This window comes from Arachis hypogaea, chromosome 19, assembly GCF_003086295.3.
Source record: "Arachis hypogaea cultivar Tifrunner chromosome 19, arahy.Tifrunner.gnm2.J5K5, whole genome shotgun sequence".
NCBI classification, from domain to species: Eukaryota; Viridiplantae; Streptophyta; class Magnoliopsida; order Fabales; family Fabaceae; genus Arachis; species Arachis hypogaea.
Window position 1 is genome coordinate 92,137,294 of NC_092054.1, and position 72,089 is coordinate 92,209,382.

At 39.1% G+C, this 72,089-nt stretch overlaps 3 non-coding genes across 3 annotated transcripts; all 3 read right to left on the minus strand.

The window, feature by feature from the left end:
- Positions 1 to 13,288: 13,288 nt before the first annotated feature.
- On the minus strand, positions 13,289 to 13,392 carry LOC112781973 (small nucleolar RNA R71). Its single transcript, XR_003192719.1, has one exon. It is a non-coding gene; the product is annotated as a small nucleolar RNA R71 (small nucleolar RNA).
- Positions 13,393 to 31,397: 18,005 nt separating this feature from the next.
- Positions 31,398 to 31,505, minus strand: LOC112781428 (small nucleolar RNA R71). Its single transcript, XR_003192205.1, has one exon. It is a non-coding gene; the product is annotated as a small nucleolar RNA R71 (small nucleolar RNA).
- Positions 31,506 to 52,524: 21,019 nt separating this feature from the next.
- Positions 52,525 to 52,632, minus strand: LOC112781057 (small nucleolar RNA R71). The gene has a single exon (XR_003191854.1). It is a non-coding gene; the product is annotated as a small nucleolar RNA R71 (small nucleolar RNA).
- Between the last annotated feature and the right edge of the window lie 19,457 nt (positions 52,633 to 72,089).

Consider the following 72,089-nt stretch of genomic DNA (forward strand, 5'->3'; position numbering starts at 1 on the left):
GCTCCAAAAACGTGGTGCCAATACCATGGTTCACAACTCCGTGTAACTAACCAGCAAGTGCACTGGGTCGTCCAAGTAATACCTTACGTGAGTAAAGGTCGAATCCCACGGAGATTGTCGGTATGAAGCAAGCTATGGTCACCTTATAAATCTCAGTCAGGCGGATATCAAACAGTAATGCATTTTCGAAAATAAATAATAGAATAGGGATAGAGGTACTTATGTAAATCATTGGTAGGAATTTCAGATAAGCGAATGGAGATGCTTTTCGTCCCTCTGAACCTCTGCTTTCCTGCTATCTTCATCCAGTCAGTCTTACTCCTTTCCATGGCTGGCTTTATGTGATACATCACCATTGTCAACGGCTACTTTCGGTCATCTCTCGGGAAAATGATCCAATGCCCTGTCACGGCACGGCTAATCGTCTGGAGGCATCACCCTTGTCAATGGCTTCATCTTATCCTCTCAGTGTAAATGATCAACGCACCCTGTCGGTCCTCAATTTCAGCCAGAAAATACCTGAAATCACAGAAAAACACACAAACTCATAGTAAAGTCCAAAAATGTGAATTTAACATAAAAACTAATGAAAACATCCCTAAAAGTAACTAGATCCTACTAAAAACATACTAAAAACAATGCCAAAAAGCGTATAAATTATCCGCTCATCACCAACCCAAGCATGTCACTATGGCGTGCCACTTGAAGTCTGAGGCGTGGCACGCCAAATACTGGAACCAAGACAAGATCATGGGCATGGCACGCCAACATTTAGGCGTGGCACGCTGGTATAAGTTTCCAGAGAGGATGAAGGAGGTCAATTACATGGGGCGTGCCTCTTGGTATCGAACGCGTGGCTCGCGACTCACTATTCTTCACTTAGGCGTGCCACTTGAATCACAGGCGTGGCACGCCAGTGTCATTCAGAGAGCAAGGAAGCATTGGGGCGTGACACCTGAGTTCGTGGCATGGCACGCCAAACAGAGGAACCACTCACTAACAAAGGGACGTAGCACGCCAGACCCTGGGCGTGCCACGCTAGTGCAACTTTCTAGAGAAGCTTAGCCAAGCATAGAGCAAGGGCGTGGCACGCCAGACCCTAGGCGTGGCATGCTAGTTCAAGTTTCCAGAGGCAAAGATAAGTGAGAAAGACAAAGGGCGTGCCACTTGAGTTCGGAGGCGTGGCACGCCAACACAAGAACTCCACTATGGCGTGCCACTTGAGCTCGAAGGCGTGGCACGCCAAGGTTGCTAAAGAGACGAGCGTGCCACTTGAAGGGCTGGGTGTGGCACGCCAAGCTAAAATTGAAGGGCATGTGACACGCCACTAGAGCGCCAATCACACGCTGGGAGATCACACTTATTGAGCTTCTTTTCCCTCCAAAAATGTAATTTTCCTTTTTCACTTTTGTAATTCTTTTATTTTACTAGGAGTAGTATAAATACCCCCAAGGAGTACTGAAGAAAGGGGGTTAAGCAGTCAGTTTTAGATCCACTTTTACACTTCACTTTTGAGTACTTTTTGAGCTATGAGTAGCTAACTTCCCTCTCATTGAGAGAGGGAGCTCTGTTGTACTTGATGGATTGATAATTGTGAAATTCTTCTTCTCTTCATCTTCTATTTGATTTTCTAGAAGGAATTTTGTTCTTAATGCTTAAGCATTCAATTATCTTGGGAAAGAGATTGAATGCAATTGGGTTTTATGGGAACCTTGGGAAAGGAAACATGAAACCATGCTTAAAATCCCTTCTCACACTTGAGTAGAATCTGTCTTTTGGTGTTTGGATATGTGACATATAATCCTCCCTCTACTTGGACCTATAATGATGTGTGGTATAATCAGGGACCAAGCATATCTCTCTTCATGAGCAATTAGACCAAGGAATTGGCTATTGATCAAGATCTGAGAGATTGAGTCACCAAGGGATTGGGGCTCAATCAATCATGATTGCCAAAAGGTTAATGAGTTGCATGATTGAAGAGGATCTAAGCTAGATTTGATCCAAAGAGACAACATCTCCCAATCTCAATGAATTTCCCCATTCTTATCCATCTATTTCTTTATAGCTTGATTTTACATTCAGCAATTCTCCATTCCCATTTACATTCAAGTCATTTATGATTCTGCACTTTACATTCTGCCATTTCTATTTCTATACTTTATTGCTTTTCTTTATATTCTAGTCATTTACATTTATGTCATTTACAATTCTGCACTTCACAATCTTATTGATCCGCTTGACTAATTCATCAATCAATTAAAACTGCTCGAATTTGCCAATTTCTATGGATATGATCCCACTCCACTGTGGGTTATTATTTGAAGATAATTTTGGTGCGCTTGCCAAAAGAACTAATTCACCAATTTTTGAATAGGGGTGTGAATTGGACTCATCAATCCAGAATACTATGAGAAACTTAGGCAATTTCATAGGATTTGTAGTAATAGGGAGGATGAGAAGAACTATGAACTGGTGTCGCCTGACCCTGAGGAGAGGGTTAGCTTTCCTCCCTTAGGTCAGGAAGAACGTCCCTTTTTCTATGCCTATGATTACTTCTTTTCCTTACTGAATATTACCATTCCTTTTACTGTTTTTGAGACCGAATTGTCGTGGAACTGTAATGTGGCCCCTTCTCAGCTTCATCCTAAGTCCTGGGTCTTTATAAAGATCTTTTAGTTATTGTGCCAAGAATTGGGTGTCCGACCTTTCATTCAACTTTTTCTTTATCTCTTTGTTCTGACAAAACCCGGGGTGGCCAAGAAGCAGGCTTCTTGGATTTCTTTTCGGGCTACCCTGGGGAAGAAAGTGTTTTCAATGTTTGATGAGTCTTTATGGGATTTTAAGAACTACTATTTTAAGGTCCGAGCTATTCAGGACGCTCGACCTTTCTTTTTAGATGAAAATAATGAGCCAACCATTCCTTTATGGTGGCAAAAAGATCCTATAGTTCTCAAATATCCTTGGGAGAGTTTGGATGAGATGGAACAAGCTTTTGTGAATGTTTTAGAGGAGCACTGGGGGGAGCCTCCTCATCTGGACACCAAGAGATTTCTAGGAGATCCTTCCCTCCTCAGTTCCGAGCTAGGTAGTGCCTAAGCTCTTCTTTTGTGCAAAGTGTACTTTTGTATTGGTTTGGGATTTCGCCTCCATCTGTGATTGTGACTGTTTTCTTGAATTCCTTTTTAGAAATAGTGAAATCTACAGACTCCATGAAGGCCTTCTGTAGGGCTAAGAAGGCGACGACTGCACAAAACTTGACAGCGAAGACCCCAGGAGAAGGGTCTTCTTAGGTGCCCCCAAAGAAGCCGACTTCTGACACTTCAGGCCCGAGGTAGATCATTCCGACACCATGATTTCGGACGATTCTATCTGACCCTGTTCAACCAACCTCTGGTGTTGCCTCCTCTCCTACTGCTGTTGGTCCTCCTCCAAAGTGGAAAAAAACTACTGGTACTTATGATCTGAATAGCAAAGATTTTGACGGTGTGGGTTTTGCTACCGAGGTGATATCTCCTCATGGTAAAGTTCCGTTGGATGATGTGTCCATCCTTCATAATCTAGATTTTATTACTAGCAATAGTATTCGAATGGCCAACTTGGGTGCGGCCTTATTTTGTGTTGTCCTCTTGTTCATGCGACTAAGGCCTTTATGGAAGACGCCAAGTCGGAGTTTGATAGAATTAAAGGTTTGAATGATGATCTTGATGCTAAAGTGGCTAAATTGGAGTTGGATGTGGAGAAGGAGAAATTTCGAGCTACTACTACTGAGGCAACTGCGAACCTGGCTGAAGAAACAGCGAAGAAGTACAAGGAGAGCTATACCCGTACATATGGAGAGCTGCTGGAAATTAGGGAGAGACTTCAGTCTACCCAAGCTAATTACACTGAGTTCCAAGGTCACATGGTGGAGAGTGTGACCGATGCATATGAAAATTTGTAGGCCCAGGTCCGGGTTCTTGCCCCTGAGCTTGACCTCACTTTATTTAGTCTGGATAATCTCGTGGAGGACAGCAAGATCGTACCTGCCCCTAATGATGATGATGAGGGTGCTCCTCTTGTGCCACCAGGGAAAACCTCAGCAGCCTCAGCTTCTTCCGTCCCTTCAGACGTCGTCCATGCAGAGTCCGAGCCTGATGTGCAGTTCTTGAACCAGCCAGATGGAACTGTTGATGTTGTCCTGATCTCGACCATTCCTCCTCCTCCAGCCAAGGATGCTACTACTAGGAAGAATTTGGATCCTCTATAACTTTCTGTGTTTGTATTATAGTCCGAGTTGTGGACTTTTGAACTTGCTTATGTTTTTACTAGTCCTGTTTATGTTTGACTTTTTCTGACATTTGGTTGCTTCTTTGCAACCTTTATTTTGAAAAACAAACATTTAAACTCCTGGGCTACCTTTTAGGCTGCCTTTGAGTTTTTAATGCTTTGAGGGATGCATTTTGCGGATATGTTAGTTAAACCTTTGATACTTGAGCTCTTGAGCCTCTGCAATTGTCTTTCTCATGTGTATAGATCCACCAGCTGAGTGGTTTAGAGACATTTGAGCTTTTTTTGTAAGCCAATAGTAGAAGATGTCTAACTGTACCCATTCTGAAAACATTTCAGAGGGGCATTTCCTTAGCATCCCTCTGTACCTCTCCCAGGCATTATAAAGGGATTCATGGTCCTCTTGTTTAAAGCCTTGGATGTCCAGCCTTAGCTGTGTCATCCTTTTTTTGGGGAAATATTGATTCAGAAATTTGTCTGATAATTGTTTCCATGTTCTTATACTTGCTGTGGGTTGGTTATTTAACCACCTCTTAGCTTGATCTTTTACCGCAAATGGAAACAGTAATAATCTATAGACATCCTGATCCATTTCCTTATCACATACTGTGTCAGCAATTTGTAAAAACTGTGCCAGAAACTCAGTAGGTTCTTCCTGTGGAAGACCAGAATACTGGCAATTTTGCTGCACCATGATAATGAGCTGAGGATTTAGCTCAAAACTGCTTGCTTTGATGGGAGGTATACAGATGCTACTCCCATATGCATCCGTAATGGGGTTAGCATATGACCCCAGAGTCCTTCTGGACTATTCATTTCCACTTAGGTCCATGATGGAGAAAAGTAAATTGATGTGAATTGTAAATAAAATATATTTTTATTTTTATTTTATTTAATTAAAAACAAACTGAATAAAAAAAGAAATAAGATAAAATAAAATAATTAGAAATTAGAATATAAATTTCAAAAACTAGAATAATTACTTAATTAAGAAGATTTGAAAAACTTTGGATATGATTTTTGAAAGGGATTTTGAATATAATGAGGAAAGAGAAAAACAACAAAATGACACCAAACATAGAATTTTTAGATCAAAACAAAGAAAACAAACAGAAAAACTTTGAATATCACGATGAACACCAAAAGCAGCTTTTGTAAAATTTTTAAGAAAACTAAAACAATCAAAGGACACCAAACTTAAAAATTTTTATACTCTGAGCACTAATAATTCAGAAAAAATGAAAGAGAAACAAACTCATGCAATTGACACCAAACTTAAAATATGAAACTAAACTCAAACAGAAAACTAAATTATGAAGTTATTAGTTTTGAAAATTTTTTAAAATAATTTAGAAAAATAAAACAAGGATTGTAAAATTTTAACCAAAAACAATAATAGAAGACTCTAAACCAAAAAGAAAAATTTTTCCAAATCTATACAACAAAATAAACTGTCAGTTGTCCAAACTCGAACAATCCCCAGCAACGGCGCCAAAAACTTGGTACACGAAATCGTGATCGCACATTTTTCACACAACTCCGTGCAGCTGACCAGCAAGTGTACTGGGTCGTCCAAGTAATAACTTACGTGAGTAAGGGTCGATCCCACGGAGATTGTCAGCTTGAAGCAAAGAGGACTCTGATCTCACAGATTTGAATGCTCTGCTGTCAGGAGAGGCAATCAAACCCGTGAATGAGGAATCAAAGAGATACACACTCAATCTAAGGTATAACGGAAGTGGTTGTCAGGCACGCGTTCATAGGTTGAGAATGGTGATGAATGTCACAGATCATCACATTCATCATGTTGAAGTGCGAATGCATATCTTAGAATAGAAACAAGCATGATTGAACGGAAAACAATAGTAATTGCATTAATCCATCGGAACACAGCAGAGCTCCTCACCCCCAACCATGGAGTTTAGAAACTCATGCCGTAGAAAATACAAGTTCTAATGTAAAATGTTATGAGGTACAAAATGAATCTCTAAAAGTGGTTTTTATAATGAACCAGTGACCTAGGTTTACAGAAATTGAGTAAGTTAAGATAGATAGTGCAGAAATCCACTTCCGAGGCCCACTTGGTTTGTGTTTGGGCTGAGCACTGAAGCTTCCACGTGCATAGGCTCTTTCTGGCATTGAACTCCAGCTTTTGTGCCAGTTTGGGCGTTTAACTCAAACTTTTATGCCAGTTCTGGCGTTTAACGCTAGAAAAGGGTAAGGAGCTGGCGTTTAAACGCCAATTTGTGCTACCAAATCCCAGGCAAAGTATGAATTATTATATATTGCTGGAAAGCCTAGGATGTCTACTTTCTAACGCAATTGAGAGCGCTCCAATTGGGCTTCTGTAGCTCCAGAAAATCCATTTCTAGTGCAGAGAGGTCAGAATCCAATAGCATCTGCAGTCTTTTTTCAGCCTCTGAATCAGATTTTTGCTCAGGTCCCTCAATTTCAGCCAGAAAATACCTGAAATCACAGAAAAATAGACAAAATCCAAAAGTCCAGAAATGTGAATTTTGCTTAAAAACTAATAAAAATATACTAAAAAGTAGCTAGATCCTACTAAAAACTACCTAAAAACAATGCCAAAAAACGTATAAATTATCCGCTCATCACAACACCAAACTTAAATTGTTGCTTGTCCCCAAGCAACTGAAAATCAAATAGGATGAAAAGAAGAGAATATACTATAAATTCCAAAATATCAATGATTTTTGTTTTCCAGTATTACCACCGGATACTTAAATGCCATAGACACATAACTGGGTGAACCTTTTTAGATTGTGACTCAGCTTTGCTAGAGTCCCCAGTTAGAGGTGTTCAGAGCTCTTAAGCACACTCTTTTTGCTTTGGACCACGACTTTAACCGCTCAGTCTCAAGCTTTCACTTGACACCTTCACGCCACAAGCACATGGTTAGGGACAGCTTAGTTTAGCCACTTAGGCCAGGATTTTATTCCTTTGGGCCCTCCTATCCATTAATGCTCAAAGCCTTGGATCCTTTTTACCCTTGCCTTTTGGTTTAAAGGGCCATTGGCTTTTCCTGCTTGCTTTTTCTTTCTTTTTTTTTTTGCCATTTTGTTCTGCAAGCTTTTCACTGCTTTTTCTTGCTTCAAGAATTAATTTTATGATTTTTTCAGATTATCAACAATATTTCTCCTTTTTCATTATTCTTTCAAGAGCCAACAATTTTAACACTCATAAACAACAAATTCAAAAATATGCACTGTTCAAAAATTCATTCAAAAAACAAAAGGTATTGTCACCACATCAAAATAATTAAACTAATTTCAAGACATAATTCGAAATCCTGTACTTCTTGTTCTTTTGTAATTAAAACCATTTTTTCAATTAAGAAAGGTGAAGGATTCATAGGGCATTCATAGCTTTAAGCCATAGACTCTAAATTTTATTAATCATAAAAATAAGACTTAAATTAACCATAAAACCAGACCAATAATAATAGAAGACAGAAAATTAAAAACATAAAAATAAATGTCTTTTAAAATAGATCTCTAATAATAAAAGTTATCACAGAGTTAGGACTCAACAACCTGCATTGGAGGTGCAAGTATCTCTTCCAGTTGTGGGATGCCTGGCTCTTCAAGGGAGAGTTTCTGGTGCTTCAGCTCCTGTAGCTCACGCCCTTGCTTTTCCTGTTCCTTAAGCAGCTTGCAGAGCATGCTATTTTGATTCTGCTATTCTTCCTTAATTTGATCCATAGCCTCTTGCAGCTTGGTGACAGATGCTTCTATGCGGGTCCAGTAGTCAATTTAAGGGATTTCTAGGAGGAACTCTTGTGCCCTCCTTTTGATAGAATTATCTTGCACTTGTTGTCCTTCCATTGACTTCTTGATGATTGGGTGCTCGACTGGGAAGAACTCATCCACTCCCATCTTTACCCCAACATCTTTACATAGCAGAGAGATTAAGCTTGGGTAAGCCAATTTGGCTTCAGTGGAGTTCTTATTTGCAATTGTGTAGATCTCACAAGAAATCAGATGATGAATCTCTACTTCGTTTCCCAGCATAATGCAATGAATCATCACTGCTCTTTTGACAGTGACCTTAGAGCGGTTACTAGTGGGCAGTATAGAACGCCCAATGAAGTCCAACCAGCCCCTAGCGACTGGTTTGAAATCTTCTCTCTTGAGTTAGTTTGGGACACCTTTTGTGTTGGTTATCCATTTAGTTCTAGGGAGGCATATGTCCTCTAGAACTTGGTCCAACCCCTTATCTACTCTCACCATTCTCCTATTAAAGGATTCTGGATCATCTTGTAGTTGAGGTAGTTTGAAGACCTCTCTTATTTTGTCCAGGTAGAAGTAAATAATCCTTTCTCTGACCATAGTTCGAAAGGTATGGAAGGTAGTTCCAGTCATTCTCTGCTTATCTGTCAGCCACAGATTTGAATAGAATTCCTGAACCATGTTTTTTCCAACCTTTGTCTCAGGATTGGCTAGGATTTCCCAACCTCTGTTTCGAATCTGTTCTTGGATCTCTGATGAATGTAAATATTCTCATGCCGGTTAGAAACTAGTGATAAATCCGATTGTGAGTATAGTCTAACCAACATATGAATACCGCATCAAACAATTCTAAAATCTATGACCGAGAGTATTGATCCCGGGTCGTTCTCCCTAGGAATTGCTTTAGAATGTGCATAGATTTTGAAAGCTTTTATGGTTTTGAGAATTGGTGCAAGAATTCAAACTAGCAAGGCAATCAACAATTAATTGAAATAAAAGCCTTGGCTAAGGGTAAGCATTGGAAGTTCCATCATTATAGTCTCCTAACAATGGAGGAAAGTCAAATGAGAGTAACTAACTTGAGTCACAAGTCCTAGTCTCACCCTAGGGAAGTATAGCTTTAGTGCACTCCAAGTCAATTAGCAATTCTCAATTCATAATCTACAATTGATATCAACTATTCAAGTGTCTCCAATAACTCAACCCCTAAGCCAAGTGAGAGAAATCTACTCCATAGCTAAGGTTGTCATTATCACAAATAATTGGTAGGCAATTATAGAAAACATGATGCTATTGAGAGAAGAGAATTGAATCAAAGCTATCTAATCTAAACAATCATCAATAATCAAACAATTGAATGAAACCTCAATTCATTAATCCAAATTCAAAGTAACAAAATGAACCAAATCTAGATCTAAGGAATTGAATCAAAAGAACATCAATTAAGAGTAGAAGAAGAGTAGATCTACACTTGTAGCAAAACAAAGAGTCAATTATCAATAGATCTCACCAAGAATTCCAAGGAAACATGCAATGGAGGATGAAAACCTAGAGAGAAGTTAGAGCTTCTCTCTCTAGAAAATAAAATGTAACTAACTTCCTAAAGAATCTAGAATTATGACTAATTATCCTAACACTCCTAATCCTTGGTCTTCTTAAGCTTTTCCCTCCAAAATCTTCTCCAAAACAGGGCCTGGGAACCCCCTGAAATCGCTGGGCATGTGTTTCATTTAAAAAATCATGTGCGCACATTGACGCATACGCGCACTGCACGCGTACGCGTCCTTGGGCTCTTTTGCGATCTGCACGCAGGCGTACGGTGCGCGCGAGCATCATAAGGGATATGGCCCAGCCATATAGGCGCGCCAGCTCCTCGCTCGGCTCCACTGCGCTGGCTTTGGATGAACGCATCCACGCGTATATGCACGGTGCGCGTGCGCGTGTGAAGAGAGAACTTTTGCGTGGTCTAGAAATTCACAGATAAATCCTCGTTGCAGGTATATGATGCCAAGGCATCTTAGGCTAGTTTCACTAGCATTTTTTTGATAGTTTTAGTTGTTTTATGCATTTTCTTGAGCTTAAAGTAACCAAGAATGGTTAAAATAAGAACAAAGCAATGAACCATCCAAACAGTATGATTTTGATGCAAATTCTATGAGTTTTTAGTGATATTACTTGAATGCTATGAATGGAAGATTTCTCATGTAATTTTGCAAGACTTTGATGCAATTGTTTGAATGATTTCAGGGAAGAAGAGGCTAGGCAAGGAAGCAACAAAGTCAATAAAGGAAGCTTGAATATCACATGTGGAGTTTAAGTTCCAGTTTAAGCCTAAACTGGAGCTTAAACGCCAGAATCATGAAGGCTAAGAAATGCTGAAACTGAAGTTTAACCTCCAGTTTAACCTTAAACTGGAGGTTAAACGCCAGAATGAAAGTCTCACCAAAAGAAGCATTTCCACGTTTAACCTCCAGTTTAACCTTAAACTGGAGGTTAAACGCCAGAATGAGAATGCCAATCAGGAAGCATTTCCATGTTTAACCTCCAGTTTAACCTTAAACTGGAGGTTAAACGCCAGAAATGGGAAGTGCACCAGGGAGCCATTTCCACGTTTAAGCTCCAGTTTAACCTTAAACTGGAGCTTAAACGTGTTCGACCAAGTTTTCTCCTCCAGGGTTGCTTTCTCCATTTCCACGTTTAAGCTCCAGTTTAACCTTAAACTGGAGCTTAAACGTGTTCGACACCTCCAGGGCTACCTTTCTCAGCTTCCACGTTTAAGCTCCAGTTTAACCTTAAACTGGAGCTTAAACGTGTTCGACCTCCAGGATGCCTTCTTCCATTTCCACGTTTAAGCTCCAGTTTAACCTTAAACTGGAGCTTAAACGTGTTCGACCTCCAGGGCTGCCTTTTCTATCTCCACGTTTAAGCTTCAGTTTAACCTTAAACTGAAGCTTAAACGTGTTCGACTAAGTTACCCTCCAGGGCTGCCTTCTTCCATTTCCACGTTTAAGCTTCAGTTTAACCTTAAACTGAGCTTAAACGTGCTTCCACAAAAGGCATCACTGGAAGTGTCTGGCGTTTAAGCTACAGTTTAAGCTTAAACTGCAACTTAAATGCCACTCTTGGAAAAGGTTTCTGGGCCAACAATATTGCGGTTTAAGTTAGTATTTGAGCACAAACATTAACTTAAACTTACTTCGGTATGAAACCCAATTGAATATCATGGTTTATGGGATTGGGCCTGAAGGATTGATGAGTCTGAAATTTCAATTTATTGAGTCATGTGTCATTATTTGATTATCACTAAGTTGGCTCAATGAATGTTACAGAATTTGGATCAACAGCCTCATCAAGATTATGGATCATAAACCCAAGGCAAAAGGAAAGCAGGGAGAGGCCTCAAAGCCCAAGAAACACAACAGAAGCTCAATATAGAAAGTGTATAAATAGGATAGAATTTAAGTTAGAGAGGACTTTTACCTTTTCATTGAGCTAGTTTTCATATCTTTGTAATTGAATTCAGAGCTATGACTCACTAAACCCCCTTTCACTGGGTTAGGGAGCTCTATTGTAATTCAATGAATCAATAATAGTTTATCTTCTTCTTCAATCTTTTCTCTTGAATTTTGTTAGAAAGCTTCTCGATCTAATTCCATTGGGTGGTTGTCTTGGGAAAGAAACTACCCATAATTGGAATCCTTCGGAACCTTGGGAAAGGAATGGAGGATTCATGCTAGAGAAGCTTTCTCACAGTGAATTGGATTGGGGTTTGGATGGATATTGTGACATGTAATCCTACCAAATTGTGGTTCATGAAACTTTGTGGTATAATCAGTGATCGAGCATCATCTCTTCTTATGAACATTTAAACCAAGGGATTGGGAATTTGTTTGTTTTTAGAGAGAATTGGTGAGCCAAGGGATTGGGATCCAATCATATAAGATTGCCAAGCAAAATTCAATGAACGCATTGGTTGAGGAAGAGATAAACATGTTTTGATTCGGAGATCTCAATATCTCCTATAACCCAATGAATTCCCCATTTCTGATTTCCACTTTCTCTTTACATTCTGCAATTAAATTCATGCAATCACCCCCATTCCCTTTTAATTTCAGCAATTTAGCTTCTGCTCTTTACTTCATGCAATTTAAGATTCCGCAATTTCAATTTCTTGTCATTTACGTTTCCCGCCAATTTTACATTCCGTAATTCTCATCTAAATCTTGATTCCGCTCAACTAGAACATACTTCTAATCCGAATTGCTCATTCAACCAATCCTTGTGGGATTCGACCTCACTCTATTGTGAGTTTTTACTTGACGATAACCGGTGCACTTGCCGGAAGGAATTTTGCTGATCGTGCAATTTCCTAAATCGTAGCATAACTAGTTTATGCGCATCAAGTTTATGGCGCCGTTGCCGGGGATTGGTTTTCGATTGACAATTCTCAAATTGGAAGTTAACTAGATTGAGCATTTTTTTTTGTTTGATTAATTCAGTACAAGTTACTTGTTGAATTTCAATTTCTGCACTCTGTTACATGCTTTCTTTCTTTATGCCTTTAAATTCAAGCAACTAACTCACTGACTCACTAACTGTTTGAATTAATTCCTCAACTGCTCTAACCATACTCTTCCATTAACCAAGAGTATTTCACTTGTTTGTTGCCTGTGCTGTGTTCTTGTATGACAGGTAGGAGAGGAGAGACATCAACTCCTCCATATACCGAACCAGAGAGGACCCTTCATAGACTGAGAAGGGAAGCAAGAGGGAAGAGAGTACTGGGAGAAGAGGAATCTGAAGGAGAATCTGAGGACAATTTTGAGGAAGCTTTGGATCTCAACATGGATAGAGAAGTTCACAACCATGAGAGAGCTGATGGAAACAATGCCATTCCTGAGAGGAGGGTTCTTAGTTCATACATAAACCCAACCTCTGGGAATTGTGGTAGCAGCATCCAGAAACCACCCATTCAGGGCAACAATTTTGAGCTCAAACCACAGCTAATATCACTTGTGGAGAATCATTGTTCATTTGGTGGAAGTGCTAATGAAGACCCAAACCAACATCTCACAAAATTCCTGAGAATTTGCGACACTGTGAAGTCTAATGGAGTCCAGGAAGATGCATATAAACTGCTTTTGTTCCCATTTTCACTTAGGGACAAGGCAGCTAAGTGGCTGGAATCATTCCCAAGGGGGAGCCTAACAACCTGGGATGAGGTGGAAAGCAAGTTTCTGGCACGTTTCTACCCCCCACAAAAGGTCAATAGGCTTCGATCTGAGGTTCAGACGTTTAGACAACAAGATGGTGAAACTCTCTACGAGGCATGGGAGAGATTCAAGGATTTGACAAGGAAATGCCCACCAGACATGTTCCATGACTGGGTGCAATTGCATATTTTCTATGATGGACTGTCTTATGAATCAAGGAAGGCTGTAGACCATTCATCAGGAGGTTCGTTGAACAGGAAAAAGACTGTGGAAGAAGCCATTGAAGTGATTGAGACAGTGGCTGAGAATGAGTACTACTATGCATCAGAGAGACACAACACTAAGGGAGTCATGGAGCTGAACCATGTTGATACAATTCTAGCCCAAAACAAGGTGTTTGCCAAGCAACTAGCAGAGCTTACCAGGCAATTAGAAACAAAGCAAGTGGCTGCAATACACACACAAGATCAAGAGGAAGTAAGCATTGAAGGAGGTGATTGGGAAGAGGCCAACTATGTGGGAAACCAACAAAGGCAATCATATGATCCACATTCCAACACTTACAATCCAGGATGGAAAAATCACCCAAACTTTGGGTGGGGAAACCAGCAAAACCAACATAACAAGTCCACATACCAAAACTCCAACCAAAGATCATACCAAGCCACACAAAACACTTACTCTCAACCACCATATCATAGCCAAAATAATCAACCTACCCAACCTAACCCGAACCAACAATTTCAAGATCAATTAAACAGGATAGAAGGAGTGCTGGCACACATGGGTCAGGACATAATTGAATTGAAAAGCTTCAGGGATGATGTGAGAACTACCTTAAGAAACCATGGTGAAAAACTCAAGAGGATGGAGTCTCAAGTAGGAGAGCTATCTCAATAGGCCCCCAAATCAACTGCAGTGTTCCCTAGTGACACAGAAAAGAATCCTAAAGGGGAGCAAAAGGGAGTGAGATGGGAAGAATGCAAAGCCATCACCATATTGAAAGAAGTCTCAGAAGAAGAAGGAATCAGATCCTCAGAACAGGAGCCAGAAATCTTGAAGGAAGGTGTGGAGGAAGCTAAGCAGGAAAGTAAAACTGAGCAAGCCAAGGAACTGCAAAAAGGCACGATGGAAACATACCAACCAAAAGCACCATTTCCTCAGAGGTTAGGAGGAGGTGAAAAAGGGAAAACCTATTCAAGGTTTTTAGAGACATTTAAGTCTCTCCATATCAATATTCCCTTTCTTGAGATTCTCCATCAAATGCCTACACACATCAAGTATTTAAAGGAATTGTTGAGCAAGAAAAGAGTTTTGAAGGGAGGACAAACGGTGACAATGAACAAAGAATGCAGTGCCCTCATCAAGAAGGACACAGTCTCTAAGAAAACAGACCCAGGAAGTTTTCATATTCCTTGCATTATAGGAGAAACAAAAATTGACAGAGGATTCTGTGATCTAGGAGCTAGCATAAATGTGATGCCTCTAACTCTTATGAAGAAGCTACAACTGAATGAGGTGAGATCCACTGATGTAATCATACAACTGGCTGACAAAACTCAGAAGCAAGCTGAAGGGGTAGTTGAGAATGTGCTGGTGAAAGTGGGAGATTATTACTTCCCCACAGACTTTGTCATTTTGGACATGGAGGAAAGCTACCTACACCCTATCATTCTGGGAAGACCATTTCTAGCCACTACCAGAGCGCTCATAGATGTAGAACAAGGAGAGCTAATTCTGAGAATACATGATGAACAGCTCATTTTCAAAGTTTTCAAACCTGCATCTGAGCCTGAACCAGAACCTGAAAAGCCTAAGGATGATAGTAGCCATCTGTGTTTGGAGGAAAGTAATCCAGCAGCTGAAATTCTAAAACAGTCTTTGGAAGGCAAACAGGAGTTGCAAGAGTTAAAGCCACAAGAATCAATGGAAACAGATCAGAAGGATCCTCCTAGCATAAGGGTCAATGAAGAAATCCTCAAGAGAAAGGGAAGAATGATAGGGAAAGTGCCAAGAGGGTGGAGAAACAAGAAAATTCCCACTGAAGTTTTTTCTCCGGGAGATAAAGTGATATCAAGTCATTATCTGCCAATCCCACCTGGCATCAAAACCATTCCTTCCCAGCTCCCTCAAGTGTTCACAATCAGGAAAGTTCTTTCTATGGAACATTTAGAGGTCATGAAGGAATCAAGTGGGGACGTTTGCATAGTGAGAGGAGAAGACGTCAAGCACTACAATCCACCCTAACAAGGGACAACCGTCAAGCTAGTGACGTTAAAGAAGCGCTTCATGGGAGGCAACCCATGTTTTTAATATCCTTACTCTTTTTTGGTTTGTTTTGCATCTAATAAAGCATGGTTTCTTATGCATGAACTTGAATCCTCAGGACAACTGCTGAAAGAGTGCACTAAACATTGCATATAAAATACAATTTGTCTCTAAGTTTGGTGTGCCTGAGGGCACTCCAAACTTTATTCAAAATGCATTCAATTTTTCATGCAAAGAGCACAACCAAACATTAAGTTGGTGTTCCTCTTTGAGCACGGTTCATGAAAAGCAAGAAGTTCCTCTGGATTTCGAAATTCATGACAAGTAGACCATTCGCATGTTTTAATACTTTGGTTTCAATTACTTAGGGTAGTAAATTTGTTTAGAATCAAAGAGCCAAAGTGACTATGATTTATTAGAATTATGCACATTCATTAAGGACAACCAATATGGATTTCATGTCATCAGGAGACTTTACCAAACACTAAGTTTGGTGTCCAATAATAAGTGTGCATACATACAAAAGTCACGGCTATAAGCTCATGAAGTCAATCATTGATTTACATGTGCAAGTACTATTCATCATTCACATGGACCGAAAAATGATAGCAAACTTGTTTGTTTGTGCAGGTACAAAAGAAAAGACAAAAATGGAGGAAAAAGACAAAGGGAGGTACGGTACTTGGTCAAAAAGAAAAGTTCACAAGTCTTTGAAGCTAACACATGGGAAAAGGGAGTTCTGCAAGAAAAGATTGCTACATGTACAACCTAATGCACCCAGAATACTTCCAAGAAAATGAAAAGCAATTCGTCCTTCTCCCTAATTCATATATTTACCATCAAGCCACCCTTCACAAACCACCCTAGCCGTCCATTTTTCACTTACGGGCCCTATAAAGAACCACTTGGGGAACGAGTTCAACACCACCAAATCTCCTTCATGCACATTTTCTTCATCATAGCATAAACTATCTCTTGCCGAAAACAACCTCCCCACATTTCCAACAACACTTCTTGCTTCACCTTGTCAACTTTAGCTTGTCACTTACCCCAAGACTAAAGAACCAATGGCAACTTCATCTAGCCACAAAAGAAGAAAAGACAAGCAACCAATGGAGGAGAACAGGGAATTCGATGCAAGGAGATACAAATCAGTTTTCCATGAGATTCAAGCCGAATGGATGAGACCTAAAAGGGTACTAGCTGAGGTTCCCTTTGACCTTGAAAAGGATGAGTTCCCAGGTGTTTGGGAGAAGATCAAAAAGAGGAAGTGGGAGCTCCTGACTAAGCCAATCACTAAAATCAACATCAACTTGGTGAAGGAGTTCTATGCAAATGCAGTAAGGGAAGACTCAACCAAGAAACCCACATACAAAAGCTATGTGAGAGGGGTGGAAGTTGACTTCAGCCCCAAGGCAATCATGAAAACTCTTGGCCTGAAAAACATACATTTCAGCCAAGCAAGTTATGAGGAAAGGATGATAGGAGAACCTGACTACACGACTATTGCTGAAGATCTTTGTGCCATCAGAGCTGAATGGGTGAGAAAAACAAGAGGGGCTCCAAGAGTCTTGAGAAGGGGAGACCTAACACCTGAAGCTAAAGGGTGGTATGCAATAGTTAGGAGATCCATCCTACCCACTGCAAACTCTTCAGAAATAGTCCCTAAAAGAGCCATCTTGCTTCATTGCATTATGGTGGGAGGGGAGATCAAAGTTCATAAACTCATTGCTGAACAGATACAAGAGTTTAGTGAGAAAAGTGACCCTGAATCCTGGCTCCACTTCCCTAGCACCATCATTAGACTATGCATCGATGCCCAAGTACCACTTGAAGATGAAAGACCTAATTGGTTATATCCTGGATTGGCCATAACTGCGTACAGAATGACTCTTGGCCCAACTGCTCCAAGACATACAAGAAGAAGAAATGAAGAAGGGCCACAAGCGGAAGCAGAGCAAGAAGCAGAACAAGAAGGACAGGAAGGAGAAGACAGAGAAGAAGAGCAAGAAGAGCAAGCAATCCCAGAAAGAAGACAACGAATTCCCAGAGACCCCATGGATATGAGCAGAATGCAGGAAATCATGGAAGGAATGTCTCAACAATACATGAGGTCTCAGGAGAGACAAGAGGACTTTCACCTAAAAATGATGGATATGCAAAGGAACTTTGAATCAAGATTCTTAGATCTGCAAAGGGAACAGAATTTACACTTACAGGAATCCTTCAGCCACATATGCCAACACCAAGATGCCAATGTCTTGGCAATCAAGGAAGCCACCACTTTACAGAATGCAAGATACTCAGTCCAAGCTGATTACAACATCAGTTCGCAAATCAAGCTTAACTACATAGGGGAACATCTACACAAGATGGACCCAGCATTCCCAGCTTTTGATGAGTATTTCAAAGGGAGGAAAGAAGGAGAAATAAACAAGGCAATGATCCTTGAAAAAGGAGTGGAAGAAACAATGAAAAAGGCTGGATTCTGGAAAAAGCTCATAAGAAAAGACAAAGGAAGCACAAGTGGTCAAAAAGAGGCAGGAAGCAAGAAGAAGCAGGATCCCAAGAATTAAGAAGAACCAAGCAATAAATAAGAGGTGGTCTCGTTCCTTAATAATCAAATGATAATTGGTGAATTGTCTTTATGAGCTTTCTTTCATCACAAGTCATTTAAGTTTTATGTGGAGTTTTTTTTTTTAGTATGAGTGTCTGTTTATTGCTTTGAATAAAGTGAATGCCTAGATGTTTGGATATAACTTGACCTTCTTAAACAAGTGCTTGCCATGCTTGTTCTGTTTCCAAAAATAAAAGAAAAGCTTGAACAAAAGTAACTTGGCTAAATTAGTGACAAATCAAGTAGAATTAAGTGGTGGTATGCATGCTTGATTGTTCAGTCAGATCACTGGAAATAGAGTGTAGAATTATCATTTTTTATGTAGAAATTGAAAACTGTCTATGGATCTTGATGAATAAATGTCTTTGGCAATGAAAAAGAAAGAAAAAGAAGAAGAAAAAGCCACTGAAAAAGGGCAACCAAAAAGAAAAAAAAAATTGAGAAAATAAGCTAGGCACCAATGATTTGAACTTCTGAGACAAATGCCTGTGGTGTTCATGTATTAAGGATATGCTTGGATGAATAGGTTCTGAGGAGTGTTTCAACACTTGGTAACTTGGGTTAACTAACCCGGGATTATCAACCAAAAGTCCATTATCAAGAGCAACCTAAATACAAAACATTTAGTCACACAAAGAGGTGCTGGGCACCAATGTCTCAAGAAGAAATGTGAACTAAAATGCCTGAAGTGGATATGTGTAGTGCACTGATAAGAAAAAGAAAATGCCAAAGGCTTGTGCAACACATGACACCAAGCAAACAAGGAGCAAAGGAGCTCTAAGAAAAAGAAAAGAAAAACAAAGAAGAGAAAAGTGCCAAGGACATAAGAATAACAAGAGGCCATAGCAGTGTTTGATGGATGCAATGAAAAAGTGATAATCTTACCTGATAAGTATGAAAAAGTGATGCTGCAAATTTCTGCATAAAACCCTTCTGATAAACTTCAAATGCTTGCTAATATAGCCAATGTAATTGCTTTCTGTTTCATACTTTCTTCTCAAATAACTCAGGACTTGCTTAGGGACAAGCAAGTATTAAGTTTGGTGTTATGATGCCAAGGCATCTTAGGCTAGTTTCACTAGCATTTTTTTGATAGTTTTAGTTGTTTTATGCATTTTCTTGAGCTTAAAGTAACCAAGAATGGTTAAAATAAGAACAAAGCAATGAACCATCCAAACAGTATGATTTTGATGCAAATTCCATGAGTTTTTAGTGATATTACTTGAATGCTATGAATGGAAGATTTCTCATGTAATTTTGCAAGACTTTGATGCAATTGTTTGAATGATTTCAGGGAAGAAAAGGCTAGGCAAGGAAGCAACAAAGTCAATAAAGGAAGCTTGAATATCACATGTGGAGTTTAAGTTCTAGTTTAAGCCTAAACTGGAGCTTAAACGCCAGAATCATGAAGGCTAAGAAATGCTGAAACTGAAGTTTAACCTCCAGTTTAACCTTAAACTGGAGGTTAAACGCCAGAATGAAAGTCTCACCAAAAGAAGCATTTCCACGTTTAACCTCCAGTTTAACCTTAAACTGGAGGTTAAACGCCAGAATGAGAATGCCAATCAGGAAGCATTTCCACGTTTAACCTCCAGTTTAACCTTAAACTGGAGGTTAAACGCCAGAAATGGGAAGTGCACCAGGGAGCCATTTCCACGTTTAAGCTCCAGTTTAACCTTAAACTGGAGCTTAAACGTGTTCGACCAAGTTTTCTCCTCCAAGGTTGCTTTCTCCATTTCCACGTTTAAGCTCCAGTTTAACCTTAAACTGGAGCTTAAACGTGTTCGACACCTCCAGGGCTACCTTTCTCAGCTTCCACGTTTAAGCTCCAGTTTAACCTTAAACTGGAGCTTAAACGTGTTCGACCTCCAGGATGCCTTCTTCCATTTCCACGTTTAAGCTCCAGTTTAACCTTAAACTGGAGCTTAAACGTGTTCGACCTCCAGGGCTGCCTTTTCTATCTCCACGTTTAAGCTTCAGTTTAACCTTAAACTGAAGCTTAAACGTGTTCGACTAAGTTACCCTCCAGGGCTGCCTTCTTCCATTTCCACGTTTAAGCTTCAGTTTAACCTTAAACTGAAGCTTAAACATGCTTCCACAAAAGGCATCACTGGAAGTGTCTGGCGTTTAAGCTACAGTTTAAGCTTAAACTGCAACTTAAACGCCACTCTTGGAAAAGGTTTCTGGGCCAACAATATTGCGGTTTAAGTTAGTATTTGAGCACAAACATTAACTTAAACTTACTTCGGTATGAAACCCAATTGAATATCATGGTTTATGGGATTGGGCCTGAAGGATTGATGAGTCTGAAATTTCAATTTATTGAGTCATGTGTCATTATTTGATTATCACTAAGTTGGCTCAATGAATGTTACAGAATTTGGATCAACAGCCTCATCAAGATTATGGATCATAAACCCAAGGCAAAAGGAAAGCAGGGAGAGGCCTCAAAGCCCAAGAAACACAACAGAAGCTCAATATAGAAAGTGTATAAATAGGATAGAATTTAAGTTAGAGAGGACTTTTACCTTTTCATTGAGCTAGTTTTCATATCTTTGTAATTGAATTCAGAGCTATGACTCACTAAACCCCCTTTCATTGGGTTAGGGAGCTCTATTGTAATTCAATGAATCAATAATAGTTTATCTTCTTCTTCAATCTTTTCTCTTGAATTTTGTTAGAAAGCTTCTCGATCTAATTCCATTGGGTGGTTGTCTTGGGAAAGAAACTACCCATAATTGGAATCCTTCGGAACCTTGGGAAAGGAATGGAGGATTCATGCTAGAGAAGCTTTCTCACAGTGAATTGGATTGGGGTTTGGATGGATATTGTGACATGTAATCCTACCAAATTGTGGTTCATGAAACTGTGTGGTATAATCAGTGATCGAGCATCATCTCTTCTTATGAACATTTAAACCAAGGGATTGGGAATTTGTTTGTTTTTAGAGAGAATTGGTGAGCCAAGGGATTGGGATCCAATCATATAAGATTGCCAAGCAAAATTCAATGAACGCATTGGTTGAGGAAGAGATAAACATGTTTTGATTCGGAGATCTCAATATCTCCTATAACCCAATGAATTCCCCATTTCTGATTTCCACTTTCTCTTTACATTCTGCAATTAAATTCATGCAATCACCCCCATTCCCTTTTAATTTCAGCAATTTAGCTTCTGCTCTTTACTTCATGCAATTTAAGAATCCGCAATTTCAATTTCTTGTCATTTACGTTTCCCGCCAATTTTACATTCCGTAATTCTCATCTAAATCTTGATTCCGCTCAACTAGAACATACTTCTAATCCGAATTGCTCATTCAACCAATCCTTGTGGGATTCGACCTCACTCTATTGTGAGTTTTTACTTGACGATAACCGGTGCACTTGCCGGAAGGAATTTTGCCGATCGTGCAATTTCCTAAATCATAGCATAACTAGTTTATGCGCATCAGTATAGCTTCTAAACCAACAAAAATCATTTCTTACAAAAGCTTTGGTTGTCACAAGTAACAAACCCCTTTTAAATTGATAACCGAAGTATTTAAACCTCGGGTTGTCTTCTCAAGGAATTGCAGGGAGGTATTCTTATTATTGGTTATGAGTCTTGTAAATTGGGGGTTTTGAAAGTAAGGAACAGGTAATTTAAATTACAAGTAAAATAAATTAACAATAATCAAATCTTTTGGCAAGGTATGAAAATTCAGAAGTCCTATCCTAGTTATTCTTATGAGAATTGAATTTAATCTCACTTAGTTAACCTTTACAAAAGTCAGGGAAAGTCAAGTGAACTAATTAGTTAGATTTCCCAAGTCCTAGCCAACTCCCAAGGAAAGACTATAGTTAGTGAAATTTCAGTCAATTAGAGGAATTAATTAACAATCACGATAAGTTTAATAACTCAAGAGCCTCCAGTTAATCTATTAAAGCCAAGAATATAAAATGCTAAATAAGAATTATAAATCTGAAATACCTCAATTGCATTTAATAAAAAAAAATTAATCCAAAAATATAAAGAGTTCATAAGCCAATTTGGAAAAGAAGAGAATCAATAAGAAAAATAAATAAACCAAAGTACTAGGATAGATAAAAGTAGAAGAGAAACTAAATTAAACGAACATTGAACCTGTGATGAAGAAGAAATAATCCTAAATCCTAAAACTAAATCCTAAGAGAGAGGAGAGAACCTCTCTCTCTAAAAACTACATCTAAACTATGAAAAGTGAATTATGAAAGGATGTTGATGAATGGATACATTCCCCCACTTTATAGCCTCTAATCTGAGTTTTCTGGGCCGAAAACTGGGTAAAAAATAACCCAGAAATTGCCCCCAGTGATTTCTGTTACGTTCAAGTGGCGGCAAAGTGACGTGGAGGCGTCGTCCATGCATTTGCGTGGATTGCATTTTTGCCAGGTCACGCGTCGATGTGATCCACGCGTTTGCGTCGTCTGGCCTCGAGGAAGCTATGGCAAATTATATATCGTTGCAAAGCCCCGGACGTTAGCTTTCCAACGCAACTGGAACCATCTTATTTGGACCTCTGTAGCTCAAGTTATGACTGTTTGAGTGCGAAGAGGTCAGGCTAGACAGCTTAGCAATTTCTTCAACTTCTTGTATTCCTTCCACTTTTGCATGCTTTCTTTCCATCCTCTGGGCCATTCCTACCCTGTAATCTCTGAAATCACTTAACACACATATCAAGGCATCTAATGGTAATGAGAGAGGATTAATATTAGCAAATATAAGATCAAAGAAGCATGTTTTCAATCATAGCACAAAATCAGGAAGGAAAACGTAAAACATGCGAATAGTATGAATAAGTGGGTAAAGAGTTGATAAAAACCACTCTATTGAGCACAAGATAAACCATAAAATAGTGGTTTATCAACCTCCCTACACTTAAATATTAGCATGTCCTCATGCTAAGCTCAAGAGAAACTATAAAGGGGTGAAGAGGAATGGTAGAATGTATGAAATGCAACCTATCTTTATGAATCTAACTACATGAATAATGCTTTTTCCTACTTGGTTTAAAAGTAAATAAATTCTCCAAGAATAAATATGAACTGGATTTCACTAATTCAAATCATAAAAATGAAGTACAATAGGCTTGTAGAAGAAAATAGCTCATGCAAGCCGGGAACAAAGAATCGAGCATCGAACCCTCACTGGAAGTGTATGCACTCTAATCACTCAAGTGTTTTAGGTTCGATTCTCTCAATTCTCTACTAACCTTGCTTTCTAAGGCTTGCTCTTCATCTAACAATCAACATAATTTAATGCACAGATATACATATCAAGAGGTCTTTTAATGGTTGTAATGGGGTTAGGGTCAAGGTAGGATTATATTTGGCCAAGTGGACTAAAATCTGGATCCTTAATTAACTTAAACTTTCCACCTAACTTTAGACAATCCATGTAATCATAATACCACATCTAACTATCTATTAACCATATTTTCCACATATTCATGCATTCTAATTTCAAGTACAGTACATATGAATTGCTTTCACCACTTACTTTGGGGCATTTTGTCCCTTTTTTGCTTAATTGCTCTTTTTTCTTTTCTTTTTCTCACTTTTTATTATATATATATATATATATATATATATTCTTTTATTTTTCTCAATGCATATGATTAAATTATTGGATGCATGAATCATGTCCTAAACATTTTTTTCACATTTTCAGAAAATTCTAACATACTCAATTCTCAAACTAAATGTTTCCAAATTCAACTTTCCCCATACTTAATTCATGAGCATTCTCACTAGTCTAAGCTAACCAAGGATTCAAATTAAGGATATTATTGTTTTCTGCTTAGAGTTAATGATGTGCTAAAGTAAAGAACAAAGGGGTAAAATAGACTCAAAATTGGTTTGCAAAGAATAATGAAAAGGGTAAGGCCATATGGGTATGTAAGCTCAGAGAAATAAAGGCCTCAATCATGTAAGTGTATGCATACATCAAACCATGGAAATATAGAATTAATCAAGACAAAGATCACAATTTTAGAGAGAAAAACACACACCAAAAATAAAATATTGGTTGGTAAAATGCAACTAATTCAAATAGGCTCAAAAATCTCACAGGTTTTGTTTGTTTGAGCTCTAAACCATGTTCCAGTATAATATTTCTTCAAACAAGTGTAACATTAAATTTTATTTAAATTAGTGAAATGCTCTAAAAGTTTTTTGAAAAAGAAAATATTTCTTCAACCAAGTAGTAAAATATGCACAAAATCAAACAAATATGCAATCAAACATGTAAATGCAACAACTAACAAGGAAAATAAACCATTGGTGTTGAGATAGAAGAGTAACTAACCCATGGAGATCGATATCGACCTCCCCACACTTAAAGATTGCACCGTCCTCGGTGCATGCTAAGATGTACAAGTGGATGGGTGGCTCCAACTGATGCTTTTCTCTGAAGATTGTGCAGGTGGACTTGTTTGTCTTCCCATTAAGAAGCTTTTCCTCTCCCTTTGTGGTGGCCAACCTGAAAGAAGAGGGAAAAGAAGAAAAGTAACCCAAAAGATAAAAAATAAATAAAATATGGGTGTTAATGCCAGATAATAAGGGTGTCAATTACATGGTAGCTACAACATGCAAGTGAGAGAATAGTAGAAGTACATGGCAAATCAAGAGTGCAAAAAATTTGCAACAATGGAAAAGAGAGTGGGTAAGAAAAGATAATATAAATTCATGTCAATGCAAAAATAATACAGGTATAAAATATTGGCATTGATTTAAATAATATTACCTAACCAGAATAACACAAGTCACTAAGCACCCAAAATAATTCAAGAGAAGATGCAACAGTTAAATAAGAAAATTTTAACACCAAAGGAAAAATAATGAATTTAGAAAAGAAAACAAAAATATGCACAAAATTAAGATGCAATGAATGAAATATGCAAATAAATTAAGTAAAATAAAATGAAAGATAAGGAGAATGAGAAGGTAAAGAACGGAAGAAGAAGTAAGTAAGAAAGAAGGGAGGAAAAATTAGGATTGGGGAAGAAAAGATAAGATAATTGGCACTGATCTGGTTAAGCTGTGCGTCGCATGTGACGTGGACGCGTGAGTTACGATATTTTCAAGTGACGCAAACGTTTCAGTCATGCGGACGCGTGACTCGTTCTGTGCTACTGGCGCGAGGGCAGCCTCGCGCTGGCACAACTCTCTTTTCAAAACTCATTGTTGCCAATTTTCGAGGTGACGCGTTCTCATGGTGGACGCGATCGCGTGAATAGCCAAGATTGGAGGATGACACGGACACGTCGGTCACGCGGACGCGTGGTAAGGCTTGTGCGTCTAGCGTCAGTCCAGCCCTACTCCAGCACAACTTTCGGCCATGCACCCTTTTTACGTCGATTTGTTGGAGCACGCGTTCGCGTGGGTGACGTGGACGTGTGGGAGACTATTTTTCCAAATGACGTGGCCGCATGGGTTACGCAGACACGTGGGTATGTTTGTGCCTAAAGTGCGCCTCCAGCCACGCTTTCGGGTGACTTTTTGTTTACTTTCTCTTCTTCATAATGCACTGGTGACGCGGACGCGTCACCGACGCTGCCGCGTCGCGTGCGTTTTTTTTTTTTTTTTTATATAGTATGCAGAATGCAAAACGACATGGATGTTATGAGTAATTCCAGGTTCAATGAAAATAATATAAAATAAAAACAAACAACATGAAATAAAATTGAAAAAGAAACGATCATACCATGGTGGGTTGTCTCCCACCTAGCACTTTTAGTTAATATTCTTAAGTTGGACATTGGATGAGCTTCCTGTTATGGTGGCTTGTGTTTGAATTCATCTAAAAATATCCACCAATGTTTGGAATTCCAGTAGCCTCCGGGATCCCAAACTAGGCGCAGAAAGCCTTCAAGCAAGTTAAAGCAAGTGACAAGGCCCCAAGAGTGTTGATTGCCAGAATGAATTCCGGGGTCCTAAACCTTGCTTTTGCCCCCATCTTCTTGTTGATCATTAGTGTTCCAACCGGGTGGCAGGCAATCTGAATTCTCACTAAAGCGGCCAAACAATTTCCTAGACCCATTCAGTTGAGCTTTACACCAACCATTGCATTTAAAGTTTGAGCTTTCCACTATATTGAATCTTGCATGACGACTCCTACCACTAACCATCTTCCTCTTACGCTTAATGCCACAAAGAGCTCTAAGCTGACCATCTGTTTCAAGTAAAGCATATTCAAGTGAGCTAATTAAGCTTAGAGATGAAAGATTTACCCACTTGAATGAAGGAATGGATGGTGATGGCTTTGGGGGAGAGGTCTCTAACAACTTTGGCAAGGTGATTTCCAGCTCCATTATATTGGGCTCTTCTTTGACAACTTCCACCACCTTGCAAGTTTCTTCAATATCAACCACTTCCTCTTGGTAGCTTTCTTCCAATTTGATCTCTTCTTCATTGTTCATCAAGGGCATGGGAGGTTGTGCTTTTTCTTCTTTAATTTCCATGTCAAGTCCAATGGGAGAGGATTCAATTGTAAATAAGAATTCATCAATGATTGAATCCATCTCTTGATCAACCTCTTCAAAGTCTTCAACCATGGTATGCCTTGGAGGTTGTACACCCTCCTCAACATCAATTTCAAACGTCTTTGAAGGAGGATCTATAACTTGACTTTCCCATGGAGGTTCAGCATCTCCTAAGTCTTCAACCACTTCTTCCTCTTCAATAATTATAGCTTCTTCCACTTGTTCCAGTACAAAGTCATGCTCCGTACTATCCACTGGAGTTTCTAGTATCTCCTTCATGCTACGTTCTTCATTAGATTGTCCATATGAAGCCATGGGGGTTTTTTGAGTGTCCAAACATCGGGAAGGTAGTCTATTTATCGCTTGATTCAATTGGTGAAGTGTGGCATGAAATTTTTCAAATGTTTCCTTGAGTTGCTCCCTTGATTCTTGGGGTGATGGATATGGACATGGTGCATAGGAAAGTGGTGGTTCTTGGGAGTAATTGGATTGGAATTGGTGTGGATACGGGTTAGGGTCATATGGTGGTGTTTGGTGGCAAGGGGCTTGTGAGTATGGTGGTCCAGAGTTGTGTTGAGGAGATGGTTCATAAGCATATGGCGGGACTTGTTAGTAACTACAAGGGGGTTGATGAGCGGATAATTTATACGCTTTTTGACATTGTTTTTAGTATGTTTTTAGTAGGATCTAGTTACTTTTAGGGATGTTTTCATTAGTTTTTATGTTAAATTCAAATTTCTGGACTTTACTATGAGTTTGTGTGTTTTTCTGTGATTTCAGGTATTTTCTGGCTGAAATTGAGGGACTTGAGCAAAAATCAGATTCAGAGGTTAAAGAAGGACTGCTGATGCTGTTGGATTCTGACCTCCCTGCACTTAAAGTGGATTTTCTTGAGCTACAGAACTCGAAATGGCGCGCTTCTAATTGCGTTGGAAAGTAGACATCCAGGGCTTTCCAGAAATATATAATAGTCTATACTTTGGCCAAGAGTAGACGACGTAAACTGGCGTTCAACGCCAGCTTTCTGCCCAAATCTGTGGTCCAGCGCCAGAAAAGGAGCCAAAACCAGAGTTGAACGCCCAAACTGGCACAAAAGCTGGCGTTCAACTCCAAGAAGGATCTCTACATGTGCAACACTCAAGCTCAGCCCAAGCACACACCAAGTGGGCCCCGGAAATGGATTTATGCATCAATTACTTACTTCTGTAAACCCTAGTAGCTAGTTTATTTTAAATAGGACCTTTTACTATTGTATTAGGTATCTTTGGATCATCTTAGGATCTTTGGACGCCTGGTTCTTAGATCAGAGGGGCTGGCCATTCGGCCATGCCTGGACGTTTCACTTATGTATTTTCAACGGTAGAGTTTCTACACTCCATAGATTAAGGTGTGGAGCTCTGCTGTTCCTCAAAGATTAATGCAAAGTACTACTGTTTTCTATTCAAATCATCTTATTTTGCTTCTAAGATATTCATTCGTACTTCAATCTGAATGTGATGAACGTGACAATCATCATCATTCCTTATGAACGCGTGCCTGACAACCACTCCCGTTCTACATTAGATTGAATGAGTATCTCTTAGATCTCTTAATCGGAATCTTCGTGGTGTAAGCTAGAATGATGGCGGCATTCAAAAGAATCCGGAAGGTCTAAACCTTGTCTGTGGTATTCCGAGTAGGATTCAATGAATGAATGACTGTGACGAGCTCCAAACTCGCGATTGCGGGGCGTTAGTGACAGACACAAAAGGATAGTAAATCCTATTCCAGCATGATCGAGAACCGACAGATGAAAAGCCGTGCCGTGACAGGGTGCGTTGATTATTTTCACTGAGAGGATAAGATGAAGCCATTGACAAGGGTGATGCCTCCAGACGATTAGCTGTGCCGTGACAGGGCATTGGATCATTTTCCCGAGAGATGACCGAAAGTAGCCGTTGACAATGGTGATGTATCACATAAAGCCAGCCATGGAAAGGAGTAAGACTGACTGGATGAAGATAGCAGGAAAGCAGAGGTTCAGAGGAACGAAAAGCATCTCCATTCGCTTATCTGAAATTCTCACCAATGAATTACATAAGTATTTCTATCCCTATTCTATTAATTATTATTCGAAAACACCATTATCAATTTATATCTGCCTAACTGAGATTTGCAAGGTGACCATAGCTTGCTTCATACCAACAATCTCCGTGGGATTCGACCCTTACTCATGTAAGGTATTACTTGGACGACCCAGTACACTTGCTGGTTAGTTACACGGAGTTGTGATCCATGGTCTTGGCATCATGTTTTTGGCGCCATTTCCAGGGAAAGAAAGAGCAATGAATTTTACATAATTGTTCGAGTTTGGACAACTGACGGTTCATTTTGTTGCTCAGATTAGGTAATTTTCTTTTTGTTTTCTTTTCAAAAATTTTTCAAAAATATTTCAAAAATTTCTCATCTATTTTCGAAAAAATAAAAATGTTTTCAAAAAAATATATTTTTATTCAAAATTTTTAAGAATGAATTCTTGTGTTTCATGAAGCATGTGAAGCCTGGCTGGCTGCAAAGCCATGTCTAAATTCTTTTGGACTGAGGCTTCCAAACCATCAGCATAGAGGCAAGTTACATATTTGATAAGTAATGAGCAGTATATTCTGATATCTTGTTGAATCTTGGCTGGCCATTGGCCATGTCTAGTGTTTTGGACCGGAGCTTTCATTGAAAGCTTGGCTGGCTAGTGAGCCATGTCTAATTCCTGGACTGAAGCTTTAGACTAAGAATGCAAGATTCCTGGAATTCATGTGAAAAATTTTGGAATCCTTATTTTTTCTTTTTCATATAATTTTCGAAAAAAATCCAAAAAAAAAAAATTTAGAAAATCATAAAAATCAAAAACATTTTTGTGTTTTTGTTTGAGTCTTGAGTCATGTTATAAGTTTGGTGTCAATTGCATGTGCATCTTGCATTTTTCGAAAATTAATGCATTCATAGTGTTCTTCATGATCTTCAAGTTGTTCTTGGTAAGTCTTCTTGTTTGATCTTGATGATTTTTTGTTTTGTGTTGTATGGTGTTTTTCATATGCATTCTTGAATTCTTGGGGCGTAAGCATTAAAGAATTCTAAGTTTGGTGTCTTGCATGTTTTCTTTGCATTAAAAAATTTTTTCAAAATTGTGTCTATGATGTTCATCTTGACATTCAAAGTGTTCTTGGTGTTCATCTTGACATTCATAGCATTCTTGCATGCATTCATTGTTTTGATATAAAAATTTCATGCATTGCATAATTTTCATGTTTTTCATAAAAATTTCAAAAATCAAAAAAATATATCTTTTCCTTTTTCTCTCTCATAAATTCGAAAATTTGAGTTGACTTTTTCAAAAATTTAAAAAAAAATAAATAAAAAAAAATATCTAGTTGTTTTCATGAGTCAAATCAAATTTTCAATTTGAAAATCCTATCTTTTCAAAAATCTTTTTCCAAAAATCAAATCTTTTTCAAAATTCTTAGTTACTTTTGAAAATTCCAAAAATATTTTTCAAAAATCTTTTTCTTATTTTTATATCAAATTTTCGAAAATAACAATAACAATTAATGTTTTGATTCAAAAATTTCAAGTTTGTTACTTACTTGTTAAGAAAGATTCAAACTTTAAGTTCTAGAATCATATCTTCTGATTTCTTGTGAATCAAGTCATGAATTGTGATTTTAAAAATTAAATCTTTTTCAAAACTAATTTTAATCATATCTTTTCAAAAATATCTTTTTATCTTACCTTTTTCAAAATCATATCTTTTTCAAAAATTTGATTTCAAAATATCTTTTCCAACTTCCTAACTTCTTATCTTTTCAAAATTTGTTTCAACTAACTAACTAACTTTTTGTTTGTTTCTTATCTTTTTCAAAACTACCTAACTAACTCTCTCTCTCTAATTTTCGAAAATATCTTCCCCCTTTTTCAAAAATTTCTTTTTAATTAACTAATTATTTTAACTTTTGATTTTAAAAATTTTCGAAAAAAAAATTACTAACATTTTTCAAAAACTATTTTCGAAAATCACTAACTCTTTTTCAAAAATTATTTTTGAAAATTCTCTTCTCTCTCATCTCACATCTCTACTCTCCTCACAGTTGTGTTTCTTCCATTACATTACATTATTTGTCTTCCTCTCTTCTTCTACTAACACAAGGACCTCTATACTGTGATATAAAGGATCCATATTATTATTATTATTTTCTCTGTGCCCTCTTCTTTCTCATATGAGCAGGAGCAAGGACAAGAACATTCTTGTTGAAGCAGATCCAGAACCTGAAAGGACTCTGAAGAGAAAATTAAGAGAAGCTAAATTACAACAATCCAGAGATAACCTTTCAGAAATTTTCGAACAGGAAGAGGAGATGGCAGCCGAAAATAATAATAATACAAGGAGGATGCTTGGTGACTTTACTGCACCAAATTCCAGCTTACATGGAAGAAGCATCTCCATTCCTGCCATTGGAGCAAATAACTTTGAGCTGAAACCTCAATTAGTTTCTCTGATGCAGCAGAACTGCAAGTTTCATGGACTTCCATCTGAAGATCCTTTTCAGTTCTTAACTGAATTCTTGCAGATATGTGATACTGTTAAGACTAATGGAGTAGATCTTGAAGTCTACAGGCTCATGCTTTTCCCTTTTACTGTAAGAGACAGAGCTAGATTATGGTTGGATTCTCAACCCAAAGACAGCCTGAACTCTTGGGATAAGCTGGTCACGGCTTTCTTAGCCAAGTACTTTCCTCCTCAAAAGCTGAGCAAGCTTAGAGCTGATGTTCAAACCTTCAGACAGAAAGAAGGTGAATCCCTCTATGAAGCTTGGGAAAGATACAAACAGTTGACCAAAAAGTGTCCTTCTGAAATGCTTTCAGAATGGACCATCCTGGATATATTCTATGATGGTTTATCTGAGCTATCAAAGATGTCACTGGACACTTCTGCAGGTGGATCCATTCACCTAAAGAAAATGCCTGCAGAAGCTCAAGAACTCATTGACATGGTTGCTAATAACCAGTTCATGTACACTTCTGAAAGGAATCCTATGAGCAATGGGACACCTATGAAGAAGGGAGTTCTTAAAGTTGATACTCTGAATGCCATATTGGCTCAGAATAAAATATTGACTCAGCAAGTCAATATGATCTCTCAGAGTCTGCATGGAATGCAAGCTGCATCCAACAGTGCTCAAGAGGCATCTTCTAAAGAAGAAGCTTATGATCCTGAAAACCCTACAATAGCAGAGGTAAATTACTTAGGTGAACCTTATGGAAACACCTATAACTCATCATGGAGAAATCATCCAAATTTCTCATGGAAGGATCAAAAGCCTCAACAAGGCTTTAATAATGGTGGAAGAAACAGGTTTAACAATAATAAACCTTTTCCACCATCCACTCAGCAACAGACAGAGAACTCTGAACAAAATACTTCTAATTTAACAAACTTAGTCTCTGATCTATCTAAGGCCGCTGTAAGTTTCATGAATGAAACAAGATCTTCCATTATAAATCTGGAAGCACAAGTGGGCCAGCTGAGTAAAAGGATCACTGAAATCCCTCCCAGTACTCTCCCAAGCAATACAGAAGAGAATCCAAAAGGAGAGTGCAAGGCCATTGACATAAGCACCATTGCCGAACCCAAAGAAGGAGAGGAGGATGTGAATCCCAAGGAGGAAGACCTCCTGGGACGTCCAGTGATCAATAAGGAGCTTCCCTCTGAGGAACCAAAGGACTCTGAGGCTCAGCTAGAGACCATAGAGATTCCAATGAACCTCCTTATGCCCTTCATGAGCTCTGATGAGTATTCCTCTTCTAAAGAGAATGAGGATGTTACTGAAGAGCAAACTGCCAAGTTTCTTGGTGCAATCATGAAGCTGAATGCCAAATTATTTGGCATTGATACTTGGGAAGTTGAACCTCCCTTGTTCATCAATGAACTAAGTGATCTGGATCAACTGACATTGCCTCAGAAGAGACAGGATCCTGGAAAGTTCATAATACCCTGTACCATAGGCACCATGATCTTTAAGGCTCTGGGTGACCTTGGTTCAGGAATAAACCTCATGCCCCTCTCTGTAATAGAGAAACTGGGAATCTATGGGGTGCAAGCTGCTAAAATCTCATTAGAGATGGCAGACAATTCAAGAAAACAGGCTTATGGACAAGTAGAGGACGTGTTAGTAAAGGTTGAAGGCCTTTACATCCCTGCTGATTTCATAGTCCTAGATACTGGAAAGGAAGAGGATGAATCCATCATCCTAGGAAGACCTTTCCTGGCCACAGCAAGAGCTGTGATTGATGTTGACACAGGTGAACTAGTCCTTCAATGGAATGAGGACTCCCTTGTGTTTAAAACTCAAGGATCTCCCTCTGCAACCATGGAGAGGAATCATGAAAAGCTTCTCTCAAGGCAGAGTCAACCCAAGCCCCCATAGTCAAACTCTAAGTTTGGTGTTGGGAGGCCATAACCAAACTCTAAGTTTGGTGTTAAACTCCCATATCCAAACTCTAAGTTTGGTGTTGGAGAGTTTCAACAATGCTCTGAACATCTGTGAGGCTCCATGAGAGCCCACTGTCAAGCTATTGACATTAAAGAAGCGCTTGTTGGGAGGCAACCCAATGTTTATTTATCTAATTTTTATTTTCATTGTTTTTCATGTTATTATAGGTTCATGATCATGTGGAGTCACAAAATAAATAGAAAAATTGAAAACAGAATCAAAAATAGCAGAAGAAAAATCACACCCTAGAGGAGCATCTGTCTGGCGTTCAGCACCAGAACAGAGCATGGTTCTGGCGCTGAACGCCCAAAATGGGCAGCTTCTGGGCGCTGAACGCCAGAACAGGCATGGTTCTGGCGTTCAACGCCAGAAATGGCACACAAATGGGCGTTGAACGCCCAAAATGGCCACCAACCTGGCACTGAACGCCCATAGTTGTGTACAAAGGCATTTTTACATGCCTAATGGGTGCAGGGATGTATATCCTTGAACACCTCAGGATCTGTGGACCCCACAGGATCCCCACCTACCTCCACTCACTTCTTCTCACCACTCTCTTTCACACAACCCCATAAACACTCTTCCCCAAAAAAACCCTTCACCGATCACCTTAATCTCTCTTCCCCACCACCTACCTCCACTCACATCCATCCACTCTTCCCCATAAACCTACCTCATAAACTCCACCTACCTTCAAAAATTCAAAACCAATTTCCCACCCAAACCCACCCATATGGCCGAAACCTTTCCCCCCTCCCTTCCCTATATAAAGCCCTCCATTCTTCATCAAATTCACACAACACACCCCTCTACACCCTTCTTGGCCGAAACACTTCCCACTCTCCCTCTCCTCCATTTCTTCTTCTTCTTCATCTATTCTTTCTTTTATTGCTCGAGGGCGAGCAAAATTCTAAGTTTGGTGTGGTAAAAGCATAAGCTTTTTGCTTTTCCATTACCATTGATGGCACCTAAGACCGGAGAATCCTCTAGAAAGGGGAAAGGGAAGACAAAAGCTTCCACATCCGAGTCATGGGAGATGGAAAGGTTCATCTCCAAAGCCCATCAAGACCACTTCTATGATGTTGTGGCCAAGAAGAAGGTGATCCCTGAGGTCCCTTTTAAACTCAAAAGAAATGAGTATCCGGAGATCCGACATGAAATTCAAAGAAGAGGTTGGGAAGTTCTAACAAATCACATCCAACAAGTCGGCATCCTAATAGTTCAAGAGTTCTATGCTAATGCATGGATCACCAAGAACCATGATCAAAGTAAGAATCCGGATCCAAAGAACTATGTTACAATGGTTCGGGGGAAATACTTAGATTTTAGTCTGGAGAATGTGAGGTTGGCGTTTAACTTGCCCATGATGCAAGGAGATGAACGCCCCTACACTATAAGGGTCAACTTTAATCAAAGGTTGGACCAAGTCCTTATGGACATATGCGTGGAAGGAGCTCAATGGAAGATTGACTCCAAAGGCAAGCCGGTTCAACTAAGAAGATTGGACCTCAAGCCTGTAGCTAGAGGATGGTTGGAGTTCATTCAATGCTCAATCATTCCCACTAGCAACCGGTCTGAAGTTACTATACACCGGGCCATCATGATCCATAGCATCATGATTGGAGAAGAGGTGGAAGTTCATGAGATTATACCTCAAGAACTCTACAAGGTGGCTGACAAGTCTTCCACTATGGCAAGGTTAGCCATTCCTCACCTCATTTGCCACCTATGCAATTCAGCTGGGATTGACATAGAGGGAGATATCCTCATTAAAGAGGACAAGCCCATCACTAAGAAAAAGATGGAGCAAGTAAGAGAGCCCATTCATGGAGCTCAAGAGGCATATGAAGCTCATCACCATGAGATCCCGGAAATGCCTCAAATGCACTTTCCTTCACAGAACTATTGGGAGCACATCAACACCTCCCTAGAAGAATTAAGTTCCAACATGGGACAACTAAGGGTGGAACATCAAGAGCACTCCATCATGCTTCATGAAATAAGAGAAGATCAAAAAGCAATGAGGGAGGAGCAACAAAGACAAGGAAGAGACATAGAAGAGCTCAAGGACATCATTGGTTCCTCAAGAAGGAAACGCCACCATCACTAAGGTGGATTCATTCCTTGTTCTTATTTCTTCTATTTTTCGTTTTCTATGATATGTGCTTATCTATGTGTGTGTCTTCATTACATGATCAGTAGTAGTTAGTAACTTTGTCTTAAGGTTATGAATGTCCTATGAATCCATCACCTCTCTTAAAATAAAAACTGTTTTAATTCAAAAGAACAAGAAGTACATGAGTTTCGAATTTATCCTTGAACTTAGCTTAATTATATTGATGTGGTGACAATGCTTCTTATTTTCTGAATGAATGCTTGAACAGTGCATATGTCTTTTGAAGTTGTTGTTTAAGAATGTTAAATATGTTGGCTCTTGAAAGAATGATGACTAGGAGACATGTTATTTGATAATCTGAAAAATCATAAAAATGATTCTTGAAGCAAGAAAAAGCAGCAAAGAACAAAGCTTGCAGAAAAAAAAATAGGCGAAAAAATAATAGAAAGAAAAGCAAGCAGAAAAAGCCAAAAGCTCTTAAAACCAAGAGGCAAGAGCAAAAAGCCAATAACCCTTAAAACCAAAAGGCAAGGGCAATAAAAAGGATCCCAAGGCTTTGAGCATCAGTGGATAGGAGGGCCTAAAGGAATAAAATCCTGGTCTAAGTGGCTAAACAAAGCTGTCCCTAACCATGTGCTTGTGGCGTGTAGGTGTCAAGTGAAAACTGAGACTGAGCGGTTAAAGTCAAGGTCCAAAGCAAAAAAAGAGTATGCTTAAGAACCCTGGACACCTCTAATTGGAGACTCTAGCAAAGCTGAGTCACAATCTGAAAAGGTTCACCCAATTTTGTGTCTGTGGCATTTATGTATCCGGTGGTAATACTGGAAAACAAAGTGCTTAGGGCCACGGCAAAGACTCATAAAGAAGCTGTGTTCAAGAATCATCATACTGAACTAGGAGAATCAATAACACTATCTGAACTCTGAGTTCCTATAGATGCCAATCATTCTGAACCTCAATGGATAAAGTGAGATGCCAAAACTATTCAAGAGGCAAAAAGCTATAAGTCCCGCTCATATGATTGCAGCTATGTTTCATTGATAGTTTGGAATTTATAGTATATTCTCTTCTTTTTATCCTATTTGATTTTCAGTTGCTTGGGGACAAGCAACAATTTAAGTTTGGTGTTGTGATGAGCGGATAATTTATACGCTTTTTGACATTGTTTTTAGTATGTTTTTAGTAGGATCTAGTTACTTTTAGGGATGTTTTCATTAGTTTTTATGTTAAATTCACATTTCTGGACTTTACTATGAGTTTGTGTGTTTTTCTGTGATTTCAGGTATTTTCTGGCTGAAATTGAGGGACTTGAGCAAAAATCAGATTCAGAGGTTGAAGAAGGACTGCTGATGCTGTTGGATTCTGACCTCCCTGCACTCAAAGTGGGTTTTCTGGAGCTACAGAACTTGAAATGGCGCGCTTTTAATTACGTTGGAAAGTAGACATCCAGGGCTTTCCAGCAATATATAATAGTCCATACTTTGGCCAAGAATAGACGATGTAAACTGGCGTTCAACGCCAGCTTTCTGCCCAAATCTGGCGTCCAGCGCCAGAAAAGGAGCCAAAACCAGAGTTGAACGCCCAAACTGGCACAAAAGCTGGCGTTCAACTCCAGGAAGGACCTCTACACGTGCAACACTCAAGCTCAGCCCAAGCACACACCAAGTGGCCCCCGGAAATGGATTTATGCGTCAATTACTTACTTCTGTAAACCCTAGTAGCTAGTTTATTATAAATAGGACCTTTTACTATTGTATTAGGTATCTTTGGATCATCTTAGGATCTTTGGACGCCTGGTTCTTAGATCAGAGGGGCTTGCCGTTCGGCCATGCCTGGACCTTTCACTTATGTATTTTCAACGGTAGAGTTTCTACACTCCATCGATTATGGTGTGGAGCTCTACTGTTCCTCAAAGATTAACGCAAAGTACTGCTGTTTTCTATTCAATTCATCTTATTTCGCTTCTAAGATATTCATTCGTACTTCAATCTGAATGTGATGAACATGACAATCATCATCATTCCTTATGAACGCGTGCCTGACAACCACTCCCGTTCTACATTAGATTGAATGAGTATCTCTTAGATCTCTTAATCGGAATCTTCGTGGTGTAAGCTAGAATGATGGCGGCATTCAAGAGAATCCGGAAGGTCTAAACCTTGTCTGTGGTATTCCGAGTTGGATTCAATGAATGAATGACTGTGACGAGCTCCAAACTCGCGATTGCGGGGCATTAGTGGCAGACGCAAAAGGATAGTAAATCCTATTACAGCATGATCGAGAACCGACAGATGAATAGTCGTGCCGTGACAGGGTGCGTTGATCATTTTCACTGAGAGGATAAGATGAAGCCATTGACAAGGGTGATGCCTCCAGACGATTAGCCATGCCGTGACAGGGCATTAGATCATTTTCCCGAGAGATGACCGAAAGTAGCCGTTGACAATGGTGATGTATCACATAAAGCCAGCCATGGAAAGGAGTAAGACTAACTGGATAAAGATAGCAGGAAAGCAGAGGTTCAGAGGAACGAAAAGAATCTCCATTCGCTTATCTGAAATTCTCACCAATGAATTACATAAGTATTTCTATCCCTATTCTATTAATTATTATTCGAAAACACCATTATCAATTTATATCTGCCTAACTGAGATTTTCAAGGTGACCATAACTTGCTTCATACCAACAATCTCCGTGGGATTCGACCTTTACTCACGTAAGGTATTACTTGGACGACCCAGTGCACTTGCTGGTTAGTTACACGGAGTTGTGAACCATGGTCTTGGCATCATGTTTTTGGCGCCATTTCCAGGGAAAGAAAGAGCAATGAATTTTACATAATTAAAGTGTAATCACGATTCCGCGTACCAAGGGTCCACCATAATCATCATCTTGGTATGCATCACAGAATGGTTATTGGTTATAGTGCATTGGAGGGGGTTGTTACCAAGAGGGTTGATTAAATCCTTGTGGCTTCTCCCATCGTTGATTCTTCCAACCTTGATGCCTATTTCCATTAATAGCAAATAAAAATTAAAAACGAAAATAAAAACAAATTTAAATTAAAAGGTTATTGAATTTTAAATTTTGAATTTGAAAATTAAATTTTGAAATTTGAATTTTAATTTTTTAAATTTGAATTTTAAAATTTGAAATTTGAAATTTAAATATTTAATTTTGAAATTTGATTTTTGAAATAAGATAAGATAAGATTTTGAAAAAGATATGATTTTTGAAAAAGATTTGAATTTTGAAATTTGAAATTTAAATTTTGAAATTCGAATTTTGAAAAAGTCAACAATATAAGATAGAGATTTGAAAAAGATTTAAATTTTGAAAAGGTTTGATTTTTAAAATTTTAAATTTAAATTTTGAATTTTGAATTTTGAATTTTGAAATTTAGAACTAAGATAAGATAAGATAAAAATTTTAAAATAAAAAATCTGAATTTTTATTTTTATTTTTTTTATGCAAATTTCGAAAATTCAATTAAAAGAAAGAGAAAATATATTTTTGAATTAAATGCGGAAAGAGAAAAACAATAAAATGACAACATACTTAAAATTTTTAGATCGAAACAAAGTAAACAACTAAGAACAACTTGAAGGTCAAGATGAACACGAAGAACAAATTTTTGAAAAAAATTTTTAATAACTAAATAAAAACCAATAACCTCTTAATTTATGAAAAAGCAAAAATAAAAACAAAAATAAAAATAAATAAACAAGTAAAAAGTAAATATTTACAATAACCAATAATAAGGCACACATTTGCAATTCCTCGGCAACGGCACCATTTTGAAGAGAGAACTTTTGCGTGGTCTAGAAATTCGCAGATAAATCCTCCTTGTAGGTAAAGATTTTAAACCAACAAAAATCCTTTCTTACAAAAGCTTTGGTTGTCACAAGTAACAAACCCCTTTAAAATTGATAACCGAAGTATTTAAACCTCGGGTCGTCTTCTCAAGGAATTGCAGGGAGGTTTTCTTATTAGGTTATGAGTCTTGTAAATTGGGGGTTTTGAAAGTAAGGAACAGGTAATTTAAATGACAAGTAAAATAAATTAACAATAATAAAATCTTTTGGCAAGGTATGAAAATTCAGAAGTCCTATCCTAGTTATTCTTATGAGAATTGAATTTAATCCCACTTAGTTAACCTTTACAAAAGTAAGGGAAAGTCAAGTGAACTAATTAGTTAGATTTCCCAAGTCCTAGCCAACTCCCAAGGAAAGACTAGAGTTGGTGAAATTCCAGTCAATTAGAGGAATTAATTAACAATCACGATAAGTTTAATAACCCAAGAGCCTCCAGTTAATCAATTAAAGCCAAGAATATAAAAAGCTAAATAAGAATTATAAATCTGAAATACCTCAATTGTATTTAATAAAAAGAAATTAATCCAAAAATATAAAGAGTTCATAAGCCAATTTGGAAAAGAAGAGAATCAATAAGAAAAATAAAAAAACCAAAGTACTAGGATAGATAAAAGTAGAAGAGAAACTAAATTAAACGAACATTGAACCTGTGATGAAGAAGAAATAATCCTAAATCCTAAAACTAAATCCTAAGAGAGAGGAGAGAACCTCTCTCTCTAAAAACTACATCTAAACTATAAAAAGTGAATTATGAAAGCATGTTGATGAATGGATGCATTCCCCCACTTTATAGCCTCTAACATGAGTTTGTTGGGCCAAAAACTGGGTCAAAAACAACCCAAAAATCGCCCCCAGTGGTTTCTGTTACGTTCAGGTCACGGCAAAGTGACGCGGAGGCGTCGTCCACGCGTTTGCGTGGATTGCATTTTTGCCAAGTCACGCGTCCGCGTGATCCACGCGTTCGCGTCGCCTGGCTTCGAGAAAGCTATGGCAAATTATATATCATTGTGAAGCCCTGGACGTTAGCTTTCCAATGCAACTGGAACCATCTCATTTGGACCTCTGTAGCTCAAGTTATGACCATTTGAGTGCGAAGAGGTCAGGCTGGACAGCTTAGCAATTTCTTCAACTTCTTGTATTCCTTCCACTTTTGCATGCTTTCTTTCCATCCTCTAAGCCATTCCTGCCATGTAATCTCTAAAGTCACTTAACACACACATCAAGGCATCTAATGATAATGAGAGAGGATTAATATTAGTAAATATAAGATCAAAGAAGCATGTTTTCAATCATAGCACAAAATCAGGAAGGAAAACGTAAAACATGCGAATAGTATGAATAAGTGGGTAAAGAGTTGATAAAAACCACTCTATTGAGCACAAGATAAACCATGAAATAGTGGTTTATCAGCGTTCATGTCCAAACTTCCATTCTTTAATTTGTCTCATGCTCCTTCCATTCATGCATGCTTCCTTCTTTCCTCTTGGCCAGTTTTGCCCTATAACTTCTGAAATCACTTAACAAACGGATCAAGGCATCTACTGGTAATAAAGGAGGATTACAATATCTCAATTTTGATGCAAAAGAAGCATATTTTTATCTATGAGGTAAAAAAGGGAAAGAGACACGAAATCATGCAGTTTTATATAAATAAGTGTGGAAGATCATTGATAAAACCCTTAGATTCTATGCATGATAAACCCTAAAAACGGGGTTTATCAACCTCCGGATATTTGTCTTCATTCAAATCTATACATGAAAGTTTGAAAAAATTTGAAGTGGGAACAAAATCTCCTCCCCCAGCCCTTTCTGGCGTTAAACGCCCAGAATGGTATCCATTCTGGCGTTTAACGCCCATATGTTGGCCATTGTGGGCGTTTAACGCCCAGCCAGGTACCTTGGCTGGCATTAAATGCCAAAAATTCTTTATCACTGGGCATTTTTCTAAACACCTAGGATGTTGCAACTCTGGCGTTGAACGCCCAGAATGGTAACCATTCTGGCGTTTAATGCCCAGAATGGTATCTTTACTGGCGTTAAATGCCCAGAATGGTGCCCATTCTGGCGTTTAACGCCCAAAATACCCCTTACTAGCGTTTTCGTGCCAGTGAGCTCCTTTTCTGTGCTTTATGCTCTGAATCCTTCAGTAACTCTGTGAACTCCTGCAATTGATAATTAACCTTGAAGATAGTTTATATCAAACTCCTATAATTATTATTTAAATAACAAATAAACTCTGTTATTGGCTGAGTTGCCTCCCATCAAGCGCTTCTTTATTGTCTTTAGCTGGACTTTACTGATCTTTAATCTAGTCTCAATTTTGAGCATTCTTGCTTAACATTGCTTTCAAGATAATGCTTGACTCTCTGTCCATTAACAATGAACTTTTTATCAGAGTCAATATTCTGAAGCTCTACATATCCATATGGTGACACACTTGTAATCACATATGGTCCCCTCCACCGGGATTTTAATTTCCCAGGGAATAATCTAAGCCTAGAGTTAAACAGCAGAACCTTCTGTCCTGGCTCAAAGACTCTGGATGACAGTTTCTTTTCATGCCACCTTTTTGCTTTCTCTTTGTAAATTTTTGCATTTTTGAAAGCATTGAGTCTGAATTCCTCTAGCTCATTCAACTGGAGCAATCTTATCTCTCCAGCTAACTTGGCATCAAGGTTTAGGAATCTGGTTGCCCAGTAGGCCTTGTGTTCTAGTTCCACTGGCAGGTGACAGGCTTTACCATACACAAGCTGGTATGGAGAGGTCCCTATAGGAGTTTTGAATGCAGTTCTGTACGCCCATAGGGCATCATCCAGACTCCTTGCCCAATCCTTTCTATGGGTACTTACAGTCCGTTCCAGGATTCGTTTTAGTTCTCTATTAGAGACTTCAGCCTGCCCATTTGTCTGTGGATGATATGGAGTTGCTACCTTGTGGCTAATTCCATATCGGACCATAGCAGAGTAAAGCTGTTAATTGCATAAATGAGTGCCCCCATCACTGATTAGTACTCTAGGGACACCAAACCTGCTGAAGATATATTTATGGAGGAACTTCAGCACTGTCTTAGTATCATTAGTGGGTGTTGCAATTGCCTTTACCCATTTAGATACATAGTCTACTGTCACCAGAATATAAATGTTTGAGTATGATGGTAGGAAAGGCCCTATGAAGTCAATACCCCATACGTCAAACAACTCAATCTCTAAGATCCCTTGCTGAGGCATGGCATAACCATGAGGCAAGTTACCAGCTCTCTGGTAATTGTCACAATTACGTACAAACTCTCGGGAGTCTTTATAGAGAGTAGGCCAATAGAAGCCACATTGGAGGACCTTAGTGGCTGTTTGCTCACCTCCGAAATGTCCTCCATATTGTGATCCATGGCAGTGCCATAAGATCTTTTGCGCCTCTTCTCTAGGTACACATCTACGGATTACTCCGTCTGCACATCTTTTAAATAGATATGGCTCATCCCACAAGTAGTACTTTGCATCAGAAATTAATTTTTTCGTTTGCTGTCTACTGTACTCTTTAGGTATGAATCTCACAGCTTCATAGTTTGCAATGTCTGCAAACCATGGTACCTCCTGAATGGCAAAGAGTTGCTCATCCGGAAAGGTCTGAGAGATCTTAGTAGGAAGGAGGGACGTCCCTGCTACTGGTTCTATCCGGGACAAGTGATCAGCTACCTGATTCTCTGTCCCTTTTCTGTCTCTTATTTCTATATCAAACTCTTGTAGAAGCAACACCCATCTTATGAGCCTGGGTTTTGAATCCTGTTTTGTGAGTAGATATTTAAGAGCAGCATGGTCAGTGTACACAATCACTTTTAATCCTACTAAATAGGATCTAAACTTGTCAATGGCATAAACCACTGCAAGCAGCTCTTTTTCTGTGGTTGTGTAATTCTTCTGTGCGTCATTTAGAACACGGCTGGCATAGTAAATGACGTGCAGGAGCTTGTTATGCCTTTGTCACAATACTGCACCAATAGCATGGTCACTGGCATCACACATTAGTTCGAATGGTAATGTCCAGTCTGGTGCAGAAATAACTGGTGCTGTGACCAGCTTAGCTTTCAAAGTTTCAAACGCCTGCAGACACTCCGTGTCAAAGACAAATGGCATGTCAGCAGCTAACAGATTACTTAGAGGTTTTGTAATTTTTGAAAAATCCTTTATAAACCTCCTATAGAATCCTGCATGCCCTAGAAAGCTTCTGATTGCCTTAACATTGGCAGGTGGTGGTAATTTTTCAATTACCTCTACCTTAGCTTGATCCACCTCTATTCCCTTGTTTGAAATTTTGTGCCCAAGGACAGTTCCTTCTGTCACCATAAAGTGACATTTTTCCCAGTTTAAAACCAGGTTAGTCTCTTGGCATCTTTTCAGAACAAGTGCTAAATGGTCAAGTGATGCTAGGGCATTTTGGCCAGTTTCACTGACCTTTTCTTTACTGTTTTTAGGGTAGTTTCATGCATTTCCTTAGGAAATAAGCTAGTTTTGGGTAGATATTCACTTACATCTTGATTCAAGCATACATTGTGCACTTTACATGATTTCATGAGGATTTTGCATGAATTTAATGATAAATTGGATGATGCATGATCCCATGATTAAGAGCAAGACTTTGATGCACTTTGTTTGATTGATTTCAGGCCAAAAGAAGAAGAGAAGAGCCACGTTAGTGGCTACGTTAGTTACACTAACGTGGCCACTAACGTGGAAGGAAGCAAAGCCACAATGTTAGTGAGAAAAGTTAGTGGCATTAACTTTGAAGAAGGAGAGCATGGAACGTTAGCAAGGAAGACCCACGTTAAGAGACACGTTAGCTACACTAACGTGAACTCTAACGTAGGGACAAAAGGCACCAAGCAACGTTAATGGGGAAGGTGAGCCCCAATAACGCTTGCGAAAGGGGTATATGCCAACGTTAGTGGAAAAAGTGAGTCCCACTAACGTTTTCGAAGCAAAAAGACCCACGTTAGCTTCCACGTTAACTACATTAACGTGGGAACTAACGTGGAAGTAAAGGGAGATGCCAAAGTTAGTGAAAAAGGTGATCTCCACTAACGTTGGCGAAGCAAAAAGACCCACTGACGATCGTGATTTCTGCCAGTAAAGAATGTCATAAAAACAGTCGCGCTGTAGATATAGTCTCTAAACCAACAAAAATCCCTTTCGTACAAACATTTTGGGTGTCACAAGTAACAAACCCCTTAAAAATTGTTAACCGAGTATTCAAACCTCGGGTCGTCTTCTCAAGGAACTGCGAGGAAGTATGTTCTTATTAATGGTTATAAAGGTTGTAATCGGGGTTTAGAATGTGAAAAGCAAGTAATTTAAATGACGAGTGAATTAAATGGCAATTAAAAATAAATAATAACTGTAAAACAACTTTTGGCAAGATAAGGGAAATTAGAAGTCCAACTTAGTTATCCCTCTCAACAATAATGAAAGTTGTATCTTAATTCCACTTAGTTAACCTATGAAGCAAAGGTAAGTCAAGGGACTAATTAGTTTGACCTTCGAATCCTATTTATTTCCTAGGAAAAAGTTGGGATTATTGAAGTTCAGATCAATTAGCAAGATAACGATTATCAATTATGCTGAGTTCGATAATGTTGAGTTACTGATTTCTTAACCGAGACCAAAAGGGGAAAAAGTAAATTGCTGAAATAATAAAAGTGTCCTTAGATGGGAAGCAATGGCAACTTAAATCAAAGAGAACAATCATAAATTGAAAAATACCTTAAATATCATTAATTCAAATAGAAATCTGTAACATGGAATAATTCATAATTTAAATTATAATAATCAATTCAAATATTGGAATCAAATAAATAAAAGTAAAATTGAAATAAAAGAACATTAAAACCTGGATCCAGAGTTACTCCCAAAACAAGAAGAAGTCCTAAATCCTAAGAGAGAGAGAAAATCTCTCTCTAAACTAAATCTAAATCATGAAAACTAGAAATTGGCGAGCTCTTTTTTGAATGGATGCATTCCTCCACTTTATATCCTCTAATCTATGCTTTCTGTACTTGGATCTGGGCCAAAAAGGGCTTCAGAAATTGCCGGGGGCGTATTCTGTAAATTCTGATACGTGGCCTCTGTCACGCGTCCGCGTGGGTCACGCGGTCGTGTCATCTGGAGCTTTTCCTTTCCACACGGTCGTGTCAGTCACACGTCCGCATCGTGGGTGTTCTAATCAAGGCGCGCGGTTGCGTCAGTCATGCGGCCGCGTCGCTGCTTCTTTGCTTCTGGCACGCGGTCGCGTCGTCCATGCGATCGCGTGGATACCAGTTTCCTTAAAGCTCCATTTTGCCTTCTCCTTCCATTTTTGTATGTTTCCTTTTTTCATCCTTTAAGTCATTTAGCCTTAGGAAACCTGAAGCTACTCAACACACTAATCACGGCATCGAATGGAAATAAAGGTAATTAAAATAATTAATTTTTTAAAGCTTAGGAAACATGTTTTTCACAATATGACATAATAAGGAAGGGAAAGTAAAACTATGCAATTAATGTGAATAAGTAGGTGAAGATTTGAATAAATCACTCTAATTAAGCACAAAAGAACTCATGAAATATGGGTTTATCAACCTCCCCACACTTAAACACTAGCATGTCCTCATGCTAAATCCAAGGTAAATAATTAAGGTTAAAGTGATGGAATGTTATGCAATGCAACCTATGCTAAATGCATCTACCTAATGAGTCATGCAATTCTAATTCATCCACTCATATATAAAGCCTACATGTAGTCAAATTATTTCACATTCTTAAGGAGATATATATACATATATGGCTAACCCTCAAATAATAAAGCATTTTTTTGCAAATGAGATGAGAGAAAAAAATTTGCAAGACAATCAGAGATAAATGTTTAACGAGCTTTTGAACCCTCACTGGATTTTGTGTTTTCTCTCTAATCACTCAGTGTTTATTGGGTTAATCACTCTATTCTTTTTTTTATTCTTCCTTTCTATAACTTTGTTTTTCGTCTAACCAATCAACAATTATAGAACATAGTCATACCAAAACTCATGAGGTCTTTAATTAAGGTTGTAATGGGGTCAAGGCAAAGGGTAAGGATATATGTATAAGGCTAAGTGAGCTAATAAGTGAATCCTTAATTAGACTAAGATCTCACCTAACATACATACTTAGTAAAACAATGCTTCTTTACCTATTCTCCCTATTTTCTTGCTTTTGATGTCACATGCTCATGTTTCAATTCTTGTTTTTATCCTCATGTGGATTGCTTTTTATTTTGCATTGGGGAGTTCTTTTTGTATCCCCTTATTTACATGCTTGAAAACTAACTTTTTTTTTTGAATACACATGGTAATTTTAATTACTTTGAATTTTCATGAGCCTGCTTCCCAAAATTTTGAGTTGCTTTATTCTTTTTAATTTTTCTACCTTTTGTCTTTATCAACTATGTTCCCAATAAGTTTCTCACATTTTACTCTATTTATAATTTTCTATCTTAAGCTAACCAAGGATTCACTTGGGATTTTATTTTGTTTTTCTGCTTAAGGCTAGTAATTTGGCTAAAATAGAATAAAGGGTTTTTTTTTAAAAAGATCAAAGGGGGCTAACAAAGGTGATGTAAAAGGTAGGCTAATTTGGGATAAGTGAGCTAAAATCAAATGATGGCCTCAATCATTATTTTGAGATGTACCTATATTCTATAATCGGACATATAGACTAAAACAAAGTAAAGAACACCAGAATAAGAAAGAAGGTTGGAACACACAGAAATAAAAATTATGGTTTGAATGTAACCATACAGTTAAGCTCAAAACTCACAGGCTATGTGTTCTCTAGATGAAAAATCATTTATCACTTATGTATGTCATGCAGGTTTAGTTAAAAATTCTCATTATTCTCTTAAAAAGTAATTTAGGGTAGCCTTTGAAGTTTTAATGTTTCTCCTTGATGAAATGTTGTCAGTTTAACTACATCATGAAATGCTATATATACAAGGTTTTATGGATCTAAATCTATTATGTTCAAGTTCCTAGCTTGCTCTTTTTTATATTTGTCAATTTAAACTAAACTATAACTAAGTTGCCTTATGTAAAAAGGGTAAACTATACTAATTGATCCACTAATAAGTTAGAATTGCAAACTAAACTAAATAACTAAAATGAACTAAATAACTAAAATATGAACAAAAAATGCAAAATGCAGAAAATAGAGTAAAATACACAAGTAGCAATGTATAAGTACTCAGAAAATAATAATAAAAGAAAAAGAGACAAATACAGAAAAATATCAAAAATAAGAGAAAAAGTATGTAGTAGTTCACCAAAATAAACGCTAGAGATGGCGACCTCCCCACACTTAAAATGAAGCATCGTCCCCGATGCTCAATCAAGCCGGGTGTGAAGGAGTGTCATCACTGGTAGGGATGGTAGCTGGGGTCTCTGTGGCGGTGGTGGGCTGAGAGTCTGGTTGCTGTAGAGGGGGGACTGACTGGATCGGGATCTCCGGATCTGCAGCCTCAAGCTGATGTGGGGCCTCCTGCTGTGGTGTAGCGTGCTCTGTGCCTGCTTGCTGATGAGTCTCCGCCTGGGAATGAGGCTCCTCCTCGTGCTCATCCTCCTCCTCCTCTGATGGCTCTGATGGTGTGTCGGGCTTGGAGGGGATGTCGGCGCCCTGTCTGATCATCAGCTTCAGATGGGAATAGCGTCGCCTGCTGCGACGCTCCAATCTCTCACACCAACGCCTGTTACGGCACTCCATCTGATCAAGCTGGCGGAATAGACGGTGCACGAGGCGATAAACTGGCTCAGAGGCGGGTGGAGGTGCAGCGGTGGCAGCAGGGGCAGCTGGGGCAGCTGTGGACGAAGAGGGTCCAGCAGACGGAGGGGCTGTCTCATCAGTAGCAGTGACAGGTGGTGGTCTGTAGCCCAAAGCAAGGAAGTTCCTGCTGTGAGGAATGATCTTCCTGCAATCCGCCGCTGGTGGTCTCTCATCGGCATCCTCCCATGGCACGTCAACTCGACGGCCTAGCTGTGTAATCAGATACGGAAAAGGGAGGGTGCCGCGGACGTGGACCCTGGCCATATAGTACCGAATGAAACGTGGCAGATAAAGGTCCTTACCCTCCAGCACACACCAAAGGAGGGTGATCATGGTGGCCAGGATCTCCGTCTCGTGAGTACTCGGCATCATAAAATTACTCAAGATCTGACGCCATAGCTGATGAGCGGATAATTTATACGCTTTTTGGCATTGTTTTTAGTATGTTTTTAGTAGGATCTAGTTACTTTTAGGGATGTTTTCATTAGTTTTTATGTTAAATTCACATTTTTGGACTTTACTATGAGTTTTTGTGTTTTTCTGTGATTTCAGGTATTTTCTGGCTGAAATTGAGGGACTTGAGCAGAAATCAGATTCAGAGGTTGAAGAAGGACTACTGATGCTGTTGGATTCTGACCTCCCTGCACTCAAAGTGGATTTTCTAGAGCTACAGAACTCGAAATGGCGCGCTACCAATTGCGTTGCAAATTAAACATTCAGGGCTTTCCAGAAATATATAATAGTCCATACTTTGGGCAAGAATAGAGGACGCAAACTGGCGTTCAACGCCAGCTCTCTACCCAATTCTAGCGTCCAGCGCCAGAAAAGGAGCCAAAACCAGAGTTGAACGCCCAAACTGGCACAAAAGCTGGCATTCAACTCCAAGGAGGACCTCTACACGTGCAACACTCAAGCTCAGCCCAAGCACACACCAAGTGGGCCCCGGAAGTGGATTTATGCATCAATTACTTACTTCTGTAAACCCTAGTAGCTAGTTTATTATAAATAGGACCTTTTACTACTGTATTAGGGATCTTTTGATCATCTTTGGATGCCTGGTTCTTAGATCAGAAGGGCTGGCCATTCGGCCATGCCTGGACCATTCACTTATGTATTTTCAACGGTAGAGTTTCTGCACTCCATAGATTAAGGTGTGGAGCTCTGCTGTTCCTCAAAGATTAATGCAAAGTACTACTGTTTTCTATTCAATTCATCTTATTTCGCTTCTAAGATATTCATTCGCTCTTCAACCTGAATGTGATGAACGTGACAATCATCATCATTCCCTATGAACGCGTGCCTGACAACCACTTCCGTTCTACCTTCGATTGAATGAGTATCTCTTAGATCTCTTAATCGGAATCTTCGTGGTGTAAGCTAGAATGATGGCGGCATTCAAGAGAATCCGGAAGGTCTAAACCTTGTCTGTGGTATTCCGAGTAGGATTCAATGATTGAATGACTGTGACGAGCTCCAAACTCGCAATTGCTGGGCGTAGTGACAGACGCAAAAGGATAGTAAATCCTATTCCAGCATGATCAAGAATTGACAGATGAATAGCCGTGCCGTGACAGGGTGCATTGACCATTTTCACTGAGAGGATAAGATAAAGCCATTGAAAAGGGTGATGCCTCCAGACGATTAGCCGTGCCGTAACAAGGCATTTGGATCATTTTCCCGAGAGAAGACCGAAAGTAGCCATTGACAATGGTGATGTATCACATAAAGCCAGCCATGGAAAGGAGTAAGACTGATTGGATGAAGATAGCAGGAAAGCAGAGGTTCAGAGGAACGAAAGCATCTCTATTCACTTATCTGAAATTCTCACCAATGATTTACATAAGTATTTCTATCCTTTATTCTATGTTTATTTAATTATTATTCGAAAACACCATTATCAATTTATATCTACCTGACTGAGATTTACAAGGTGACCATAGCTTGCTTCATACCAACAATCTCCGTGGGATTCGACCCTTACTCACGTAAGGTATTACTTAGACGACCCAGTGCACTTGCTGGTTAGTTGTGCGAAGTTGTGAACCATGGTATTGGCATCATGTTTTTGGCGCCATTACCAGGGAAAGAAAGAGCGATGAATTTTACATAATTAAAGTGTAATCACAATTTCTGCGCACCAAGTTTTTGGCGCCGTTGCCGGGGATTGTTCGAGTTTGGACAACTGACGGTTCATCTTGTTGCTCAGATTAGGTAATTTTCTTTTTGTTTTCTTTTAAAAAATTTTTCAAAAATATTTCAAAATTTTCTCACCTGTTTTCGAAAAAAAAAATTTTTATTCAGAATTTTTAAGAATGAATTCTAGTGTTTCACGAAGCATGTGAAGCCTGGCTGGCTGCAAAGCCATGTCTAAATTCTTTTGGACTGAGGCTTCCAAACCATCAGCATAGAGGCAAGTTACATATTTGATAAGTAATGAGCAGTATTTTCTGATATCTTGCTGAAGCTTGGCTGGCCATTGGCCATGTCTAGTGTTTTGGACCGGAGCTTTCATTGAAAGCTTGGCTGGCTAGTGAGCCAAGTCTAATTCCTGGACTGAAGCTTTAGACTAACATGGCAAGATTCCTGGAATTCATATAAAAAATTTTGGAATCCTTAATTTTTCTTCTACAAATAATTTTCGAAAAAAAAAATCCAAAAAAATCATAAAATCATAAAAATCAAAAATATTTTTTGTGTTTTTTGTTTGAGTCTTGAATCATGTTATAAGTTTGGTGTCAATTGCATGTGCATCTTGCATTTTTCAAAAATTCTCATGCATTCATAGTGTTCTTCATGATCTTCAAGTTGTTCTTGGTAAGTCTTCTTGTTTGATCTTTGCATTTGCATGTTTTGTGTCTTTTCTTGTTTTTCATATGCATTCTTGGATCCTTAGTGTCTAAGCATTAAAGAATCCTAAGTTTGGTGTCTTGCATGTTTTCTTTGCATTAAAATTTTTTCAAAAACATGTTCTTGGTGTTCATCTTGATCTTCAAAGTGTTCTTGGTGTTCATCTTGACATTCATAGCATTCTTCCATGCATTCATTGTTTTGATCAAAAAAATTTCATGCATTGCATAATTTTCATGTTTTTCCATCTCATCATGAAAATTCAAAAATCAAAAAATATCTTTCCCTTTTTCTCTCTCATAAATTCGAAAATGAGATTTGACTTTTTCAAAATTTTTTAAAAAAAATCTAGTTGTTTTCATGAGTCAAATCAAAATTTTCAATTTAAAAATCTCACCTTTTTCAAAATCTTTTTCAAAAATCAAATCTTATTCAAATTTCTTAGTTATTTTCGAAAATTCCAAAAATATTTTTCAAAAATATTTTTCTTATTTTTATATCAAATTTTCGAAAATAACATCACCAATTAATGTTTTGATTCAAAAATTTCAAGTTTGTTACTTACTTGTTAAGAAAGATTCAAACTTTAAGTTATAGAATCATATCTTGTGATTTCTTATAAATCAAGTCATTAATTGTGATTTTAAAAATTCAAATCTTTTTCAAAAACTAATTTCTATCATATCTTTTCAAAAGCATCTTCTTATCTTATCTTTTTCAAAAATATGATTTCAAAATATCTTTTCTAACTCCCTATCTTTTCAAAATTGATTTTCAAAATTTGTTTCAACTAACTAACTAACTTTTTGTTTGTTTCTCACCTTTTTCAAAACTACCTAACTAACTCTCTCTCTAATTTTCGAAAATATCTTCCCTCTTTTTCAAAAAAAAATTCTTTTTATTCTAATTTTTTTAATCTTAATTTTCGAAAATTACTAACATTTTTCAAAAAAACTATTTTCGAAAATCACTAACTCTTTTTCAAAAATTATTTTCGAAAATTCCTTCTCTCTCATCTCCTTCAATTTATTTATTCATCTACTAACATCTCTTCCTTACATCACCAAAAATCCGAACCCTCTCTCTCTATCTGTGTTCAAATTTTCTTCTTTTCTTCTACTAACACAAGGACCTCTATACTGTGGTATAAAGGATCCATATTAGTATTATTTTTTCTGTGCCTTCTTCTTTGTCAAATGAGCAGGAGCAAGGACAAGAACATTCTTGTTGAAGAAGATCCAGAACCTGAAAGGACTCTGAAGAGAAAATTAAGAGAAGCTAAATTACAACAATCCAGAGATAACCTTTCAGAAATTTTCGAACAGGAAGAGGAGATGGCAGCCGAAAATAATAATAATGCAAGGAGGATGCTTGGTGACTTTACTGCACCTAATTCCAATTTACATGGAAGAAGCATCTCCATTCCTGCCATTGGAGCAAACAACTTTGAGCTGAAACCTCAATTAGTTTCTCTGATGCAGCAGAACTGCAAGTTTCATGGACTTCCATCTGAAGATCCTTTTCAGTTCTTAACTGAATTCTTGCAGATATGTGATACTGTTAAGACTAATGGAGTAGATCCTGAAGTCTACAGGCTCATGCTTTTCCCTTTTGCTGTAAGAGACAGAGCTAGAGTGTGGTTGGACTCTCAACCTAAAGATAGCCTGAACTCTTGGGATAAGCTGGTCACGACTTTCTTAGTCAAGTTCTTTCCTCCTCAAAAGCTGAGCAAGCTTAGAGTGGATGTTCAAACCTTCAAACAAAAAGATGGTGAATCCCTCTATGAAGCTTGGGAAAGATACAAACAGCTGACCAAAAAGTGTCCTTCTAACATGCTTTCAGAATGGACCATCCTGGATATATTCTATGATAGTTTATCTGAGCTATCAAAAATGTCATTGGATACCTCTGCAGGTGGATCCATTCACCTAAAGAAAACGCCTGCAGAAGCTCAAGAACTCATTGACATGGTTGGTGATGACAAGTCATCTTAGCCTAGTTTCACTAGCCTTTTTCTTTTGTTTTCAATTGATTTTATGCACTTTCTTGAGCCATAAGCAAGCCAATTGGGTAGATTTCCATGTTTCCTTTGATTCAATAAACCATGTATGAATTCATGCACTTTCATGAGATTTTATGCTATAATTGTCATATATTATGAAAGAAACACAATCTCATGATTTGGGGCATAGCTTTGATTGTTTTGATTGATTGGTGATAGGTGAAAAGAGCTTTGAAGAAGGTTGAAGGAAGAAGGAAGGGCTAAGAGCAAGAGAGAAAAAAAAGTTTGAGCCAAAGTTTGCCTCAAACTTTAGCTCAAACTTTTAAAAGAGTTGAAAACATACCAGAGAAAAAAAGCTTGAGCTAAAGTTTGCCTCAAACTTTAGCTCAAACTTTTGGAAGAATTGAAAACACTCCACAGGAAAAAAAGCTTGAGCAAAAGTTTGCCTCAAACTTTAGCTCAAACTTTTGGGAGAAAAGCTTGAGCCAACGTTTGCCACAAACTTTTTGGCAAACGTTGGCATCACAAAACCAACACCCTGGAGGAGAAAAGCTTGCGCCAACGTTTGCCTCAAACTTTTTGGCAAACGTTGGCGCCACACTTGCACACCCTGGAGGAGAAAAGTTTGCGCCAACGTTTGCCTCAAGCTTTTTGGCAAACGTTGGCGCCACACACATTTACAAGGGGGCCAACGTTTGAGCAAAAGTTTGACCTCAAACTTTTACTCAAACTTTTATGATTTCAACCCGGTTCACAATGGATCTTTCTCCAACTACAAGAGCAATCAACCAAGGCCTTTATCAACCCAATTCCATCAAGAGCAAAGGCCCAATTCAAGGCTTGAAGACCATTTGAAGAAAGTGTATAAATAGCTTAGGATTTGAGTTTTTCCTTTGAGAGCTTTCCGTTTTAGTTTTGCTGAGTAGTTTTGGAGAGCTTTTGGTTTTGAATTGTTTTGTGCTTTTGAGTTTCGGAGAGGAGAATTGAATTCTCTTCCTCTTAGTTTTCTTGTTTTCAATTTCAATTACATTTGTCTTGGATCTTGGGTTGAAGAATTGAGGAAATTCTGTCTCAATCTCACCTTGAGATCTCTCTGTCTCACTTTACTGCAACTTTTGGAAATTGAATTTGGTTTTGCTTCTTTTACTGCTTGATCATTAAATTCTCTTGCAATTGATTTCTGGATTGGATCTAGGAAGGCATTGAGATCTAGACTTGGTTATCTAGTCTCTTGGGTCCTGAGATCTGAAATTCCCTTTTTATTTCTCTGTTGAATGCTTCTTCAAGCAATTTACATTTTCTGTTTGAGATCTACTGCAATTAAATTCATCTTTTACTTCCCTGCTTGTTGCAATTTTACTTTTCCTTGTTTAAATTCTGCAAATCCACTTCCCAATTCCCTTTACAATTCAAGCCATTTACATTAATTGCACTTTAAGATTTTGCAATTTACATTTCTTGCGTTCTAAGTTTCTGCAATTTACATTACTTGTTCTTTAAGATTCAGCTTATTTACTTTCTTTGCTCTTTAATTTTCTGCAATTGTCCTTCTCCCTTTTAATTTCATGCAATCCAGCTTCTGTCGAATACAAACCACTCAAATCAACTCTTGATTCGCTTGACTAAATCAACCACTAAACTAAAATTGCTCAATCCTTCAATCCCTGTGGGATCGACCTCACTCCCGTGAGTTTTATTACTTGATGCAACCCGGTGCACTTGCCGGTTAGTTTTGTGTGTTTGGAATTCGTTTTCCAAAAATACACATCAAGTTTTTGGCGCCGTTGCCGGGGATTGAAATATATTGACAATGATTATGTGAAGTGGAGATCTAGATCAAGCACTTTTTCTTTTCTATTTCTCTAATTTTTGACTAACACGCTAACTGTTTGAAATTTTGCTTAAACTAAACTTTATTCTAGCAAAAGATTGAAGAGTTATTGGTGGTGTTTCTTTTGTTTTGGTTGTATGTCAGGTACAGGGAGATCCATTCCTGTTTTATCTGAAACTGACCAGAGAACTCTTAGAAGGTTAAGAAGAGCTGAAGGAGGGAAAAATATTGTTGGAGAGGAAGAATCTGAGGAAGAATATCACGAGATGGAAGGAGATCCATCTAATCCAGGAGGAGGGGTTAACAATAACCCACAGCAGAGGAGAGTATTGGCCTCCTATACCTTTGCAAATGCTAGACATTGTGGAAGCAGCATTCTCACCCCTAATGTCAATGCAAATAACTTTGAACTGAAGCCATAAGTCATCACATTGGTCCAAAATAACTGCTCGTTTGGGGGGAGGACCATTGGAGGATCCAAATCAACATCTATCTACCTTCTTAAGAATTTGTGACACTGTCAAGTCCAATGGCGTGAATCCTGAAACTTACAAGCTTCTGCTGTTCCCGTTCTCATTAAGGGACAAGGCCGCACAATGGCTTGAAACATTTCCCCAAGAAAGCATCACTAGTTGGGATGACTTGGTGACTAAATTTCTAGCCGAATTCTATCCACCTCAAAGAGTCATCAGGCTGAAGACTGAGGTGCAAACATTCACGCAATTGGATGCTGAAAATCTGTATGAAGCATGGGAGAGATACAAGGCTTTGCTGAGGAAATGTCCACCAGAAATGTTCACTGAGTGGGACAAGCTACAGAACTTCTATGAAGGACTCACTCTAAAGGCTCAAGAATCACTTGACCACTCAGCTGGAGGATCATTGCAACTGATGAAAACAGCAGAAGAAGCTCAAAATCTTATTGACATGGTGGCCAACAATCAATATTTCTTCGCTCATCAAAGAAATCGCCAACCATCACAAAGGAGAGGAGTAATGGAGCTAGAAGGAGTGGACTCAATCTTGGCTCAAAACAAGATGATGCAGCAGCAAATTCAACAACAATTTGAGCAAATGGCCAAGAGGATTGATAGCCTCCAAGTTGCAGCAGTTAACACAAGCCAACCATCATCCACATGGGGGCAAAATGAAGAAACTCAAGAGGAGCAGCAGCAAGAACAAGTCCAGTACATGCACAACCAAAATTCTGGACAGAATGAAGTGTATGGTGACACATACAATCCATCCTGGAAGAACCACCCAAACCTCAGATGGGGAGATAATCACACCCAAAACCAACAACCATGGCAGAGGAGCTCAAACCAAAACACTTCAAGAAACAACCAAAACCACAACCAGCAGCAAACTAACCAAAACCCCTACAGAAAGCCTCAAAACAACTACCCCAACCCCAACCATTACCAATCTAATAACCAACCCACCAACCAAAATACCCACCATCCACCATCCACATCTCACAACCCACCACAAGCATCACCTGAATCTCAAAGACTCACCAACTTGGAAACCTTGATAGACAAAATGTGGAAACACTAAGAAATGACAACCAAGAACCATGAAGCCTCCATGAAGAGCCTAGAGAGGCAAATTGGGCAAATCTCCAAACAGATTTCGGTTGAGAGACCTTCAAGCTCACTGCCGAGTGACACAATCCCAAATCCTAAGGAAGAATGCAAGGCAATACAATTAAGGAGCGGGAGAACATTGATGAGCAACAATGACACTACAAAGAAGCAAGCAGAAAGCAGCAGAAGACCAATAGAAGATGAAAAATAAACAAAGACAGATGAAGCCAAGGATCAAGTTGTGATGCCAAACAAGAGCACTGAGAAACTCAAAGAAAAGAACAACCAACCACGCAGTTCAAAAGAAGTGATTCAGGGACAGCAGCAAGTAGGAAAAAGCATTATACCTCCACTGCCATATCCCTAGAGATTCAGCAAAGAAACTAAGGACCAACATTTTCATAAGTTCCTTGAGACTTTCAAAAAGCTGGAAATCAATATTCCCTTTGCTGAAGCACTTGAGCAAATGCCTCTGTATGCCAAATTTTTGAAGGAGCTTATCAACAAGAAAAGAAGTTGGCTTGAGAAGGAAACCGTGTTACTCACCGAAGAATGCAGTGCTGTGATTCAAAGGGGCATTCCACCAAAACTCAAGGATCCAGGAAGCTTTGTAGTCTCATGCACCATTGGCAGAATTGTTCTCAACAAAGCTCTCTGTGACCTTGGTGCCAGTATCAACTTAATGCCTCTCTCAATGATGAGAAAGCTTGCCATAGAAGAACTCAAACCCACCAGGATGTCATTGGTCATGGCTGACAGATCAATCAAAACACCCAATGGAATTGTGGAGAATCTGTTGGTGAAGGTTGGGGAGTTTATTTTCCCAGCAGATTTTGTGATTTTGGATACTGAAGAGGAAGGAAACAATTCAATCATTTTGGGAAGGCCATTTCTAGCCACAGCAAGAGCCATCATTGATGTATAAAAAGGAGAAATGATCTTCAGGGTCCACAATGAACAAATGGTCATAAATATTTTCAAGTCAATGCAACACATTCCTGAGCAAGAGGATTACATGAGAGTGGATATGATAGAGAGTTTGGTAGAAGAAATGATGGAAGAAAATCCTCAAGAGCAAGAAGGAAATCAAGGGACAACAGAGGAACAAGTAGCTAAGACTTCTATTGAGCAAGATGAAAAACAAGACAAGAAGGAAGAAGTACGAAAACAAGAACTGAAGCCATTACCCACCCATCTCAAATATGCATTCCTTGGCATATCGGAAAGCTTCCCAGTGATCATTAATTCATCCCTGACAAAAAAGGAAGAAGGAGAACTTCTTGATGTACTCAGAGCTCACAAAGATGCTTTGGGATGGACCATTGATGATCTGAAAGGCATCAGCCCTGCAATGTGTATGCATAAGATCCTCTTGGAGGACAATTCCAAGCCAGTGGTTCAACCTCAAAGAAGGCTAAATCCCACAATGAAGGAAGTTGTCCAGAAGGAAGTAATGAAGTTGTGGAATGCAGGGATAATCTTCCCAATATCTGACAGCTCATGGGTGAGCCCGGTTCAAGTTGTACCAAAGAAAGGAGGAATGACGGTCATCACTAATGAGAAGAATGAGTTAATCCCTACTAGAACAGTGACTGGGTGGAGAATGTGCATAGACTATAGAAGATTGAATGATGTTACAAGGAAAGATCATTTCCCTCTCCCATTTATTGATCAGATGCTGGAAAGATTGGCCGGCCATGCCTATTATTGCTTTTTGGACGGGTATTCTGGGTACAATCAAATCGTGGTAGATCCCAAGGACCAAGAGAAGACCGCCTTTACATGTCCATTCGGAGTTTTTGCATACAGGAGGATGCCATTTGGGTTATGCAACGCCCTAGCCACATTTCAGAGGTGTATGCTTTCCATTTTCTCTGATATGGTTGAAAAATTTTTAGAGGTCTTCATGGACGACTTTTCTATTTTTGGTGATAATTTCAACACTTGCCTGAACCATCTAACTCTTGTCTTGAAACGATGCCAAGAAACTAATTTGGTTTTGAACTGGGAGAAGTGCCATTTCATGGTACCCGAGGGAATTGTTCTTGGTCATAAGGTTTCAAGAAATGGGATAGAGGTTGACAAGGCAAAGGTTGAGATCATAGAAAAACTCCCTCCACCAGCTAATGTGAAATCTGTTAGAAGTTTCTTGGGGCACGCAGGATTTTATAGAAGGTTTATCAAGGATTTTTCAAAAATAGCCAAGCCTTTGAGTAATCTATTAATGCTAGATAATCCTTTTGTGTTTGATGAAAATTGCCGGCATGCCTTTGAAACTTTAAAAAACAGACTCACAACAGCACCAATCATCACACCCCCAGATTGGAAACTTCCTTTTGAACTCATATGTGATGCAAGTGACCTTGCAATTGGTGCTGTACTTGGACAAAAGAAGGGAAACCTGCATCATGTCATATATTATGCAAGTAAAGTGTTGAATGAGGCCCAAAAAAATTACACCACAACAGAAAAGGAATTGTTAGCTGTAGTCTATGCATTTGATAAGTTTAGATCATACTTGATAGGATTCAAAATTGTGGTTTATACTGACCATGCTGCCCTTAAGTATTTGATGTCAAAGCAGGATGCTAAACCAAGACTTATCAGGTGGATATTACTCCTACAAGAGTTTGATATTGAGGTAAGGGACAGGAAGGGCACTGAGAACAGGGTTGCTGATCATTTGTCAAGGCTACCACAAGAAACAATTCAAAAAGCCTCCCAGCCCGTAAATGAATGCTTCCCAGATGAGCACCTTTTGCAGATCCAGCAAGCACCTTGGTTTGCTGACATAGCAAACTACAAAGTGGGAAGGAAGATACCTCAAGAGTTTTCTAAGCAACAAGTGAAGAAGTTAATCAATGAGGGAAGGAAATTTTTATAGGATGAACCCTTCCTAATAAAGAGATGTTCTGATGGAGTAATTAGAAGGTGCGTTCCTGAGAGTGAAATGAGGGACATCTTGTGGCATTGCCATGGTTCAGCTTATGGTGGACACTTTGGCCCAGAAAGAACAGCTGCAAAGATACTGCAGAGTGGCTTCTATTGGCCAACTATCTTCAAGGATGCCAGAGAGTATGTTCACCAATGTAATGAATGCCAGAGAGCAGGAGGATTGACAAGAAGGAATAAGATGCCTCAAAACTTCATCTTGGAATTGGAATTATTTGATCTATGGGGAATTGATTTCATGGGACCCTTTCCCCCTTCCTATTCTTTCAGATATATCTCAGTAGCAGTGGAGTACGTCTCAAAGTGGGTGGAAGCCATAGCCACAACCACCTGTGATGCACAGATTGTCCTCTAATTCCTTAAAAAGTACATTTTTACAAGATATGGAGTGCCCAAGGGTCTTGTCAGTGATGGTGGTGGTCACTTTTGCAACAAACAGATGGAGAAACTCCTCCACAAATATGGAGTAATCCATAAAGTAGCTACACCTTACCACCCTCAGACTAATAGCCAGGCTGAACTAGCAAATAGGGAATTAAAGAAAATCCTAGAGAAAACAGTGGGAAGCACAAGAAAAGATTGGGCTAGGAAGCTAGAAGATGCATTATGGGCATATAGGACAGCTTTCAAAACTCCTATTGGCAAGTCACCCTTTCAGCTATTGTATGGCAAATCCTGCCACCTCCCTGTAGAGCTTGAACACAGAGCTTTTTGGGCTACTAAACTCCTCAACCTTGATTCCCAAGCTGCAGGAGAGAAAAGGTGGTTACAACTAAATGAGTTGGATGAATTCAGACTAGAAGCCTATGAGAGTGCTAAGATATACAAGGAAAGAGCTAAGAGGTGGCATGATAAGAAGATCACAAAGAAGGAGTTCAAGCCAGGACAGCAAGTGCTCCTGTATAACTCAAGGCTTAAGATCTTCCCTGGCAAACTTAAGTCTAAGTGGACTGGCCCATACTTGGTGACAAAGGTTCTTCCTTATGGGAGTATTGAATTGCTAGATGAAGCAACAAAGAGTCAATTCACAGTAAATGGTCACATCGCAAAACTGTACTTGGGAGGACAATGGGATAAAAAAAAAAGAGGTTCAGAGCCTACAACCTTCTTGAAAAGAATTGAAGGATGTCAAGCTAATGACAATAAAGAAGCGCTTGTTGGGAGGCAACCCAACCTGAGGTAATTTTCTTTTCATAAGCTATTTCAATAAAAAGGTTAAATGATTGGTATGTATTGCAAGGAGTTAAGTTTGGTGTTTCACACCAAAACAATTTAGGAGAGAATAAAGGATTCTAAGTTTGGTGTTCACACACCAAAGTAAGTTCAAACGCCTAGAAGAAAGTCTTGCACACTGACCAGTCATCTAAGGGCTTGAGAAACAAGCAACTTCCATTAACACTGCAGGAATTCAATCACTCTCTTGGGAGGACTACACACCATTAGCTGAGAGAAAGAAGAAGAAGCCACCAAGAGGTTGTATTGTCACTTAACTCCATCAGCATTGAATTGCTCTAAATTGGAAGTGTGAATATGCCCATCTTAACAGTAACTGTTAGTTTAATAGCCTTTGCATTATGTTTGTTTCCCTTAAAATAAGTAAGCTAGTCTAAATGTGTGCTAGTGTGTTTACTTTCACTTAACAAAAAGCATGCTTTGTCCCCTGCATCTTTAATTCAATAAAAGAAATGTTTGAATGTGAAGTGAGATAGTTCTCTGTTAGATAGAAGTTTAATAAAAGTAAGTGGTGGTATGTATGTGTGATTGTATGATAGCTCACTTTTAGTGAATAAGAGAACTAGGATGTCTCCTTCTAAGTAGAAAGTGGCCTACTGTCTATGAATCTCAATCAAATAAAAGTCCTTGGTTAAAAAGAAAAATAAAAAGAGAAAAGAAAAAGCCAAAAAGTGGCAACAGAACAAAAGAAAATAAAAAGAAACAAAGCTAGACACCAATAGCTTGAACCTTAGAATATATGCCTGTGGTGTCTTTGTACTAGGATCTGCTTGGATTATTAAGTTCTTTGGAGTGTATCAATACTCGGTGACTTGGGTTAACTAACCCGGGATCATCAGCTGAAAGTCCACTATCAAGAGCAACCTAAATACAAGGCATTTAGTAACCCAAAGAGGTGCTGGGCATCAATGTTCTAAGAAAGAATGTGAGCCAAGTGTCTATAGTGAATAATGTGTCAAGTATAAAGAAAGAAAAGAACTTGTTACACATGACACTGAACTAAAGCTTATAGAGAAAAACAATAGTCAAGGACAAAGGAATAATGAGAGGTCATAGCAGTGTGTTGCTTGATGCTTAAAGGAGACTTTCTAGGCCTAAAAGTCAATAAGAAGTGAGTGTTTACATATCCACATAAAACCCCATGAACTACCAATAATACTCTGCTAGCATGAACATCTTATTCAATTTCATTCTTTCTTCTCAATAATTCTTTTCTTGCTTGGGGACAAGCAAGCTTTAAGTTTGGTGTTGTGATGACAAGTCATCTTAGCCTAGTTTCACTAGCCTTTTTCTTTTGTTTTCAATTGATTTTATGCACTTTCTTGAGCCATAAGCAAGCCAATTGGGTAGATTTCTATGTTTCCTTTGATTCAATCAACCATGTATGTATTCATGCACTTTCATGAGATTTTATGCTATAATTGTCATATATTATGAAAGAAACACAATCTCATGATTTGGGGCATAGCTTTGATTGTTTTGATTGATTGGTGATAGGTGAAAAGAGCTTTGAAGAAGGTTGAAGGAAGAAGGAAGGCCTAGGAGCAAGAGAGAACAAAAAGTTTGAGCCAAAGTTTGCCTCAAACTTTAGCTCAAACTTTTAAAAGAGTTGAAAACATACCAGAGAAAAAAAGCTTGAGCTAAAGTTTGCCTCAAACTTTAGCTCAAACTTTTAAAAGAGTTGAAAACATACTAGAGAAAAAAAGCTTGAGCTAAAGTTTGCCTCAAACTTTAGCTCAAACTTTTGGAAGAATTGAAAACACTCTAGAGGAAAAAAAGCTTGAGCAAAAGTTTGCCTCAAACTTTAGCTCAAACTTTTGGGAGAAAAGCTTGAGCCAAAGTTTGCCTCAAACTTTTTGGCAAACGTTGGCATCACAAAACTAACACCCTGGAGGAGAAAATCTTGCGCCAACGTTTGCCTCAAACTTTTTGGCAAACGTTGGCGCCACACTTGCACACCCTGGAGGAGAAAAGTTTGCGCCAACGTTTGCCTCAAGCTTTTTGGCAAACGTTGGCGCCACACACATTTACAAGGGGGCCAACTTTTGAGCAAAAGTTTGACCTCAAACTTTGGCTCAAACGTTGGTAGCAGCAAGCTTAAGCAATTTGGTATAAAAAGTTTGAGTAAAAGTTTGCCTCAAACTTTTACTCAAACTTTTATGATTTCAACCCGGTTCACAATGGATCTTTCTCCAACTCCAAGAGCAATCAACCAAGGCCTTTATCAACCCAATTCCATCAAGAGCAAAGGCCCAATTTAAGGCTTGAAGACCATTTGAAGAAAGTGTATAAATAGCTTAGGATTTGAGTTTTTCCTTTGAGAGCTTTCCGTTTTAGTTTTGCTGAGTAGTTTTGGAGAGCTTTTGGTTTTGAATTGTTTTGAGCTTTTGAGTTTCGGAGAGGAGAATTGAATTCTCTTCCTCTTAGTTTTCTTGTTTTCAATTTCAATTACATTTGTCTTGGATCTTGGGTTGAAGAATTGAGGAAATTCTGTCTCAATCTCACCTTGAGATCTCTCTGTCTCACTTTACTGCAACTTTTGGAAATTGAATTTGGTTTTGCTTCTTTTACTGCTTGATCATTAAATTCTCTTGCAATTGATTTCTGGATTAGATCTAGGAAGGCATTGAGATCTAGATTTGGTTATCTAGTCTCTTGGGTCCTGAGATCTGAAATTCCCTTTTTATTTCTCTGTTGAACGCTTCTTCAAGCGATTTACATTTTCTGTTTGAGATCTACTGCAATTAAATCCATCTTTTACTTCCCTGCTTGTTGCAATTTTACTTTTCCTTGTTGAAATTCTGCAAATCCACTTCCCAATTCCCTTTACAATTCAAGCCATTTACATTTCTTGCACTTTAAGATTCTGCAATTACATTTCTTGCGTTCTAAGTTTCTGCAATTTACATTACTTGTTCTTTAAGATTCAGCTTATTTACTTTCTTTGCTCTTTAATTTTCTACAATTGTCCTTCTCCCTTTTAATTTCATGCAATTCAGCTTCTGTCGAATACAAACCACTCAAATCAACTCTTGATTCTCTTAACTAAATCAACCACTAAACTAAAATTGCTCAATCCTTCAATCCCTGTGGGATCGACCTCACTCCCGTGAGTTTTATTACTTGATGCGACCCGGTGCACTTGCCGGTTAGTTTTGTGTGTTTGGAATTCGTTTTCCGAAAATACACATCAGTTGCTAATAACCAGTTCATGTACACTTCTGAGAGGAATCCTATGAGTAATGGGACGCCTATGAAGAAGGGAGTTCTTGAAGTTGATACTCTGAATGCCATATTGGCTCAGAACAAAATATTGACTCAGCAAGTCAATATGATTTCTCAGAGTCTGAATGGAATGCAAGCTGCATCCAACAGTACTCAAGAAGCTTCTTATGCAGAAGAAGCTTATGATCCTGAAAACCCTGCAATAGCAGAGGTGAATTACTTAGGTGAACCTTATGGAAACACCTATAATCCATCATGGAGAAATCATCCAAATTTCTCATGGAAGGATCAAAAGCCTCAACAAGGCTTTAATAATGGTGGAAGAAATAGGTTTAGCAATAGCAAGCCTTTTCCATCATCCACTCAGCAATAGACAGAGAATTCTGAACAAAATACTTTCAAACTTAGTCTCTGATCTATCCAAGGCCACTGCAAGTTTCATGAATGAAACAAGGTCTTCCATTAGAAATTTGGAAGCACAAGTGGGCCAGCTGAGTAAAAGGATCACTGAAATCCCTCCTAGTACTCTTCCAAGCAATACAGAAGAGAATCCAAAAGGAGAGTGCAAGGCCATTGACATAAGCACTATGGCCGAACCAGGGGAGGAGGACGTGAATCCCAAGGAGGAAGACCTCCTGGGACGTCCAGTGACCAATAAGGAGCTTCTCTCTGAGGAACCAAAGGACTCTGAGGCTCATCTAGAGACCATAGAGATTCCATTGAACCTCCTTATGCCATTCATGAGCTCTGATGAGTACTCCTCTTCTGAAGAGAATGAGGATGTCACTAAAGAGCAAACTGCCAAGTTTCTTGGTGCAATCATGAAGCTGAATGCCAAATTATTTGGTATTGAAACTTGGGAAGATGAACGTCCCTTGTTCACCAATGAACTAAGTGATCTGGATCAACTGACATTGCCTCAGAAGAGACAGGATCCTGAAAAGTTCATAATACCTTGTACCATAGGCACCATGATCTTTAAGGCTCTGTGTGACCTTGGTTCAGGAATAAACCTCATGCCCCTCTCTGTAATAGAGAAACTGGGAATCTATGGGGTGCAAGCTGCTAGAATCTCATTAGAGATGGCAGATAATTCAAGAAAATAGGCTTATGGACAAGTAGAGGACGTGTTAGTAAAGGTTGAAGGGCTTTACATCCCTGCTGATTTCATAGTCCTGGATACTGGAAAAAAAGAGGATGAATCCATCATCCTAGGAAGACCTTTCCTAGCCACAGCAAGAGCTGTGATTGATGTGGACAGAGGAGAAATAATCCTTCAATTGAATGAGGACAACCTTGTGTTTACAACTCAAGGATCTCTCTCTGCATCCATGGAGAGGAAGCATAAAAAGCTTCTCTCAAAGCAGAGTCAAACAAAGCCCCCACAGTCAAACTCTAAGTTTGGTGTTGGGAGGCCACAACCAAACTCTAAGTTTGGTGTTGAACTCCCATATCCAAACTCTAAGTTTGGTGTTGGAGAGTTTCAACAATGCTCTGAACATCTGTGAGGCTCCATGAGAGCCCACTGTCAAGCTATTGACATTAAAGAAGCACTTGTTGGGAGGCAACCCAATTTTTATCTAACTATATTTTTCTTAGTTACATGTCTTTATAGGTTCATGATCATGTGGAGTTACAAAATAAATATAAAAATTGAAAACGGAATCAAAAACAGCAGAAGAAAAATCACACCCTGGAGGAAGCACCTGCCTGGCGTTCAACGCCAGAACAGAGCATGGTTCTGGCGCTGAACGCCCAAAATAGGCAGTGTCTGGGCGCTGAACGCCCAGAACAAGCATGGTTCTGGCGTTCAATGCCAGAAATGGCCAACAAATGGGCGTTGAATGCCCAAAATGGGCACCAATCTGGCGCTGAACGCCCAGAGTTGCGTGCAAGGGCATTTTGCATGCCTAATTTGGTGCATGGGTGTAAATCCTTGAACACCTCAGGATCTGTGGACCCCACAGGATCATCTCAGGATCTGTGGACCCCACAGGATCCCCACCTACCTCCACTCACTTCTTCTCATCCCTCACCACTCTCTTTCACACAATCCCATAAAACCCTTCACCAATCACCTCAATCTCTCTTCCCCATCACCTCTTCACCACTCACATCCATCCACTCTTCCCCATAAACCTACCTCATAAACTCCACCTACCTTCAAAATTCCAAACCAATTTCCCACCCAACCCACCCTAAATGGCCGAACCTTAACCCCCCTCCCTCCCCTATGTATAGCCCTCCATTCTTCCTCATTTTCACACAACACAACCCTCTCCTCTCTACTTGGCCGAAACACACTTCACCCCTCTTCTCCATATTTTCTTCTTCTTCTTCCTCTATTCTTTCTTTTATTGCTCGAGGGCGAGCAATATTCTAAGTTTGGTGTGGTAAAAGCATAAGCTTTTTGTTTTTCCATTACCATTAATGGCACCTAAGACCGGAGAATCCTCTAGAAAGGGGAAAGGGAAGACAAAAGCTTCCACCTCCGAGTCATGGGAGATGGAAAGGTTCATCTCCAAAGCCCATCAAGACCACTTTTATGATGTTGTGGCCAAGAAGAAGGTGATCCCCGAGGTCCCTTTCAAACTCAAAAGAAATGAGTATCCGGAGATCCGACATGAAATTCAAAGAAGAGGTTGGAAAGTTCTAACAAATCCCATCCAACAAGTAGGCATCCTAATGGTTCAAGAGTTCTATGCCAATGCATGGATCACCAAGAACCATGATCAAAGTAAGAACCCGGATCCAAAGAACTACGTTACAATGGTTCGGGGGAAATACTTAGATTTTAGTCCGGAGAATGTGAGGTTGGCGTTTAACTTGCCCATGATGCAAGGTGATGAACACCCCTACACTAGAAGGGTCAACTTTAATCAAAGGTTGGACCAAGTCCTTATGGACATATGTGTGGAAGGAGCTCAATGGAAGATTGACTCCAAAGGCAAGCCGGTTCAACTAAGAAGATTGGACCTCAAGCCTGTGGCTAGAGGATGGTTGGAGTTCATTCAATGCTCAATCATTCCCACTAGCAACCGATCTGAAGTTACTGTGGATCGGGCCATCATGATTCATAGCATCATGATTGGAGAGGAAATAGAAGTTCATGAAGTCATCTCTAATGAACTCTACAAAATAGCCGAAAAGTCATCCCCCATGGCAAGGCTAGCTTTTCCTCATCTTATCTGCCATCTATATTACTCAGCTGGAGCTTTCATAGAAGGAGACATTCCTATTAAGGAAGAGAAGCCCATCACTAAGAAAAAGATGGAGCAAGCAAGAGAGCCCATTCATGGAGCTCAAGAGGCGTAAGAAGCTCATCACCATGAGATCCCGGAGATGCCTCAAATGCATTTTCCTCCACAAAACTATTGGGAGCAAATCAACACCTCCCTAGGAGAATTAAGTGCCAACATGGGACAATTAAGGGTGGAACATCAAGAGCACTCCATCATGCTCCATGAAATAAGAGAAGATCAAAAAGCAATCAGGGAGGAGCAACAAAGACAAGGAAGAGACATAGAAGAGCTCAAGGACATAATTGGTTCCTCAAGAAGGAAACGCCACCATCACTAAGGTGGATTCATTCCTTGTTCTTATTTCTTCTGCTTTTCGTTTTCTATGTTATGTGCTTATCTATGTTTGTGTCTTCATTACATGATCATTAGTAGTTAGTAACCTTGTCTTAAAGTTATGAATGTCCTATGAATCCATCACCTCTCTTAAATGAAAAATGTTTTAATTCAAAAGAACAAGAAGTACATGAGTTTCGAATTTATCCTTGAACTTAGTTTAATTATATTGATGTGGTGACAATGCTTCTTGTTTTCTGAATGTATGCTTGAACAGTGCATATGTCTTTTGAAGTTGTTGTTTAAGAATGTTAAATATGTTGGCTCTTGAAAGAATGATGACTAGGAAACATGTTATTTGATAATCTGAAAAATCATAAAAATGATCCTTGAAGCAAGAAAAAGCAGCAAAGAACAAAGCTTGCAAAAAAAAAAAATAGGCGAAAAAAATAGAAAGAAAAAGAAAAAACAAGCAGAAAAAGCCAAAAGCTCTTAAAACCAATAGGCAAGAGCAAAAAGCCAATAACCCTTAAAACCAAAAGGCAAGGGCAAATAAAAAGGATCCCAAGGCTTTGAGCATCAGTGGATAGGAAGGCCTAAAGGAATAAAATCCTGGTCTAAGCAGCTAGACCAAGCTGTCCCTAACCATGTGCTTGTGGCGTGTAGGTGGGAACTTTAGCAAAGCTGAGTCACAATCTGAAAAGGTTCACCCAATTATGTGTCTGTGGCATTTATGTATCCGGTGGTAATACTGGAAAACAAAGTGCTTAGGTCCACGGCCAAGACTCATAAAATAGCTGTGTTCAAGAATCATCATACTGAACTAGGAGAATCAATAACACTTTCTGAACTCTGAGTTCCTATAGATGCCAATCATTCTGAACCTCAAGGGATAAAGTGAGATGCCAAAACTATTCAAGAGGCAAAAAGCTATAAGTCCCGCTCATATGATTGAAGCTATGTTTCATTGATGGTTTGGAATTTATAGTATATTCTCTTCTTTTTATCCTATTTGATTTTCAGTTGCTTGGGGACAAGCAACAATTTAAGTTTGGTGTTGTGATGAGCGGATAATTTATACGCTTTTCGGCATTGTTTTTAGTATGTTTTTAGTAGGATCTAGTTACTTTTAGGGATGTTTTCATTAGTTTTTATGTTAAATTCACATTTCTGGACTTTACTATGAGTTTGTGTGTTTTTCTGTGATTTCAGGTATTTTCTTGCTGAAATTGAGGGACTTGAGCAGAAATCAGATTCAGAGGTTGAAGAAGGACTGCTGATGCTGTTGGATTCTGACCTCCCTGCACTCAAAGTGGATTTTCTGGAGCTACAGAACTTGAAATGGCGCGCTTCCAATTGCGTTAAAAAGTAGACATCCAGGGCTTTCCAGCAATATATAATAGTTCATATCTTGGCCAAGAATAGATGATGCAAACTGGCGTTCAACGTTAGCTCTCTACCTAATTCTGGTGTCCAGCGCCAGAAAAGGAGCCAAAACTAGAGTTGAACGCCCAAACTGGCACAAAAGCTGGCGTTCAACTCCAAGGAGGACCTCTACACGTGCAACACTCAAGCTCAGCCCAAGCACACACCAAGTGGGCCCCGGAAGAGGATTTATGCATCAATTACTTACTTCTGTAAACCCTAGAAGCTAGTTTATTATAAATAGGACCTTTTACTACTGTATTAGGGATCTTTTGATCATCTTTGGATGCCTGGTTCTTAGATCAGAAGGGCTGGCCATTCGGCCATGCCTGGACCATTCACTTATGTATTTTCAATGGTAGAGTTTCTGCACTCCATAGATTAAGGTGTGGAGCTCTGCTGTTCCTCAAAGATTAATGCAAAGTACTACTGTTTTCTATTCAATTCATCTTATTTCGCTTCTAAGATATTCATTCGCTCTTCAACCTGAATGTGATGAACGTGACAATCATCATCATTCCCTATGAACGCGTGCCTGACAACCACTTCCGTTCTACCTTCGATTGAATGAGTATCTCTTAGATCTCTTAATCGGAATCTTCGTGGTGTAAGCTAGAATGATGGTGGCATTCAAGAGAATCCGGAAGGTCTAAACCTTGTCTATGGTATTCCGAGTAGGATTCAATGATTGAATGACTGTGACGAGCTCCAAACTCGCGATTGCTGGACGTAGTGACAGACGCAAAAGGATAGTAAATCCTATTCCAGCATGATCGAGAACCGACAGATGAATAACCGTGCCGTGACAGGGTGCGTTGACCATTTTCACTGAGAGGATAAGATGAAGCCATTGACAAGGGTGATGCTTCCAGACGATTAGCCGTGTCGTGACAGGGCTTTTGGATCATTTTCCCGAGTGAAGACCGAAAGTAGCCATTGACAATGGTGATGTATCACGTAAAGCCAGCCATGAAAAGGAGTAAGACTGATTGGATGAAGATAGCAGGAAAGCAGAGGTTCAGAGGAACGAAAGCATCTCTATTCACTTATCTGAAATTCTCACCAATGATTTACATAAGTATTTTTATCATTTATTCTATGTTTATTTAATTATTATTCGAAAACACCATTATCAATTTATATCTGCCTGAATGAGATTTACAAGGTGACCATAGCTTGCTTCATACCAACAATCTCCGTGGGATTCGACCCTTACTCACGTAAGGTATTACTTGGACGACCCAGTGCACTTACTCACGTAAGGTATTACTTGGCATCATGGTTTTGGCGTCATTACCAGGGAAAGAATGAGCGATGAATTTTACATAATTAAAGTGTAATCACAATTTCTGCGCACTAATAGCCGAGCCTCATCATTCAAGTACACTCTCTTGATCCCTCTAGGCATAGTGGTGTTTTGACCCATCTCCCAAGGAACAGCAGGGTCGAGAGCTATCCGTGCCTTCACGGCGTCCCAGTCAAACTGCATCTGGCCCATGTCCTCCTCAGCCTGTGCAAAACCATCTGGCTGATCGGACTTGGCTGGGAGCTGGAGAATGGTCTCTATGGCCTCCTCAGTGACCAGAATTTGCTTTCCCCTCAGGTTCACTGCATCTAGGGTAGTAAGGTAGTAGTTGCAATAGAATTCCCGGACCCAAGATGCATTGACCTCTGTCAGTGGTCTCTCCAGAAAGAACCAGCCCCATTGCTTGATTTGCTCAGTGGTGTATTGCTGGAGGGCTTCTGGAATCTTCAAGGTACGTTCCAGGTATAGATTTCTGGAGTTTGCAAAAGTCGGGTACTTCAGCTCACAGTACCGGTTTGCAAATTTTATAGGATCAGTCGAAGGGAGCAGCTGGTCAGCTTTTTCCTGCTGTGTAAAGTTCTTCTCCCGCCATGAGGAATCGTGCATTAGAGCAATGATGGACTGGGAGGAATCTCCTCTCTTGCGCTTGCCAGTAGCCTTGCCTTTGCCTTTCCTTTGTGAGGCAGACATTCTGAAAAACAGAAAACCAGGAAATGGATAAAATAGGAAAGCAAATAGGCAATTTAAACAAAGGAAACTCAAAGCGGGAAGGGAGATATAGAATAAGGAAAATGAGTAATTGAAATGTTATTGAATTAATGTTAAATGGAAAGAAAAAAAAATCAATATGCCATAGTGAGAAAGTTAGAGGAAGTGAAAGTGATCAGAAAAAAGATCAAAAGGGTTAGTATGGTAAAAAGAAATTAGTAAATTAAAATTAGTGAGTTAGGAAAGTAAGTGGCATAGAAAAAAAATTCCATATAACAAGGATTCACAGGTAAGAATAGAAGTACTCATAATTGAATAAAGAAAACAGGGTGATGCTGATTCGAATAGAAATAAAGAAATCAGAAATTGGAATCAGTGAATCACAATTGCAGGTTATGAACCAGAAAATCAAAGAGGATAAGAAAGTGGCCCTAGCATTCATGAAGTGGTTTGGGTAAAGCAGAGTAAAACAGATTTCAGAAATGCCAAACCAAAACATGAATGAAAATAATTTTTAAAAAAAATTTGGGCAGCATTCCGGCTAAAATTGGATTTTCCAGGAAAATAAACAGCAATCATATCAGTTCATATGAATTAAAAAATCAAGCTGCATGTACATAGATATAAAAGAAACGTAAAAACTCAATGTAAACAGCAGCAACATACAAAAAAGCAGCATATGAAACATGATTATAGCAGCAACATATTTGCACATAGGATAAAACAGAAGTAAGAACAGTGCAAGTAAACAGACCTAGATCCACTAACCACAGCCTAAGCTACCTAACAACCTAAAAATCCACTACAACATGCAAGTCTAGCTATCCTAATCATGAACAAAAACGGAAAAAATACAGAAAAGTGACGAACGGATAAAAAGAGTTGCGTGTTGCGGAACCTGGTAAGCGGAAGGGGTGGAACAGGGAAGAAGGTGGCTGCGGCGGCGTTCGGCGCGGTGGTGGTGCACGGCGTCGCGGTGGATGCTGATGGGGGCAGTGGCGGCTAGGGTTTTGGGTTGGTGATAGAAGGAGGGGGTGCGGGTGGGTGGCGGAGAGAGAGGGGGCGCGGCTGGGTGGCCGGCGGGTGGGGGGCGGTGGTCGCGGGGGCAGTGGCGGAGAGGGGAGGAGAGAGGAGGAAGGGAGAAGAATGGAGGGGAGGGGGTTGGGGCGACGGCATACGGGGAGGCGTCGGCATCTGGGTGGCCGGCGGTGGCGGCTGGGTGGTGCTGGGTGGTGGTTGGAGGGAGAGGGAGCAGAGAATGAGAAGAGGGTTGGGGGTGGGGGGGCTCGCGACTGATAGGGTTAACGGGCTGGGGGGGTTATATTTTCGAATCCACGCGGCCGCGTGGGGCACGCGGTCGCGTGGTTGGGACGAAAATGGGAGTGACGGGATCGCGAGGGGTGCGCGATCGCATGAGAGGGGGGGAAGAAGAGTGACGCGATCGCGTCGCTA